Source organism: Lathyrus oleraceus, chromosome 2 (genome assembly GCF_024323335.1).
Source record: "Lathyrus oleraceus cultivar Zhongwan6 chromosome 2, CAAS_Psat_ZW6_1.0, whole genome shotgun sequence".
Classification (NCBI taxonomy): domain Eukaryota; kingdom Viridiplantae; phylum Streptophyta; class Magnoliopsida; order Fabales; family Fabaceae; genus Lathyrus; species Lathyrus oleraceus.
Genome location: NC_066580.1, coordinates 18,284,519 through 18,356,607, shown reverse-complemented (window position 1 = coordinate 18,356,607; position 72,089 = coordinate 18,284,519). Strand labels below are relative to the sequence as shown.

The window sequence follows — 72,089 nt, the reverse complement described above, 5'->3', positions numbered from 1 at the left end:
AAAGTGGGTGGAAGAAGAGGTCAGTTTTTTTTGAATTGTCGTATTGGAAGTCCTTGTATGTGAGACATTTTCTTGATGTTATGCATATTGAAGAAAATGTATTTGAAAGTGTTATTGGCACGTTACTCAATATACAAGGAAAGTCTAAGGATGGCCTTAAGGCAAGAAAGGACTTGATAGCGATGGGAATAAGAACTGAATTAGGACCCTTGAAGAAAGGAAAAAGAACATATCTACCGCCTGTTGCTTATACTCTATCTAGAAAGGAGAAAAAAACATTGTGTAAGTTTCTAAGTGAAGTTAAAGTTCCAGAAGGGTACTCTTCAGATATTAGAAGACTTGTGTCTATGAAAGACCTCAAGTTAAAGAGTTTAAAGACCCATGAATGCCATGTTATAATGGAACATTTTCTCCCAATAGGTATACATTCTATTCTTCCAGAAAAAGTAAGAAGCTCTATAACTAAGTTGTGTTCTTTCTTCAAGTCAATTTGCAGTAAGGTGATCGATCCTGCGATCTTACCAATGTTGCAAAAAGAAATCGTTATTACTTTGTGTGAGCTTGAAATGTTTTTTCCTCCATCATTTTTTGACATAATGGTACATCTAGTTGTTCATCTTGTGAAAGAGACACAATTGTGTGGACCAGCTTATATGAGATGGATGTACCCTGTTGAACGTTATATGAAAATATTAAAAGGGTACGTGAAGAACCGAAGTCGACCAGAAGGTTGTATGGTTGAAAGATACATTGTTGAAGAAGCGATTGAGTTTTGTACTGAATATTTGTCTAATGTTCAGTCAATCGGACTCCCCAAGTCTCAGCTTGTCGAAAAGAAAGAAGGAAAAAATCTAATTGGAAATAAAATCGTGGCAGTATCAAGGGTCGAACGGGATCAAGTGCATTTGTATGTTCTGCACAATGAGAATGAGGTTGAGCCGTATGTTGAAATTCACAAGGATGTTCTTCGAGGTTTAAATCCCAATAGAAATGAAAATTGGATAGTACGAGAGCACAATCGATGTTTTATACCTTGGTTTAAGGATCATATTTATTCAAAGTATTATTCAGATCCCGCTTCAATAACAGAAAGGTTGAGATGCTTAGCATATGGTCCAAGTTTCCATGTTTTTTCTTATAGCGCATACGCGATTAATGGATACACATTTTATACCAAAGAACAAGATGATAAAAGTACTATGCAGAATAGTGGTGTCACCGTGGTAGCTGAAGCAATGCATATATCAAGTGTGAAGGACTTAAACCCCAAATTTGCAAATCTGTCGTATTTTGGTGTTATCGAGCGCATTTGGGTGTTTGATTAAGAGAAGTTTCAGATTCCTATATTTGGTTGCAAGTGGGTTGAAAATAATAACGGCATTCGAATGGATAAGTCAGGATTTTTGCAAGTGGATCTTAATAGGGTGGGATACAAAGATGAGTCTTTTATTCTAGCCTCTCAAGCTAGACAAGTGTTCTATGTCAATGATCCGAAAAGTACGAAATGGTCTATAGTTCTTTTTTCCAACAAAGTAATTGATGAAAACACTGGAGATCAAGGTGATATTGATGTTGAGATTGAATCGTTTACCAGAAATGATCAAGATGAGAATATTATATCAAATGATTCATATATTAGAAATGATCATAATGAGGGTATTTGGATCAATCCAACCGTCCGTGTTGTTAAGAGACATGTAGAACATATTCCAACCAAGAAAAGAAAGAGAACTTAGTGAAAAAGGTACAGGTCAAATGATTTTAATTGTTTTCTTTATTACAGGTAAAATGGCTTTTATTACAGCAAATCGAGTCAGTTGCATAAAAAAAAAAGGTATAAACACAATTATATGATATTTATGCATAGAAAATGTTAATTCTTGATCTTATACTTCACCTAACTAATTTTATGATATTTTAGGTTCATGCTATTGATATTGAACAAAAAGAGATTGTTGCTAAGAAGACTGCGGCTAGCAAAAAAAACATACATCTCAGAGATGCTTTTGCTACTTAGTTTTATTTCTTTTTAAGTTATGAATTGGTTGTATATTTAGAATCTTTATAAGTTAAACGATTATATATCAGTGGATTGTTGTATATGTATGGATTGTTGTATATAAGGCTTGTTGAATGCAATGTGTGAAAAAGGGCTTCAAATTATACAGTTTTAGGTGTACTGCTTCAATATACAGGTTGTCTAAAATAAATAAATAAATATAGCGCTTTTAAAAAAAAATTAAATAGCCACCCACTTTAGAGGGCGCTTTCCAAAATAAGCGCCCTCTAAACCCTTTAAATTTCCACTTTAGAGGGCGCTTTCCAGTAAAAGCGCCCTCTAAACCCTTAAAAGTTTCCACTTTAGAGGGCGCTTTCTTTAAAAAGTGCCCTCTAAAGTGGCCCTTAAAGGGCTTAAAGAGCCACTTTAGAGAGCGCTTTCACCAGGAAAAAAAGCGTTGTCTTTACCTATGCCAGCGCCAGATTAGAGGGCGCTTTAAAGCGCTGTTATAGGCCAAAAAAAGCGCCATCTTTTCCCTTATTTGGCGTAGTGTAACCATATCTACTGAAATCATCAATAAATGTGATGAAGAACTGAAAACCTCCTCTGGCTGGTATGTTCAGTGGTCCACACACATCAGTATGTATGAGGGCCAAAAGATCATTAGCTCTTTCACCTTTTCCTGTGAATGGAGACTTTGTCATCTTTCCAATTAAACAAGATTTGCACGTCTCATATGATTCATAATCAAAAGAGTCCAAGTGTCCATCTTTATGGAGTTTGGAAATGCGTTTCTCATTTATGTGGCCTAATCGACAATGCCAAAGGTAAGTTGGATTTAACTCATTAGGTTTCATCCTTTTAGTATTAATGTTATAAATAGGCATTTCAAGATCAAGGACATATAGTCTATTGTTCATTTATGCAGTAGCATAGAATATATCATTCAAATAAATTGAGCAACAATTGTTCTTTATTATAAATGAAAAACCAAACTTGTCCAAACAAGAAACGGAAATAATATTCCTGCTAATTGCAGGTACATAATAACAGTTCTCTAACTGAATTATTAAACCACTAGGTAAAGTGAATACATAAGTTTCTACGGCTAAAGCAACAACCTTTGCTCCATTGCCAACTCGTAGGTCAACTTCACCTTTTGCCAAATCTCTACTCCTTTTTAGCCCCTGCACATTGGTACAAATGTGAGAACCGCATCCAGTATCTAATACCCATGATGCAGAAGTAGATAAATTAATTTCAATAACAAAAATACCTGAAGTTGAAGTCTCTACTTCATTCTTCTTATCTTCCAAGTACTTTGGGTAGTTTCTCTTCCAGTGTCCTGTCTTACCGCAATGGAAGCAGGTGCCTTCCTTTGTTATGCCTCCACTAGGCTTCAAAGCAGCAATAGTGGGTTTGGGTTTGGCAACTTCCTTGCCTTTCCCTTTATCACCCTGCTTGGTGGGTCTTTTGTTCTGTCTCTTTCCATTTCCGATCATCAGAATGGACTTCCCTTTTGACTTCAGATTTTGCTCAGCAGTTCTTAACATGGCTAGCAGTTCAGAAAGAGATTTGTCCATATCATTCATATTGAAATTTAGGACAAATTGACTGAATCTATCTGGCAAGGATTGCAAGATCAAATCAGTCGCAAGTTCCTTTCCGAGGGGAAAACCCAACCTCTCAAGGTTTTCCACATACCCAATCATCTTGAGCACATGGGGACCTACAGGGGCTCCCTCAGCTAACTTGCCTTGAAAAAGGGCTTTTGAAACTTCAAACCTTTCATGCCTTGCTTGCTCTTGATAGATCATCTTCAGGTGTTCGATCATATCGAACGCTGCCATGTTCTCATGTTGCTTTTGCAACTCTGAGTTCATGGTAGCTAGCATGAGACAAGCAGTTTCATTGGCATCATCGACATGCTTCTTATAAGCATCTCTTTCTGCCTTAGGTGCAGAACTAGGAGGTTCCTCTTCAGGAACAGGTTTCTCCAAGACATACAGCTTTCTATCATGTTTGAGGACAATCCTCAGATTTCGGTGCCAATCCAGAAAATTTGTCCCAGACAATTTTTCCTTGTCAAGGATTGATCCCAAAATGTTGTTAGAGGTGTTTGTTGTCATGGTAATCTACATGAAAATAATGAAAATATAAGTATCAATAACATATTTAATTAGGCCTTTAACTAAATATGCTCCCACTATTTTATTCAAAACAAATGACCTTCACCATTTGATTCGGAAAATCACGTTGGAAGATTTTCTAGTGGGTCGAGATCCACATTTCACTTTGTTTTAAGTCCGGGTAGGCGGATTACATAAAACTAGGTTATTTAGGTAGGAGCTCCTTCCAATTGTATCTAATATAACTCTCGAATATTTTAGTTGGGTGAATAACTCCTTATTTCAATCCATCACATGGATCATTTCCAACTCTTGCTTCTAAACATATATAATCTTATTATAATTTGTTTAGTTAAGTTTGACCCATTGTTTTAGCAATTGGATATTACAATTATCTCATCGCACCTTAATAATATAGAACATGCACCTCGCGTAGGCAAAACCTACATTATTCGATACTAGTCTTGATGAGTGCTAAAACTTGGAAAGCATAAACTTAATATTTAATTTGAGGGAATTTGCAATTATTCTGATCTCACCAACTTATTTATCATATAAATCGTCTCTCACATGCATCAACATACATAATGAAACAGTTATGGCCCCTAGCGCAATTGTTCTCCCAAGCCAATGAGAGAACCTAAGCTAACCTAATAACGATCTAAGCTTCTCCAAGCAAGATCTTCAAGGTTGTCCTCCTTTGATATTGAATTCTTCTCTTTCTTCATAATGTTACATTAGATAAAAGAAACGCGTTTTACATACGAGGGAGTGAGATGAGAAAAGAAGTTACATTAAGAGATTAAAAGAGAGGCACGACACGCAGGTCGTATTTTAAAAACCCAAAATAAAATAAAGGAAAACTAAGGCCATAACCGATCACCACAAGACAATAATAATAAACACATTATTATTATTAATTTTAATTCTTTTAATTAATTAAAACCAAATTAAATTTCGGCGACCGATCACACTACGCAGAGTTAGTCGGGGGTCCGCTGCCCGGTCAGCGGGACGGGGGTTCCACTGACCGATCAGCGGACGGGGGTCAAGGGGGCAGCGCCCCCTTGCGGGGTTGAAGGGGAAGCGCCCCTGGCCGAAATTTTTAATGAAAAATTCATTTGAAATCAACGTCGTTTTTCACATCAACACTTGATACTTTAAAGCACAACTCTTGCGCAGTCACAACCCTAATTGCATAACTCTTTGACAACACAACCCTTGTGCCGTCATTAACCCTAATGCACCAATTTCATACCGTCAAACACACCTCGATTGTTAATTCAGTATGATTGATCAACACGTCATTGCTTCACCATACTAATGTCGGATCAAGAAGCAAACAATCATTGATCGCTCAAAGGAAAACAACCATTAGGTATTTGAATGAACGAAACAGAAACAGTATATCATATATACCGTATTTTACATCAGGATTACTTATATCATATATATAACTTGATTGATCTCAATTGCACAACCTATGGACGATAGATGTATCGCTGCTTCACCATACTAATGTCGGATTCCGAAGCATAGTCAACATCAATCATTTGAATCATACGCACATGATACCAAATTTAATTACTCGTTTATTCTTTGATTCATTCTGTCTTTTAATCGTATTAATACATAAAATACAGAAAATAAACAACTATCAGATGCATGGTTTCGTAAGTGGCTCTGATACCACTGAAGGAGAAGAGCGATCCATAACGCAGCGGAATTTAAAATTTCTCCTTTAGTGATCCTTATGAATGGGTATGATCAGTGATAGAATCGTTACGTCTTGTGGAGATTGTAACCTTTGATGCATATCTACGGAGCGATCACGAACATTGAACGATGACAACGCCTCTACTCAGTCCATACGAACGGATTCCTTCAATCTCAGTGCTAGCTGCTACGAATGAAGGCTTTGAGTGTGTGTGTGTGTGTGTGTGTGTGTGTGAGAGAGAGAGAGAGAGAGAGAGAAAAAAACGAAATTGCAACTGTACAAATGCTTCTACACAAGGGTTTTATTTATAGAACCACTTGTGTGGGCTGCAAGCTAAAAAACCCACTCAAGTGTATGTGGCCCATATCTTATAATATGCCAAAATCACTTAAGCGCGTGGTACCTTACCATATTTCATATTCTACTTAAGTACACGGTACCTTACGATGTTCTACAATTCACTTAAGTGCATCGTACCTTACGGTGTTCCTTAGTTACTCTATCTCTCATCAATCCGTCCTTTTGTGTGTGACCCTGTAGGTTTTCGCGGCATTGGAAATTATATTAAATCACTTATTTAACATAATAAACAGTGAGCGGTATCTAGCAACACATCACTGCTACCCAAGACACGAAAATGTCATGTGATCTGACAAATCCTTTTGTGATAATACTTATGTGTACAATTACCCTTTTACCCTTATATCTATATTGAACACAAGGCATAGACCGTGTCATCCTTGTCCAGTTCAATATTGGGCCCATAGACATTTATCATGTTACGCAGGATTGGCAAATTCCATCTAGGTCACTCATGTCCCTTAGCATGCTTCGTGGAGTACCCATCAACTGTCTTTATGGTTATCCAATTATGGACAATGTTTGATCAGCAATAAGGCACTCGACTCTACATTCTAGGGACTTTATTAAACAAACATAATCAAGAAAAAGCCTTTTATTATTAATAAATAATTCGATACAAGTACCAAAAGTATTGGCCTGTAGGGCTTACACCAACACAGCGGAGTTCCGGTTTGTACCACCATGGAAGTGGTTCTAGAATTTGCGGAGGATTTCTCGTTTATGGCAGATTCTTGAGAAACAACGAAGGATATAGCTCTGCATATGTCATCATAATTGGGTCAAAAGAGACCTTCTTCCTCTCAAAATTCTGTTGTTGATGATTGTTGGTATTGTTGTTGTTGTAGGTGTTTGTATGTTGTTGTGGTTGTTGTTATTGACGTTGTTGTTGCTGAACTGGTGCTAATTGATTTGTTGAAAATACAGGAATAACTGAAGATACTTGATGGTGATGTTGACGGGGTGGTTGACTTCTTTTTACATGAGGCCTCCTTTGCCTCCCAAAGGACACTACATTAGTCTCTACTTCCTTCTTCTTGCCAAAGCTATTACCATACATCTTGCTGGATGACGCTTCCTCCTTAGATAACCGTCCCTCTCAGACACCTTCTTCTAGCCTCATCCCCATGTTTACCATTTCGGTAAAATCACTAGGGGCATTGGCAATCATATGCTCATAATAAAATGAGCTCAGGGTCTTTAGAAAAATCTTGGTCATCTCCTTTTCCTCTAAATGAGGGGTAATCTGAGTAGCAAGTTCTCTCCACCTCTGCGCATACTCCTTGAATGTCTCTTTGTCCTTCTAAGACAACGACCCTCAACTGATCCCTGTCGGGAGCCATATCAATGTTGTACTTATACTGCTTCACGAATGCTTTGCCTAAATCGTTGAACATGCGGATGCTCGCACTATCCAACCCCATGTACCACCTCAGAGTGGCACCGGTCAGACTATCTTGAAAATAATGGATCAACAACTAATCATTATCCGTTTAAGTAGACATCTTGGGGGCATACATCACCAAATGACAGAGTGGACATGTGTTCCCCTTATATTTTTCAAAGTCAAGCACTTTGAATTTTACTGGAATCTTCACATTGGGAACCAAACACAACTCTGCAACACTCTTTCAAAATAGGTCCTTACCCCTCAAAGTTTTCAACTCCTTGCGCAACTCAAGAAATTGATCCTTCATCTCATCCATCTTCTCATACACATCCGGGCCCTCAGACGGCTCGGAATGATAAATGGTGTCTTCCACACGAGGCAGGGTATGCACGACAGGTGGCGGCATAGATATGATCGGGCTAGATGTCGGCATAGAAGCAAAGGTGGGAGCAAAGCCTTCGGGCACAAAGTTTGGCGGCATTCCCCACGGGAATTCGGCAGGCATGTTAGGTGCAAAGTGAGCAGCAGTTGCAGGAATGGTAGAGGTAGCCACCTCTGAAATAATGATCCTCTGAGGAGGAGGAGTTGCAGATGTTGGAGAAGATTGGGTTTGAGCAGCTAACACTGACTCCATTATTGCAGGCAGGCGGGCGATCTCCTCTTTCAAGTCTCTATTCTCTTGCTCAAGATGTTCCATGATTCTGGAGTGATTGGCACGAGTATTGTATCGATGAGTCAGCTTGGCTGAAGCACAGAAGAAACACCAATGAGACATCTGGCGAAAGAGAAACCTGCTTATGCAAATGATGCATGAAATGCAATGCTTGATTGTTTTTATTTTCAAGGAACTTACTATATTATTTGCAAATATATATATATATATATATATATATATATATATATATATATATATATATATATATATATATATATATATATATATATATATATATATATATATATATATATATATATATATATATATATATATATAAAACAATAATTGCAACAACTTGATATGACCATAAAAATCTCTTTTATTTATATAATTGGAAAGATTACACTGAGTATAATTTCAGAAACCAAATAAAAAATACAACAGAAAAGGAGACTAGTCATCCTAAGGATCCCTAACAACAATGTCAGAAGATCTGGCTGTAGGTGCGTACTTCCTTCGAATGCGTTGGATCTCGGTCTCGAAAGAAGCCTTCATCTGAGTCTTCTCGAGGACAAGCTGATCAACAATATTCTTCCAAGCAACGGAAGGCTGAGGCATACTAGAGGAAGATGAAACCTCCGGCTTTCTCTGTCTCTTTGTCACTCGGTCTTCAAGTAGCTCAATAAGTGCATCTTTGTCCTTAGACTCAAGCTGCAACTCCTCATGCTTTTTGCTCAAAGCATGGAAACCCTCTTCCCACATATCCTTCTCTTGTTTCATCTTGGCGAGCGCGTCTTCCAACTCCTCCACATCTTGGTTAGGGAGAGTTAATGGCTCAACCTCAACCATAGACATAGGTCTCTCACAAGGATAAGGCATCTTCAACTCCAAAGCTCTCTTCTTCACCCAAAGCGTGTACGCTTCCCAAAGCTACACAATTGCACGGACCAAGCTCGGATCTTCCTTTCCTATGCACATTATGCCAAGCATGCACAATCTTCTTCTTCATATGTTGGGGATCTTTACCCTCTTGATAGAGAAGACCTTCTAACAAAGTGTTATTAGGTTTGTCTCTCAAGGGGAACCCAAGTTGACGACGAGGCAAAGCAGGGTTGTAGTTAATTCCTCCTTGTGTACCAATGAGAGGCACATTAGAGAATTCACCACAACTATCAATAATCTCCAAACTGCTCAACGAAGGATCATACCAAACTATATCATCATTAGTGAGAGACATAAGTCTCTGAGACCACCGTAGACATTGTTTGTTCTCCACAAAAGCAGGTGTCTGAGGCAAGTGAGAAATAAACCACGTGTACAAAAGAGGAATGCAACAGACAATCATTCCACCACCCTTATAATTCCTTAGATGCAAAGATAAGTATAAATCACCTAACAGAGTAGGCACAGGATTCCCAATCAAGAAAATTCTAATGGCATTAACATCAACAAAATTGTCAATGTTAGGGAACAAAGCTAGACCATAGATGAGCAACACAAAGATAGCTTCAAAAGCATCCACACTACCGGCTTGAGCAAAGGAGTATCTTCCTTGATGAGGAAATCAGATGGAAATCCAAACAATCCTTCTTTCTTCACCCAATGAGTCTCTATCTCAGACTTCTTCAAGTGAAGAGCTTCAGCAATAAGATGAGATCTGGGAATCTCTTCCAATCCACTGAGTGGCACTTTGCTAGAAACGGGTATTCCCAAAAGATGGGCATACTCCTCCAACATAGGCACAAACTGATAATCCGGAAAAGTGAAGCAACGGTAGAGAGGGTCATAAAACTGAACTAACACACTCAAGAGTCCTTCAACCACATCAGCAGACAAGACAGACAGAAGCTTCCCATGATGTTGCTTGGAGTCCAAGGGATCTAATACAAAAGATGCTAGCTTCCTTAACTCTTTCAAGTCGGGACTTCTGAAACTGTACTTCTTAGTATTCCTTCGTCCACAATCCATGGTCTAAAAATAATTGCAAATAATACCTCAATTTCCTTGAAATTTTTGTGTGATGAATGTTATGATGCGCATGAATGCAACAATCACAAAGAAGGGATCTCACATAAGGCAAACAAACATAGGTCAAGGCATGAATCAAGTCATTGTCAAGATCAATCATCCATTTTGGTGGATTAGGGTTTACACCTTATCAACACCCAAGTTCCATTGATATTGACAAGACTTGATTGGATCAACCAAGATTCAAGGGTTTGTTGTGAGTCACGAGCATGGAGTCTGGGTAACAACCATCCCAAAGGAGTGAACTAAGGATAAAAACCTGTAGATCATGTTCAAAACAGTTCCCAGAATCTTAATTCCATCTATCAGATATTACAGGTTAGGATGACTGACTCATCAACCCATAATATTCTCAAGAGAAACTCGTCTGAGTGTAGTATTCTGTAACAACTGTTATCAAGTCTACACTTGAACAATCTCCGCACTACGCCCTAAATAGGCCAAGAGGGGTTAAATGTTCTACGGTCCTCAGCTTCTCGGACCCCAAATCAGATATAGTAATGCCTAACCATAAATACTTGTGTGACATTTCCAAATCCAAAAGGGTCTCCACTGAACATATGGGTCTCAAGCCAACTTGTTAAGGACTACTCCACATAAATCGAACATGACTATACCATCCTCATATCTTCATTGCACTCAAGTTCGGGTTAGAACTTATCTCACCACTCAGAGATCACCAAGCACAACAAGCAGATTATATCATACAAACAAATATACATACATCAAATATACAGTTATATACACACAAAAAAGTAGGCTAAACCCACTGGAGACTACTCCCCAACAGAGTCGCCACTTGATTTCGGTAGCGGTAAATTCATGATCATCAAGCTATGGATAAGCAAGACATCAAATGACAAGAGTCGCCACCGCGCTTTTATTATTTCCAAGGGAAAAGGGAAAAGTATGAACAAAATCCAAAAAATAAGAAGTTTTAAAATCAAAACTAATAAAATGTCAGAGATTACAGGTAAGGGGGTTGGTTACATAGAGGGAAGGTGTTAGCATCCAAAGTGTCCTAGGTACTCCTAGGGAGCCCTTTTTTGTGTGCATAAGTGTTTTTGTACAAATGATGTTTGCAAACAAATAGAATGGGGGATGAGAAAAGAATTTGTTAATTATATTTTTGTGTTTGACAAGACCTTCGGACTTGTGCCCACGTACCAACATAAAAATGAGGGATTAAAACCTCGTAGTTCGTGGTATCAATTTCAGAGTGGGTGCATTGCTTTTAACAAAAATTTAAGTTTGAAAGGCACAAAGGCTTAAAATGGTTTGAATGAGTTGGTTCTTTTTGGCTTTTGAAATTTTTAAGTCATGTATAGTTAAGTCTATTTACAAGTTTGATTAAGAAAAGAAGTTTGAAAATGCAATGGCTTAAGGCCAAGGTTTCTAATTTGCAAAAGTGGTCAAAGTTTGAAAATCTACAAACACAAGCAAAGAATATTTTTGAAAGGAGGGAGAGACTTTGAAATTAAAGAAGTGGGGAGGAGATGAAGGTACTAATCTCAGGCATAAATTTAAAAGTTGAGAGTTGAAAAGATCTGACCAATGGGTTGTAATCCAATAGACAATAATGTCATATAGAAACCCAAATTCCCTTGTACTTTTAGAACCAAGCAACAAACAATGCCCAAAATATCAACTTGAAGAGCAAGACATCAAATAAAGATAGCCACATCCAAGCTTAGCAACTCCATGATCTTCTTGATAGTTTCCCATGCAACAGATGAATTCCGAGATGGAACAAATCACAGGTTCAAAATAACGGCTTCATAATGATCATGTTGCAGATGAACTTAAATGGATCTTCAATGATGTATCAGATGAAGTTTCAAATCACAAGTACTTGGTTACATGAAATTTGGCATTGGCCAAGTCCTTTGCATATGGAGTGTTGCTTAAATTCTAAGTCCAATTGTCTCATATCAAACAACAGTCCACACAAGATATTTTTTAGGGATTTTTTTCTTATTATATACATTAATGGTCAAAGACCACACAAACAAACACAATATACACAAACAAAATATATCACATAATATGGTCCAAGTGGACAAAGTGAAAATGATATTAACATAAACAATTAGAATGGTATGAATAAGGGCAAATGAATAAGGCTTAAAAATTAAATTGCATTGAAAGTAAAGGACTTGAAAATAAATGTTAGTTGTTAATGAGTTAGAAGTTAATATTGCTTTTGCTTTTCTTTTGTTTAAATCATTCTTTGGAGAACACTCAACCCACTTATCACAAGCATGGATCCTTGAACCAAGACATCTTCCAAAGGAAGGAAAAAAGACCAAGTTTTCCACACAATACCATGAAAGAGGGGAGACTTGCAATCTCACTAACTAGAATTCTATGTCTTTGTGATTTAGCGCTATGTTAAGCAATCGTAATTGGACTCATGAAGAAGTCACAACTATTTGAGACTGGGCAATAGAAATTTGGTGTTAATGCATGTTAGAGACATAGTATGATGAAATATGCTCATGAAACATACCACACACAAAAAGAATATGCAAAGTGGGGGACCTAATCTCATCCATACTTATGTTGATTTTGCAATCAACTAGCCTTAGGATATTGAGATATCATAGGTCCATGACATTAATGCATAAAGAAGGGGAATGCGATGAAGAGGGAGGGGAAATGGATCAAACTCAAATTGGACAAAGGAGGAATTTTACCAAGTTAAGATCATTCATTCATTTTGGGAGATGGAATATACATTCCATCAATCCCCTAAATCCAATGATCTTAACCTAACAAAGTCAAATCAACCTTGACCAAGGCCTAACAATACAAGGTAAACTCACAAAGTCAATTAAAATGGCTCAACACAATTAATTTGGCATTTAAACAATTAAAAATATTAAAAATAATGCATTAAATTAAATATGGTTGGTCAATTTCCTAAAACCTCATCAAAACACCAAAGAAATGGCCATGAGATTTATCATAGGTCAAACAAAGTCAAAGGACCTTGGAGAAAAAAATTTAGAATTTTTGAAGACTTAAAAGTATTTTTAAACAATTAAAAATATTTACAAAATCAATTAAATTATGAAAAGTATTAATAATAATCCAAAAAATAATTTTAATTCAGAAAATGAAAGAGGATTTTATTTGAATTTTTTTTTGTGAAACTCTCATATTTTTTGGATCAATATTAAAATTAATATGAATTAATGAAAATCAAAGGAATAAAAAATAAAATCAGATAATCAAAAAAACGTGGACCACTTGATCTGCCTCATTAATTGAGGTGGCAGATCAAGTGGTGGAGAGCGTGCGTTCCATGATGCGCTTGAGTCAAACGTCCACACGCCTGGTAATCACAATGTACGCTCCTGATTAAAACATTTCAAACTCATTTAATGGCTCTGAATGCTTCCAGCGCATCGCCGGAGCCAAAGGCCAGTCATCTTCTCCGATGACCCTGGTCGGACTAGTTCAACCATCACCACATCATAAATGAAAAAAGAGGACATGATCTTAAAGATAAAATGGCGTAGATCACGAATATCACCTCAATTTTAATTAACTCCAAATATATAGAGAGATACGTGGAATTGAATTTTGAGGTGTGTCAACTGAGTTGCTTCAATTTGACCTCAAAGCAACTCAATCTTCTTGCCTACATTGGTAGGACTTCAGACAACCAAGGATACAAGAGAATTGATGATTATTAAGGGAGAATCGAAGAGAAGAAAAATATGGAAAATTACCTTAAATGTCGTGAAGAAATGGATCTCTCTTGCTTCAATTCATGCTTGATCTTGCTTATGGAGCTTGTGGAAGTGGCTTAAGAACAATGCAAAGCTTTGGATCCTAGAGTTTTTGGATCTCCAAACAGTGAGATTCAAACTCAAATTTCAAATGAAATTTCTCAAGTTTTCCTTTGAATTGAGAGGGTTTGGAAGATTGGGGGCAAAGTTGGCGCGCAAGGGTTCTTTGAATTGATGCAGGGGACCTCTATTTATAGCCATGAAAAGTGTTATTTGTACACTTGAATAATTCTCCAAATTTGGTAATGCAATGCACATGCTTGCATGAGCATGTGCAGGCCCATGAAGCAATCCATTTAGGTCCATAATCAACTGAAATGAGGTCTGCATGAAGCTTGAATGGCAAGGCAAAGTTGTTTGAACATTTGAAGCTTTGATTTTGCCAACTGATACAGGTCTGTTTACACCATGCGCAGACCTATCAAACTTAGTCCAAAATGAATGAATTAGGACTCTTTGGAAATCTTAGATCAAGAGGAACAACTCTTATGTTGAACACTTTTCCAATTGGAACTTGTATCATGATGCATTTTGAGGTGGAAGTTTGGAAATTTCAACATGTTAAAATATTTTCTAAGTGTCAAGTCACATATTCAATTATTCTACCTTGCTTAACTTTTTATGTGAGCTCCAAATGAGAAACGTGTCTTCATCAAAGTTGTATATCTTTCCAAGACCTTCAAAATGGTCACCAATTTGGTATCATTTGGATTTATAATGGGTGAGGTATGCATCTTTGAAGTTGAGGAAAATCACTTGTTCAATGGTATTGGTCCAAAATGACCTATAATGTTTCCTTATATCACATGCTCATAAAAGTTGATATAGCTCTTACTCCAAACATAAAAGTTAAAATAGACACCTTGAATTTGATTATTAAACTTAGAAATCTTTTATCTCATAAAAATTGAACAAGTTATGACCTTGGGAAGTTGACTTTGAAATTAGGGTTTAGACAAAATGACTTATAATGTTTCAACATAGAAAAGGACTTTCCAAGCCAAATTAGCTCTAGACCCCCACATGAAAGTTGTTTGTAATGTCATTTAGAGTAACTTTTCTCTTTTAATCATTTTAATATGATGAAAATTGTAGGAGATAGGGTCTAGGGGGACCCAGTTTTGATCAGATGAATTCATCTGGTCAACCACCATAACCAACTTGCTAACTTGCAATTCTATTGACTTTTTATGCTCATGGTAGGTCATATATGCATAAGATTATGAATTTTGAAGTGTCCCTTGAGAAATTTGGCCAATTGTTGAAGAAGCTTGTTGAAGAAGTTACACAAGATACCCAGATGAACTAGGGTTTCCAAGGCAAACCAATCCCAAACTCTTGAAGAATTCTTGATCATAATAACATGTAGAGATCACGTGGACTCATATATGATGCCTAGAGCCTTTGTGTATCATTCTTGGTTGAGCTTTTAGCAATGAGGGTCTTAAACCCTAGATGTGAACTTGATAGATCAAGGTGATCATGTCCTACCTACAAAAGAGTTAGGCAAATGCAAAGACATATTTTTGGTATTTTGGTTAGTAAAATGATAAAATACAAGTATCATACAATCACATGGTGCTTGGTGATATTTCCCAAAACAAACCCAATGAAAGAGGGGTAAGGAGAATGCCAAGGTATGATCACAATGCTAATGCATATGATGAGATGGCATGAGGGATCTTAGGGTCAAAATTAGGGTCTTACACTTAGTATATCATTTACATTTAAGTATTCATCATCGTCATCATTATATAAACTCATCATACACATCTTACTATTATTCCTTATTATTGTCATCATTCAAAAACAATCAAAACATGATAAAATTAAAAGACCAAAAACACTTAAGCACTTGGACTTAGAGGATCCCAATTAGGACCTTTGCTTGGAGGCCTTTCCTTTACTCTTATGTGATGCTTTGTAAACATTTGGGTTTCATCTATAATTATATACCTATTGTAAGAATGGCATCATGGCATCGTCTTAGGGGGACATGTTTGTAAGGTCATTATCCTTTGTTTAGCATAGGTCACACTTTTGCACACACAAGGCTTTCTCTTGGGCTACCTTACAATGAGACCCTTTTATTTCCTTATTGGTTACTTTGCATTAATTTTGCATAAGCCACATTTTGCATAATCAAATAAACAAAATATTGATCCAACGTCAAGCAGCTTTTCTTCATCAAACTCAAAATACTTAATAACTACAATTAGTATTGTGCACCTCGAGCCTTAAGTGGTGGAGAATAAGTGAAAATGGAGCATTCCTACCCTCACTCTAATTATTTTAGACACAAGATGCTTGGCTTGTTATCTAGAATATTCACCTCCTCCCATAGACTTTAGTGCAATCTAATCACAAACTCTTTTCATAAACCCTTGTTTAAGGTAAAATCAATACAATCCATCAAACCTTATTTTTTTGTGCCTTGAGGCACCAACCCGAAAACCCTTTTCTCAAAGGTAAAATCAACCAACAAACAAACATTTTCTACTTCAAACTACGGAGCTATGATTCCTCATCCCCAAATGAGTGATACGTAGGCACAAGAGCCCCAATCCTTGGCGAGTACTATAATAATAAAAACACCCCGTCTTTCACATATTCTTTTGAAAAATTAAACAATGGAAAATAAATCCCCACGTATGTAAAATAAACCAAATGGTTCTCATGGAATACCATGGACGTGAGGGGTGTTAACACCTTCCCCTCGCGTAACTGGCTCCCGAACCCTAATCTTGGTTGCGAGACCGATTCCTTATTCTTTTTTTATAGCATTTCTCGTACACTTATCTTTCTGAGGGTTTTATCAACTATTCCCCCTCTCCTCTCCGATGGAGGAACATAAATAAAATTCGGTGGCAACTCTTCTGATTTAGTTCAAAAAGTCTGTTTGGTTTTTGTTACCCCGGTAGTGACACCATGTTTGATGCTCTTGATGAGAAGCCCTACCTTGCACAATAAACTTAAAGAAAAAGACATATTTTTTCTATTTTGATTAATGGTTATATGAGCAATAAGCATGTAAACACAAAGATAAAACACTAACAAAGAGGTGTTTGATAATCTCTACACAAGGCAAAACCCAAAGATGGGAGGGAGAGGACCAAGATGTGAACTTGTTTGTATGCAAGGGTGCAGATGGTATGTGGGATTTTAGGGTTAAAAATTAGGGTATGACACATTCCACATAGCGGTTCATGCTACCTTTACTCTTAGGTTTCAAATACCACTTCTGTTATGGATTCCAATAATACCCTAACTTTGGTTCCAAACTATATCTTTCCTGTCACTTTTACCAAATCTTTCAATTCTTTCTACAGTAACTATTCCTCGTTATCTCCTCCATTCATTTTCCACTATTAACTATTCACTACCTACATTCAATATAATCTACCTTCATTCACTTCATGTGATATACATACCTCTTTCTTTGAGCTCTATCCAAGGTTTGCTTGTGAACTGAGAGATGTTTGTCTTCATGCCAAACACTTAACTCCTTTGTTTTCACCAATACCATATAGTGGTCCATGCTTCGGCCATACCACATATTGGTTCATCTCAGTTTTCCTCTTGGGTTCAGATTTCATCCATTATTAGAGTCAAAACATATAATCCTTTGGTTCAAACCATACCTTTATCACTCTTCTTTCATCTCCCACCATTACTTCCATGAACTAAGGATCTCTGATTTCATTATTACACTATAAGGATACATAGGCATGAGGGCCCTAATCCTCACCGAGCATTCTATATATTCCTGAAAATCCTGGTACGTAGATATTAGATGTCGTATGCGATGTCACAACACTAATACCAGGACTTCACATGACAATAATAGTAAGCAGTTAACAAATGTCGTATACGATGTCATGATACCAGGTTCAGGACATATCACACTAGAAACAATTACAGTGTGAAAAGCAAGAGGTAAATAACACATGTAAATTGTTAACTTAGTTCAGTACAATATCACCTACATCTGGGGGCATCCAAGCCAAGAAGGAAATCCACTATAACAATATTAGTTTGAAGTTCTAAACAACCTCTGGTTTTACAAACTTCTCACCTAATCATTACCCATGGAATTTCTATCTAAGACTCTCCTAGATATGAGACCCTTCTCAGTTCCCTTCAATCACACAACAATGATAATAACTGAAAAACAATTAAAGAACAGAAGGCACATTTCCAATGAAACAGAATGCACTCTTGCTTAAAAGCTCATAAGTCATTCACAATTACAACTCAATAAAATCAGTCTAATTCAAGTATCAAAGAGATACTAGAATGGCTCACAAATAATAACTACAACTAAACCCTAACAATGACAATTTCCAGTGTAGCTTCATTATCTTCTTAGGTTTAAAATCACCCTTTAAATAGCCCCAGAATAGCATGGGCTTCGGGCTACAAAATTAGCAGATCCAAATCAAATCTGATCAAATCAAATATGATGTCTCCTTAAATATTTTGACATTTGTTTTGCATAATATCTTATCAAATCAAATTTGATGTCTCCTTAAATGTTTTGACATCCATTCTGCAGAATCAAATCTGATTTCTCCTTAAATGTTTTGACATTCATTATTTAGAATCAAATCTAATGTTTCCTTAAATATTTTGACATCCCTTCTACAGAATCAAATCTAATGCCTCCTTAAATGTTTTGACATCCATTTTGCAGAATCAAATCTAATGTTTCCTTAAATGTTTCGACATCCAGTCTGTACAATCTTCTGCAGAATCAAATCAAATCTGATTTAATGTTTCCTTAAAATGTATCAACATCCCTTTTTATGAAACAAGTGCACAGCTGGAAATGAAACAAGAGTTCCGAAAATAGACCTTCTTGGACAGTCAGATATGATAGCTGAATATTCAGAGAATATTCAGACATCTCATAATGAAATAAGTCTTCCAAGAAGTAAAACAAAACCTGCTAAGATGTCTAATCAACATGTCACGACATCTTGCTCAACATCTTGCTGTGATACAAGTTTTAACAAAAAAATTGTCAATCATAAAAACACAGAACTAACAATCTCCCCCTTTGGCAAATTTTGGCTAAAACAACCTTTGCATCATATAGCTAGAGAAAAGATAAAACAACAACAATAATCACAAGCATAAAAACAAAACAACTAAACACTTGGTATAACACCAAGACATATCAGAGGCACACGCATCAGAAATAAGTAGTAGAAACTCAGCCTCACATAAAACACATAGAGAGAAATAAACTCTCACACTCCAAACAAAATATCAAGACATTTTGTCTGACATCACAACAAGCACACAACAGCCTAAGCAAAAACAGAATTCTCTGAAAGAAAATGTCAAGACATTCTATCTGACATCACGACAAGTACACAAAAAATCAAACTCCCCCTGAATGACATGATCAGCACCATATAAATAACTCCCCCTGTCACACAGGGAACATACTCCCCCTTAAAGAAACATCCTTTACACAAAGCCTTCACAAAGAGATAAAAAAAATTAAGAGCACAACTAGCACAAGTCTACACTTCTACTCCCCCTTTTTAGCCAGAATATGACAAACCAAGCAGATATTCATCAATGGCAAAAAAATAATAGAGAAAAGAAATAGAAGAACATATGAGTTAGAGGTACAAACCATGGCATGCAGAGGTGTAATACTCAGGGGAAAGGCCCACAAAAAACATATAAAATCAAATAGAAAAACAAATAGCTCAAATCTCAGCAGAAGCGTTTGATTTATTCCTTGCTGGCTCAATGTTTGACTCAATGTCTTCCACATTTTCTGAAGCATCAGTCTGCTTATATGATGTTCCAACATGTTCATCGATATCGGCCCCTTTTACAATAATTGAATCATCAACCACAACATTAATGAATTCCATCATGCCCTTAGTTCTGGAGTTAAATACTCTGTAAGCTCTACCGTGTGTAGAGTAACCAAGAGATGTCCCTTTGAAATTCAGATGTCCAAGCTTTTGTGTTACAACTTGACTTCATCTTCCTTGGACATTAGGCATGTGGAAGAACAAGTAGTTTCATATGAAACAACCTTATGTTTCCACTCCTTTCTAGTTTTAATCATTATATGATTATCCCTATGATGTGTTGGATGTTTTGGATAACCATGTAGTATGTAGCAGAAAGGCTTTATATATCCATATTTACCGCAGTAATGACATTTCCAAGGCAAAAACTTGACTTTAGTTTGAGTTTCCTGATTTTTGGAAGGATGTTGTAACATTTGGTCGGAAATCATGGGCTTATACTTCCTTTCTGGAGGAATAAATGTTGTCAGTGGGGTTTTTCCTTTTTTATTTTGATATTGGTAATTAAAATGTATACCTTTTAGGTTTCCAACCCCTTTCCCAACTTGAATAATTTCATCTAGCATATCAGATCCATTGTTCAACATTCTTATGGATTTGGTCATATTTTGAAGTTTATAAGACAATAGAGTTACCTCATTTCAAGATCAGTGGCAGTAGATAAAAGTTTCTCTTTTTCAGCCTGTAGTTGAGCTATGATTCTCTTATGCTCTTCTCATGTCTTACACACCTCTTCACTTATGACACAAACCTCTTTGTAGGAAGCAGCCAATTCTTCATAAGAGACATCCTCATCACAAGAATCTTCACCAGATTCATATCTACCAGTGAAAGTTGTAACATGCTTAGCAGTTTCATCATCAGTTTCACCTTCAGAATCATCAGACGAAGAAACAGACAAGCCCTTCTTTTGTTTCCTGAGATACGTGGGACACTCTGATCTAATGTGACCAAAACCCTCACATTCATGACACTGAATACCTTTTCCTTGATTGGGATTTTCTTTTTTTCATACTTTTCTCTGAGAATCCTTATTCTTGTTGATGTCAGATGAGATGTTCTTGACATTTGGTCTTAACTTCCTGTCCATTCCCTTCAGCACCTTGTTGAATTGTCTTCTAAGCAGTACAATAGCATTAGACATTCCCTCATCAGTATCCAAGTCACATTGGTCATCTTCATCTTCTGTGTTGGATACAAAAGATATGTTATTGTTCTTCTTTTCATATTTGTCACTAATACCCAATTCAAAAGTTTGGAGTTACCTAACAAGTTCATCTACTCTCATGTTATTGATGTTTTGGGCTTCTTCAATGGTTGTGAGCTTCATGTCAAATTTCATAGGTAGGGACCTGAGAATTTTTCTAACCAGTTTTTCTTCTGACATCTTCTCTCCCACGACACTAGATGAATTTTAAATTTCAAGAACATTCATGTGAAAGTCGTGAATACTCTCATCATATTTCATCTTTAGATTCTCAAATTTGGTAGTGGGAAGCTGAACTCTATACATCTTCACTTTAGATGTGCCTTCATGGGTGGTACTGAGAATTTCCCATGCATCTTTGGCCACAGTAAATGTGTTTATTAACCTGGATATGTTTTTGTCAACTCCATTGAATAGAGCATTCAAAACTTTGGAGTTTCCAAGAGCCAATTCATCTTCTTCCTTAAACTAGTCCTCTTCAGGCTTCAAGTCATTAGTAGCCTTCCCATTTTTATCCTTCACAATAGGATGTTCCCAACCATTGATGACAGCTTTCCAAGTCTTGTTATCCATAGATTTTAGGAATTCCACCATATGTGTCTTTCAATAGTCATAATTGGTGCCATCTAAGATGGGTGGTCTGTTAACAACTCCTCCTTCCGTGGTACTGGAAAGTATCTCCCTGGAGCTCACCCAAAATAGAACAGGGTGTCTGCTCTAATACCAATTAAAAATTTGGGTACACAGATATCAGATGTCGTTGCGATGTCACGTCACTAATATCAGGACTTCATACAACAATAATAGTAAGCAGATAACAGATGTCGTATACAATGTCACGACACCAGGTTCAGGACATGTCACGCCAAAAACAATTACAATGTAAAAAGCAGGAAGTAAATAACATAGGTCAATTGTTAACCCAACTTGGTGCAACGTCACCTACATCTTGGGGCATCCAAGCCAGGAAGGAAATCCACTATAACAGTATTAGTTTGAAGTTCTAAACAACCTTTGATTTTACAAACTTCTCACCTAATCACTATCCATGGAATTTCTATCTAAGACATTCCTAGATATAAAACCCTTATCACTTCCCTTCAATCATACAACAGTGATAACAACTGAAAAACAATCAAAGAATAAAAGACATACTTCTAATGAAACATAATGCACTCGTGCTTAAAAGCTCATGAGTGATTCACAATTACAACTCAATAAACTCAGTCCAATTCAAGTATCAAAGAGATACTAGAATGACTTACAAATAACAACAACAACTAAACCCTAACAATGACAATTTCTAGCGTATCTTCATTATCTTCTTAGGTTGAGAATCACCCTTTAAATAGCCCCAAAGTAGCATGGGCTTCGGGCTAAAAATAATCATATCTAAAACAAATCAAATCAAATCAAATATGATGTCTCCTTAAATGTTTTGACATTTATTTTGCATAATATCTGATCAAATCAAATCTGATGTCTCCTTAAATGTTTTGACATCCATTATGCATAATCAAATCTGATGTCTCCTTAAATGTTTTGATATCCATTATGCAGAATCAAATCTAATGTCTCCTTAAATGTTTTGACATCCATTATGCAGAATCAAATCGGATGTCTCCTTAAATGTTTTGACATCCATTCTGCAAAATAAAATGTAATGTTTCCTTAAATATTTCGACATCCAGTCTGCACAATCTTCTGCAGAATCAAATCAAATTTGAACTAATGTTTCCTTAAAATGTCTCAACATCCCTTTTATGAAACAAGTGCACGGTTGGAAACAAAAAAAGAGTTCCTAAAGTAAACCTTCTTGGACAGTCAGGTATGATAGCTGAATATTCAGAGAATCTTCAGATATCTCATAATAAAATAAGTCTTCCAAGAAATAAAACAAAACCTGCAAAGATGTATGACCAACATGTCACGACATTTTGCTTAACATCTTGTTGTGATACAAGTTTTAATAAAATTGTTGCCAATCATAAAAACACAGCACTAATAATTCCATTATTTTCCCTTTATTATTTCGCGAGTAATATTTATATATAACACCTATTCGAGCATAGAACGATCTAAATGGTTCTCGTTGATTACAATGGATGTGAGAGGTGATAATACCTTCCCCTTGCATAACCGACTTGCTTACCCATTTTATATTTCCCCCGGATTTTATCGATGTTTTCCCTTTCCTTCAGGAATAAATAAAGTTTGATTGCGACTCTATTGTACCTTCGAGCGTGCGATGTGCTCGGGTATATTTCTGCTAGCTTCAATGCCAAGTGCTTATTCAGAAGTAAAAATATTCATTTTGAAAGTGATAGTTGTAATGTTATGCTTATGTCAGTTTCGAAATTCAAGTATGTTCACTAATATTATAACATATAGTGAATGAATCACTAGTTAGAATGTCACATAAATATCAACACAAATGATAAGCAAATCTTTAGGAGTCAGTTTTGATGTGATTTTACTGTAGTATGCTTTTCAAAATAAACCATGCTTCAATTAGGTCTTTTGAGGGTTGTAATATGGTCTGGTTCACGGTTTCAGAAAGAAAGGACATAAGGCTCAAAACTTATTCTAACCAACTCATTCTCCTTGGTGTTCTCCAGTCCTATGTTCATCTAGTTCAACACAAGCGTTCACTTTTCCAAAAGGATTTTGAATGGTAGAAGTGATGGTTAAGGAACTAATGAGGTTTTCGGAGTGGCGGACACCTAATCGTTTGCTTCTGTTTATAATCACACGAGTTTGCTCTTGCTGAGAATTTTTTTTATTGATCCTTTGTTTTTGCCTTCCCTGGTTTTTTCCTGGACTGATCTTTTGAGTTTGTAGTCCATTGGGATGCCCTAATTTTTGCTTAAGCCACTTGTTTTAAAGTTTTCAACTTAAAGGGCTTTTCTTTTTCCTTTTTGATCTTTTTGAATTTATTATCTTTTCTTCTTTGGAACAAATTATGTGACATTTATTTGCTTGATTCATTGAAAGGGTCGTGACTTCCTCGTTCCTTTTGTTGGTGAATGACAACCATTATGGATTTGTGATTTCTCGACCTCTTGTGAGGGATGAAATATGGTTGATCCTCATATGGGATGTTTTCTTTTTGAAATTTGAACGCAAGGTCAAACTAACTGAAGACTATCATGTCCCTGGTTAAGATAGAGCGTTATATGTATAGAAAGAAACTCCTACTCCAAGGCTCAAAGGGGTTGGCTAGGGGGTATCTTCCTTATACCTCCAGTTTTTGGGGATTGAAACAATGTCTTACATCGTCTGTAAGGTTTTATTTAAAAGCGTATAGACATAAGTTTCGTGTATTTTGATTTCATCATTCTCTTTTGATTTTGCTTGAACAAAAGTTTAATACTAATAAATAAAATATGAGTGAATCACAAATGGATTTATTCAAAATATGCATGTTTATTTCATTATTATTATTATCATCTGAGAACATACAAGCTTTACAAATGAATAACACTTAACAAACAAAAAATATTACAAATGGAAATGATTGAATAGTATAATGTTGCTGGCGTAACTAGCCTTGATATTCACCCACAGATGCAACCCCTCTAATCATTTCTGTGCATTCCTCTTGAGTAACCGCGTTGACCACTGGCCCATTGTGAGTTGGAAAAGGATTAGTCTTTATGTTGGGCCCTTCCTCAGAGAAAGACAGAATATTTTGGTTGATGAGCTCTTGTACCCTGGTTTTGAAAATCCTACAATCCTCGGTTGAATTCCCTATATAGCCAGCATGAAATGCATAAGAGGTGTTGGGATTATACTTTGGGCCATAGTGGAAAACAACATGTGGTATTTCTTTTGGTACAATTGCTCCTACATGGACATGGCATGGTAGCAACTGAGTGTACAGTATGTGGATCTTGTCATGATGAGGGTGTGTTTTGTCATTACATATGTTATGTCCCTGAATTTGGTTTCTGTTGTCTTACGGCGGTTGTTGATTCTGGGGAGCTTGAACTTGTGGAGGTTGTTGGCACTAAGGTTGATACTAGAATGGTGGTTGCTGATATTGGGCAGCGGAAATGTAGGGATAGAGGTAGTATAGCACATAAGCCATAAGAGCTTGAAATTGAGGATGGACATTTGCCATCACAACACTTTCCTCCCCTTCCTTTTTCTTGGCAAAGCTACCTTATGGTTTCTTGGCCATTGCCTGTTGATTATCGGTGCTAAAAATCTTCCCCATTTTTAACCCATTCTCAATATGTTCTCCAATGATCATCACATTATCAAAGTTTAAGGATGAACTACCGACCATCTTTTCAAAGTACAAACCCTAAAGAGTGCTCATGAATATATCAACCAATTCAATGTCTGCCAGCGCAGGTCGAACTCGTGAAGCCATTTTACGCCACCTCTGAGCGCATTATTTGAATGTTTCATTAATCTTTTGAGCTTGATTTTGCCACTGTAACCTAGTGGAATCCATGTCCAGGTTGTACTTATACTTCTTCATAAAAGCTTCAGACAAGTCTCTCCATGATTTGATTTTGTTGTGTGTATATGTGTGCATACATGTGTGCGTGCATGCGTCCATGTGTGTGTGTGTGTGTGTGTGTGTGTGTGTGTGTGTGTGTGCACATACGTGTGTATGTGTCTGTGTCTGTGTGTGTGTCTGTGGGTTTGTCTGTGTATCTGTGTGTGTATGTGTCTATGTCTTTGTGTGTGTCTGTCTGTATGTGTATGCTTGTCTATGCGTGTGAGTGTGTGTGTTTGTGTGTGTGTGTGTGTGTGTGTGTGTGTGTGTGTGTGTTTATGTGTGTGTGTGTGTATATGTGTGTGTGTGTGTGTGTGTGTGTGAGAGAGAGAGAGAGAGAGAGAATTACAAACAAATAATTCATCAATATTAAAGCATATAAAGAATTACATAGAACACCATAATTGTGTTCACTAGATGAGTATTAAGAAGACTATATCTAACCCTAATAAAAGAGAAATTATCTACGTTTACTCATCATATATTTACAATTAAGACATATAAGGAAGAAGTTGAATAACATCTATGACGATTCCTCGGACAACGCTTCAGTACTCAATCTTCCTCTCCTTTACTCTCTTGTTGTGATTTTGGTATTAAGTGTGTTTCTAGAAGAACTAACAAAAATATACCACAAGTTCTCTCTAATGCACTGACTGAATCCCTTATTTATAGGGGTTTGATATGTTTTTCTCTCTATGTGAGTGTTTTATATCATTTATTGCGCCTACTTTTTTCCCTTAAGTTTTGCCAGCTCATTGAAAGTTGCCTTTGTTTCCTTTCCTCCCTTAGCGCACCGACCAAGCTTGCTTAGAGAGAAAACCCTCCCTTGCCCGTGAAGCAACTTATCCTTAAGTCATGAATCGCCATACCTCGCTTAGCGAGTTTGATACCTCTCTAAGCGATTTCTATTGCTTATTCTTGGAGTTACTTGGCTCTTACGTTATCTTTTGCCACCTTTACCCCTTTAGCAAGACCCCATTCTTGGCTTATGGAGCTTTGAAGGTTCTTTTTTAATAGTTTTTTGTGTTTTCTTGGTTCTTTTTACATATACTTAATGAATACACGGTTAAAACGCTCATACAGGCGTTTTATCGCATTTTATTGATAAATTAAGAGTTTTTCATTAAATACTCACAAATTAAGCTAATAAGTATTATCTATTTTGTGTATTTTTGAGACTTTTCACTAACCTCCTTTCCGGTCACCAGCTCAGGTGTACTCAGTAAGCTTTCCCTTCTTAATCATCTATTATATTACATCCTTCAGATGAATGCATTTATTTGTGTTGTTGTCGTGACTCTTGTGAAAATGATAGTATTTAGACTTGTTCGTCTGAGACGATTCTCTAACCGAGTAAGGATTCTTGATGCCAACTTTCTTGAATTAAGTATTTGCACACTCTTTCTATATTTTCTCCCTTAAAGTGTTTGGGGGAGTGTACGCATTGACCTTAGATCAGAGGTTGCGATCCCCGTCTTCTTTATGATTGTCATTATCTCTTTAAAGTGATCGGCTGCATTCGGAGTTCCATGCTCTCTGAAATCTCTCTCCTTCTTCAACCAGGAGCTCCTCTTAAAAATGGATATATGGTTGAGCCATATTCAACAAATCGCTAAAATTACAAGCTTCCTCGAGCCCTAGCTTTTCCTGAAACACGGAATCCCACCTTAACCCCTTCTTGAACATCCATTATTTTAGCCCATCGTTCGTACCCAATGCTATTTCCACTTTTGTGAAACTATCAATGAACTCGTGCAAGGTTTCTTTCTTATGCTGATTGACCCTGCTGAGTACGACCATGGTTGTGGGTTTCCACTTTCGGGAGGTAAATTGGGCAATGTAGGTTCGGATGGAGACGCCATAAAAACTTGATTGTTTTCTTCCATAAGAGGCGAGGCTCTGGCAGTTTCATTGGTTGCAGCAATAGCTTGTTGTTAAATGGCGGAAAAAGTGACTTTGGATGTCACAATGCTCGAGGAATCTAATGATAGATTTGTTATAGGAGGAGGTTGAAACTTCAAGGAAGAAGATCATCGATGCTTCAAGAAAAAGGAGATCTAAATCTTTGGTGGAGATACAATGATTTTCATGGAAATTAGCATGAATCATAATTTGATTTCCACATACAACATCACAGTTCAGTTAGGAACTACAAATGAAAGGTGAGGTAGCGAAGTTGTATCTTGTTGCAGTGGATATGTATTTCCCATACAGCGGAAAAGGGGCGGCTGACTTGCAAGTTTAACACTTCAACGTCCAATTTAATGAGAGAAATAAAAAATAATGTGTGAGTAATAATGAATTTCAATACTTGAAATTACGCGTCTTACTCTTATATACCAAGATCGATACAAATTACTTATGTATGATATAGTGTGCTATGCGGACAACCTTTATATTGGATCAACTATTGATTGATACACTAGAGGGCAAAACTGCATCCACCTAATTAGAATAAGGTCTATCTATTATGCATATCTTTCAACGGGCAAAATTGTCATCCTGACTAATTAGAACGAAGATCTATCTATTATTCATGTTTTTCAACTTAAAATTCGCTGTTTGAAATTTTTTCTATGAACTTTAAGAATATAGTTGAAATTACTTTAAAATTAATTCTTTCTTGAAATTAATATTTGAAGTCTTTGTTTTCATAAAAGCTCATCGACTAATGGACACGTACTCTTAAGGGTGTTTATTCTTTTGTTCAGCCATAAAAGTCTACTATTTTTATTTTGCATTCTTTACGATTTTTGTTGTTGCATATATTAACTAACTATAATTCAAACGGAATTTTATTTATTTATTTGGAGTTAACCTTCATTTTATTCCACATCATTATGTCCTATCTATTAATTTACTTAAGATAAATGGTGAGAAAAGATAATAAAACATGACTAATATTATGTATTTATGTTGCTTGAACAATGACTTAACTTTAGATAATTTGTTTTTATCATATGTGGAATCATCCATCATTCAAGAAGAGACTCAAAAGAACAAAAAACACATGAGATCAAAGAAAACGACAAGATTGTAGGACCTACCCACTACTGTCCCTCCAAGTGTGTAACATTTATTCTTTTTCTCTTGTAACCTTTCACCTTTGTCATTCTCACGTGTGTGCCTATAGTAATTCGTATTATTTCCTATTGTTATTAAGGAATCAAATTGAAGGACATTTATTTATCTTGCTACATTCAATTTTGCCTTTCAAAGAAAAATTACAAGAAAGTCTGAAACACGATACTTCAACACTACACTAAATATTGATATGAAATAATAATTTAGAAATTAAATAAATTAAAATACTTATAAATATCGATACAGATATTGGAATTTGATTGAATATTTCAAAAATATCAATGCTACATAACAAATAAATAACTAAGAGTAGAATTCTTGATATTTACTTGTTTTTATTGTTTTTTTATTTCTTTTTAAATATTCAAAGAAAAAAATTATATTCACAATATAAAATATTTTTATAATATTCTATTAAATTAAATTTTTAATTTTAAAATACTGATATAATATAATTAAATGTGTAAAACTACTATCCTAGCTCTAATCTCATATTCTAATTGGGATAAATAAAAAGTGCAATTGAGAGTGATGTATGCTAGTTCTGACACGAGGAATAAATTATTATCATTGGCATTTATTGAGGTATTGGAAATAAATTTAGAGTGTTTTTCGGATCATAATTTATTTAAACAAAAAGATATATAATTTCAACCAAAAGAAAGGACAAGAGTAGATGGATTTATTTTTCTCCCTCTATTTCTCATCTGCCTAGAAGCATAAGAGTATAGATATTTTTTAATAAGACAAATTTTTTTAAAGAAAAGGAGAGAAATAAAGATAACAAAGAAAGAGGTTGGAGGCTTCACCTAACCCAACCAAAATCAACAAAATTTAATGGTATTTGTTTCAAATCTAAAAAACTATATTTTTGGAGATAAATGGTTAGGAAATAGTTATAGTCATCCATGTTTGTTAGAAGGTTAAAAAGTTATTATTAACAGGTATAAAAGTTTTTGAGAATGAAATTAACATTTAATAATTTATATATTCTCATAGTTTTTTATTTAAAAAGATATGAATGTCAATTTCAATGATATTTTATATAATTTTTTGAGAATGAAATTAACATATAATAATTTATGAAGGTGATTTCTAATATATAGAGTAAGAGAATGAGGTATAGTAGTTATTGAAGGTGAAAAATAGTAATTCATCACTAATGAGATACTCAAAAAATATATATACAATTACATCGAGTGAGATACAAGTAATGCACAAAACAACAACAAATTATATCGTTTTAATTGTATATAGACAGAGTGTAACCAATTACTAAACGATTATGTTTCTATTGTAATCGATTATAGATAAGGTGTAACCGGTTATATCAACATTCTAATTCTTTTTTAAAGGGGATGTAACCGGTTACAATCCCGCAGAAACCGGTTACAGGCACGTGAATTACATTTTTTCACTTAACACACCACATTAATTCATATGCCACAAGTCTTCCATTCTCATATGCTTCTTCAATCTCTTTAATACTTCAATCAACCCTCTTTTGGTTAGCAAATCGGTCACTTGATATTCACTTCTACAATGCCCCAACCTCAATCTTCCTTTACTAACAAGTTCTCTCAAGTAGTGAATGAAGGTTCATGAAACACAAGAAAAGGGGTTTGGATTGGATTTCAAATATGACAATTTTTCGTGACCCAAAAACAATAACAACAATGATAAAAAAGAATAAGGTATTTTTATCCGAATTCACTGTTAACTAGGTTAGTCCAGTTCATTAACCAGAGTGATTTTTCCTTCTCAACAGGACTTAATCCAATAATCAAACTGATTACAATCTCAAAGACTATTCGTCAATGACTTCTCAAGAATTCTGACTACACTTAGCCCCTTAAGGAATTACAACTCAAAGACTATTCGGCAATGACTTCTTGAGGCTTCTAACTAAAACATATTCCCTCAAGGAATTTAACAACTGTTAAATACAAGATTTGAGTTTACAGAATTGCTTCTAAATAAGCAGATACACACAGTCATAAACGGACTTTACACTTAAGAATATATGAAATGAAGTTCTAAGTGTTTCTCTCTATTTTCTCTTTCTTAATATTAATTTTGTCTTATTGAAATTATTTCAGCATGAAGTTCTTCGTATGTTAAAGCTTTTATTCAATAGTTGTCTTTTCACAATTCCTTTGTCCTTTTTATATGGATGAAGAATAAGACAGTTGGAGGATAGAATTGGAAACTTCTTCAAATCTACAGTTGTAATAGCTGGTACGAGGTTGAGCCGTAAATCATGGATAGTGGAGAGAAAATCTTTGATAGCCATTTGTAGTACACTCCTTGGAAATATTGGTGAGTTTATCCTTTTGATTTTGCGGCTTAAATTATACTATCTTTTAAAGTATTCATTCAGTCATTTTCTCTAAATTATTGGCTTCACATATGAGAGATTTGAAGTTTGATCAGAGTTCAGAGCCTTGATAATAAGACTTCAGAGTCTAGTTAAAATGAGGCTTGAAATTATCATAGTACATGTGGGTTGTTTACTTCAGAAGCATTGATTGGAATATCCAAAGGTTGACTTTAAGTTTATCACTTCTTTGTATTATCACTTTAGTCAGAATCACATGATGTCCGGAGTCTCTATATCCAGAGTCTAGAGTCTTTTTATCTAGAGTTCACAGTCTCTCTTATGTAGAGTCCATAATCTATTTTGTTCAAATTTATTTAGTGTATGGCTAGTTCAGAGTCTTATTTATTCAAGATCTGGCTTATTTAGAGTTTACTTTATTCAGTATCTGACTTGTTCAGATTTTTGCTTTGTTCAGCATCTGACTTGTTCAGAATCTGCTTTATCTAGCTTCTGACTTATTCAGATTCTGCTTTATCTAGTGTCTGGCTTGTTCAGATTCTGCTTTATTCAATATTTGACTTGTTCAGATTCTGTATACTCAACAAACTATTAGATTATAAAGTTATTTTTTATACTTTGTTATCATTAAAACTCAAGGATATTAGATGTATAACCAAACTTGTTCCATCAGTGGAACCTTGTCTCAATAAGTTTATAGTGCACCTAAGAGGGGGTGAACTAGATACTTTGATAGATTTATAGCAAAAAAACTAAAGTAACAGTTCATTAAAACCAAAAATGTATCAAAGTACCTAATTCACTCCCTCTTAGGTGCACTATAAACTTACATGAACAAGATGGTAAAAGATATAAACTTCAACAAATGAGTATGCGAACATGGTGTATATGTGAAAAATGATGCAAATGAAGGGATGATAATTCTTTGTTAAAAAGTGAAGAACGTCGGCGATATATCCCGGTTCCCCTCTTAATCCGAGAGTACTCCAAATCTCTTATGCAGTAAGAGATTTTAATAAGTGTTAGGACCTTTTACAAGCTTATTCTAGCAATTATACACACGTTACTAACCTAATCAATAAGGAACACTCTCTTATGATTTTACAAAGTAGAAAAAGAGAACAATCCTCCCTTTTTCACTCACTTGTTTCCAACAGTTTTGGACAACAAGGTATACAAAAATCTGGATTTTGTAAGATGTTTGAAATTGTAAGACTTTTATCAATTGCTAGAATTGATCTTCTCTTTCAAGTAAACAATTCACAAGCTGTTATACACAGAGTGATCAGATGAAATAAGATGAAACTTTTATGATGCAATAATATTGAATGCAAAGAGTTTCAATAAAAAGTTTGTAACACAAGACACTTTGTTTGAAAATAAAAAATGAAGCTTGAATTGTAATGAAAGAGGTGAAGAAATAAAATTTGATATGACAAATATTTATATCAGCATAACACCTTTCTGAAAAAGTATGTAATCATGAAACAATGCCATGATTGAAAGATGTATTTTGAAATTCGTTAGAATCATATTTTGAGTGAAAAAATGTCACTGCTTCAGTGGTAACCGGTTAACACATAATCGTAATCGGTTACAGCTGAAGCGTTTCCTAAAAATTTGAAAATTGTGTTTGTGTAATCGATTAACGGTTTTGGTTTACCGGTTACAGGTGTAACCGATTAAGAGAAACTGGTTAACCCGTTACGCTTGATGTGTTTTTGAAAAAATACTTAAAATCACGTTTATGTAACCGGTTAACAACATACACTACTACAAATAAGACATTTTATGATGAAGCTTTCACCATGAAAATTAAAAAATTGAGAAAATAGAGCACCATGTTTTATTTTACTAAAAAAAATTTCTCTTGGTTTTGTTTAATATACCTCTCTTCGAATCTTCGTTACTACATTTTATGTTATTTTTATTTTCTATGATTTATTTAGTATTTCTCATTTGACGTCTTTTTAGCTACCCATTTTTTTCTTTGTTAATCTTTTATTATTTTTTAAATTTTTGATTTGTAATAACTTCAGTTACATGTACCAACTGAAAGGTACATGTTTATTAATTACTTCAGTTACATATTACGTCAATATTTATTAATAAACTTTTTCAAAAACTTCTTTTTTTAATTTTATGAACTCATATACATCGGTTTTCCTTAAAAATCGACGTGAAATTTTTTAATTGATTTCCTAAAATATGGTGTTATAGCGCTTTTTATTTTTATTTTATTTTTAATTAATGGATACACGTCGGTTTTCCCTATAAACCTACATGAGAATGTTTTGCATGAAATACTTCAAAGAACTAGTCTCTAACTTTTAGTTTAGCTATCAATGTTCTAACTTCATCGTCATTCTCAGCGCAAAAATCCTAGGTGATTTCATCGTCACTCTCTCATCAAAACTCATCCAACTGTTGGCGATTTTCATCGTTACTCTCATCAAAACACGAACATTATCTCTATTTTCTTCGCCATCACGTTTGAGGTACTTATTTGTCACGTTTTTGTTTATATTACTGAAATAATTTTAGTTCATATCACCGAAATAGTTTTAGTTCATATCAACAAGGACATTATCTATATTCTCATACAACACCACTGAAATGGTTTTAGTTCATATCACTTAAATAGTTTATCATCAGTCATTATTCTTTATTTATATAGTTATGGCCGATACGACAAATAACTCCCATACAACATCAATGACTCACCCAGAAGATGTTGGTGTCTCGATGAATTCAACATCCACGACTCATACAACTACCTCTATAAATACATAACATAAAAGGAAAATTTATAGGTGTCACGATGTATACCAAGGTGAAAAAAGCCCACGAAAACGGTATTCGATTCCCGATTAGAGTTGATGTTACAACCAGCAAGGCTTATGGTGAACAAGCTGAGGATTTTACAGGTTATGTTGCATTACAATATAGGAGTAAAGTGAGTATTTTGTTGGATAGTTGGCACGACGTTGACGATGATTTTAAAGACATCTTATAGACCGATATTACGGTATTTATATTAAATTTTATAAAAAAAATTACAAGTATGTATGATCATTTAATTTTGTGTTTAATACTGATAATAACTCTATTGTGTAAACATAAGAAGTGTTTAATGTTAGTCTGAATGATGGTAAGGTGAAAAAGAAAGTGCTTACATATGTTGGTGAGCGTTGGAGAAGCTTTAAGACACAACTCATCCATGATTATATTACTCATCCAATAGCTAAAAGTAAAGAATAGCCTATATACGTGATGTATTCATTTATTTTGGAGGATATGACAAACTTGAAAAGAATATGATTGAAGAAAAAATAAAACAAAGGGAACAAGAGTCAGGTGATTCTATAAGCCTTGATCGCACTCCCTATCCATCATCATGCCATGAGAAATGGAAGAGGGCACGTCAATAAAAGGCATTGAGTTCACATCAGAGGCTACACGCGAAGTGGCTGAAAAGATTGTAAGTAGATTCTTTTTTCAATAATATTATTTATTTTGGTTAAATCAACTTGGTAAAGATGAAATTTTATATGTGTTATAGGATGTATTGGTTGAACAGTCCAAAGTCGGCTTCTTCGTCCCAGAAGATCGTCATGACATCTTGGTTGAAGCGATTGGAATCGAGGAGCATCATGTGCGTGTTCGTAGTCTTGGAAGAGGCATTGGCTTCAATAATTTTTACGGACGATCTCGATCAACTAGAGAAGTACACAGTAAGGAAGAGATTGAATATATATTTTTTGTTAAGTTGGTGGAGGAAAGGGAGAAGTGGAATCAGGAGGAACGTTGGAGGGTGCAGATGGAGGAGCGGGAGAGGGTGTTGCAGGAGGAAACTAAGAGGTTGTTACAGCAGGTGCGAGCGCGGGTCCAGAAGGAGAAAGAGGAGCGAGAAAGGTTGCCTGAGGTGGACCTAAAGAAGGAGGATGAGAGGATATTCGTGAAATGTACGCACGATGTGCTTGAGGTATAAGTATAAGTTTAAAAAATGGTGTTGTATGTTGTTGTTATTATTGTGTGCATTTTAATTTTTGTATTGTATTTCTGTTGTTTATATGATGCATAGACTGAGTTCATTGGGTTTACTCAACCAAACAAATTCAAATCAGTTAGACATTGAAGAGAAAGTAATGGGTGGTACAAGCACAAAAGAAAGTTGTTATGCCCACCAGGACAATATTGAAATCACACCATAACAAATAGATAACATTCAAAGACTAAAAATGATAGTAGAGAGTCTTCCAGATATTTGGGATAATATTCAATTAAGTCATGTTCCATATCAGTATTACGTACTTATTTAGTCTACTATTTAGGAATTTTTGAAGGGGGGTGAATGGCTAGACGTTACCATATTACAATGTGGTGTTTGTAAGTATAATTTTTACGTTTATCATTTCTATTTATATTCATATGTTCTTGTACTTTAACAATAAACATTTGACTCTTGCAGGTACTTGCATAAGTGTGTGTTGAAAGGGATTTAAGAAAGTATTTTTTTCGTAGATCCAAATAACATTAGCCTTCACGATGGTACGGTAGCAAATAATATCAAGGTTTACTTAAAAGACGGGTTGTTAGAAGAGAACAAAGAATGTTATTTGGCCTCATTTTTTCACGCGTAAGTATATATTAATTTATGTTTTCATTTATAAATAAATTTTATACATATTATTAATTATTCTGAACGTTTATGCAGTAATCATTCGCAACTAATTATTATATGCCTGAGGCAAAATATTGTAGTTATGATTTGCTCTATGCACAATCCCCTTAATGGAGTTATGTTAAACGCTTTGTGTGGGTAAGTGGTATTAGTTTTTATTCAAATTTGACTTTTAGTTTTGAATAGTTTTTATGCATGTTTAATTTTTACGGACATGTGGAGAGTGATAGAGGGATACAATGCAATTAAACGTGATTTAATTAGTAAAAAGTCAAGGATCCTTTTCCCAAAAGTAAGTACTCCTTGTGCTTTTTGATATTCTTTTATTTGTGTGTATTAATTAGTAACTATATGAACATTATTTATAGTCGAGAAGACAACCCAACAACTATGCTTGTGGATATTATGTTATAAAACATATGCATGATATTGTCACCGGAGGCATAACAAATGGATGGACCGAGCGTAAGGTATTAGCTTAATCCATATACACGTAATTTATGTATATTTCTTAAGTTAATGTTGTTGTTGTTAGCTTACCATAATTTGATTTTTTTTTTAATTATAGGAGTTTAGCGATAAAACACCATTCTCACAAGAAGATGTAGATGATATCCAATCAATTTGGGTTGGTGTCTTGTTATCTTATCATGAATTTTTAACAACAATAATTTTTATTTTATTATAAGGTGAAAGTGTACATATTGAGGTTTTGACATTTTCATGTTGAATACTCTAACTTTTGTATTATGTGTTGATGACAAAAATGTAAATTTGTATATTTGGTTTTGCCACAATGTAAATTTGTAATTCTGTATAAAAAAGGAATTTCAATTTTGTTATTTGTTTCTGATTTGGTAATATGTGTTAATTTAGTATTCTATAACAATTTTATAGTTTTTGCATGTGCACAAAATGATACAGGTTTGCCAGTAAAATGAGAATCAAAACAAATTTATATAGCAATAAAATTGATTAAGCCCCTCGGTTAAATTCAAAAACTGACGTATAAACATAGCTTATTATCTCGGTTATTGAATAAAATTGAGAGGTATGTTGTGCGCGCTAGTTAGTGTTAAAAATAAAAGTATGATGTTGCTAAGGATTGAGCCATTGACCTTTTATATTTAAACCCCGACTTTATAAAAATCGAGGGGTAAAGTTCTCACTTTTCATGTTACCTCGGCATTGTAACAGAGGTGAAATCCATTTCGCTCTGACATGGCATGTGTTATTTGTAGTAGTGATAGTGTAGCCGGTTACACCTGATGAAAAATTGAAAGATACCTTTAAAAATAATTGAGATGCAAAATCATAGATATCAAAACTTATTTTATGCATTATGATGATTTATTAATCGTGTTACTGAGCATTATGGTAAACATATGATCAAATTGTAACTTGTACTTTAATGAAGGATCAATCTCCCAAGCTCCAAGGATGTTTTGACATTGTTGTTTGAGACATAATTCTTGTTACCATAGAACTTTGAACATGAAACTTTTTCTCATCCTTTGATAATGCACATGAACTAGAGATAGTATAATTGTCTTCATCAAAACACAATGTTGGAGAAACTTGACTTCATAATCTCCCCCTTTTTTATAATGACAACCATTAAAACTTGAAGTGCTTGAAACTCTTAGACCATTTGAAAAGCTCTTAATGTGCTCCATCTAACATTGATCACTTCCCCTTGATCAATAGTGAATTTAAAGTCTTTGTTTCTGCATAAGTTATAGGATACAAGCACACACATACCCCCCCCCCCTCCAATCTAATTTGTCGTTTTTCACATCTTTCAAGAACTCTTTTCATTTGGACAATTTGGAAAGAAAGTGACTCACACTTTTTGCATGTAAAATTTTGTTTTTGTTTTTCAACATAGTTTTATTTTTCAAATTCAAAATCTTTTTCCATGTTGTCAATCTTTTCTTCAAGAGATAAAATTTGTTTCTTTTGTTTTGACACTGTTTTGTACAAAATTTTGCATTCATTGAGTAGTTCATCTATAGCACCTTGAGCATCATTATCATAAAAGGAAAAATCATTATTAACCTCTTCATATTCATCATCAGAATGGTTTGATTCCATCAAAGCAAGATTTTCACATTCTTCACTTTCTGAGTCGGATGATAAACTTACTTCATTGTCTTCCCATGCAATGTAGGCTCTTTTGGATTTTGTCTCCTTTCTACTTTTTGAAGCCACCCTTCTTGGTGAGTTTTGAATAATCCATCTTTATGTGTCATTGCTTTCCACATTCATAGAAAGTGACATTTTATGTTGAAGTGGAAGCATCCTTTTTCCTGAAAAATTTCTTTCTTTTTACATAATTCAAGGATTTTTCATTATTGCCAAATAACTTACCAAGTCTTTTCACAAGGAGCATGACATTTTCATCTTCTTCTGGAGCATCTTATTTTTGTTCTTATCTTATATCAACTTTCAGATAAATGCATTTGGATTTCTTCTCTTTATTCTCATGCTTTTCAAGTCTTCCAAGTTCAAGTTCATGTTCTTGAAGTTTTCCGAACAAGGATACGGACGTCATGGTAGAAAGACCTTTCTTTTCCGATGTTATCTTCACTTTTGGTTGTCATTCCTTGGTTAAAGACCTAAGCACTTTAAGATTAAGATAATTGTTAATAAAAGTCTTACCGAGAGCAATCAAGTGATTGGTCAAGTGTACGAATATCTTTTGCAATGCGAGAATTGATACTTCGGATTGCATTCTAAACAACTCATACTCTTGACTCAAAGTACTCAATCTAGATCTCTTTACTTTAGTGGTTCCTTCATGAGTTTCTACCAATGTATCCCATATTTTCTTTGTTGTTGTACATTGAGAGACACAAAATAATTTATCCATGCTAAGTGCACTTTAAAGTATATTGATTGTTTTCTTGTCGTAAAGGACTTTTTTCTTATCATCTCCATCCCATGAACTTTTAATCTTTGTTGTCCAAACACCGTTGACAACACTTGTAGGAATAAACAGACCATTCTCCATAGCATCTCATACTTCTTATCCTTGTGCTTCTAAGTGAGCCTTCATGTGAATTTTCCAAAAATCAAAGTATTCACCAGAAAACAGTGGAGGTTTATTACTGCTACCACTATCTTTGAAAATATGATTTATGGAAGTCATACTTAATCTTTAGGAACAAGTCACCTATAACCTGCTCTGAAGACAATTGTATGTGTATAGTGCACCTAAGAGAGGGGGGGGGGGGGGGGATTGGGTACTTTGATAGATTTTTTGTTTTCATTAAGTGTTACTTAAATTTTTCTGGTTTGTTGATGTTTAGAAAGTGGTAAATGCATAAAAGTAAATAACACCAGCGATATATCCTGGTTCCCCTCATAATATGAGATTACTACAGTCCCATTATGCAGTAAGAGATTTTAATAAGTATTAGAACCTTGTACAAGTCTATCCTAGCCACTATACACAAGTTATTAACCTAATCAATAAGGAACACTCCCTTATGATTTTACAAAGTAGAAAAAGAGAATAATCCTCCATTTTCACTCTCTTGTTTCTAATAGTCCTAGACAATAAGATATACACAAATCTAGATTTTGTAACATGTTTGAAGTTGTAAGACTTTTATCAATTGCTAGAATTGATCTTATTTTTCAAGTAAGCAATTCACAAGATATTATACACAAAGTACTCGGATGAAATAAGATGAAACTTTTATGATGCAGTGAAATTCAATGCAAAGAGTTTCAATCAAAAGTTTGTAACACAAGACACTTTGTTTGAAAATAAAAAATAAAGCTTGATTTTTAATGAAAGAGGTGAAAAACAAAATCCGATATGACGGGTATTTATATCATCATAACACCTTTCTAAGAAGTATGTAATCATGAAACAGTGCCATGATTGAAAGATGTATTTTGAAATTCGTTAAGATCAGATTTTGAATGAAAAAATGTCATTTCTTCAGTGGTAACCGGTTAACACATAATCGTAACCGGTTTCAGCAGAAGCATTCCTGAAAACTTGATATTTGCGTTTGTGTAACCAGTTAACGATTTTGGTTAACCCGTTACGCCTTATGCGTTTTTGAAAAAAAAAATATAGTTAAAATTACGTTTTGTGTAACCGGTTAACAACATAGTGTAATTGGTTACACCTGATGCAAAAATTGAAAAGTACCTTAAAAAATAATTGAGATGCAAAACCATAGATATCAAAACTTACTTTATGCATTATGTTGATTTGTTAATCATGTTATTGAGCATTATGATAAACATATGATCAAATTGCAACTTGTACCTCAATGAAGGATCAATCTTCCAAGCTCCAAGGATGTTTTGAAATTGTTGCTTGAGACACAATTCTTGTTACCATAGAACTTTGAACATGAAACTTTTTCTCATCCTTTGATAATGCACATGAACTAGAGATAGTATACTTTGTCTTCATCAAAACACAATGTTGGAGAAACTTGACTTCATAGTTTAAAGCTCTCAAAACTTGGTTTAAACCATACAAATCCTCCTTCAATCTATAGAAATTTGATTCTTGGTGTTTTAACAAAACCCGAGGGTTGCTTCACATATACCTCCTTTTCCAACTGTTCGTTCAAAACCGAAGATTTGACGTCCATTCAATAAATGGACCAATTGTGTTTTTTGCAATCCCATCAACCAATCAAATGGCCTCAATTCTTGCTACCGGTGTGAATACTTCCTCAAAGCTTATTCCCTCCTTTTTCAAAAATACCTTAGCTATCAATCTAGATTTGTGCGTCACAATCTCTCCTTTGAGATTTGCTTTAACCTTGTACACCAATCTTACACCTATATTCCCTTTCCCTTGAGGAATGTCAACAAGATTCTAAGTATTGTTCTTCTCAATCAATTCTAGCTCTTTCTTTATATCACAAATCCATTTTGGATCACTCAAATCCTCCTCCATGTTAACGGGTTCGGATTCGGCCATAATTGCAAAATGGACAAAGTCACCATCGTCCTTAAATTTGTTGTCTTGGAATAGATCACAATCTTGGAGTCTTGCAGGGAAACTTCTTTACCTTGTTGATCTTCTCATGTTTTCTTCGTCTCAAGCTTCAACAGAGGTTGTTTCTACATCTTCAAGCACTATAATAACCAATTTTTCACTATTGTAACTGCTTATAACCTATTAGTAACCGGTTACAGGTTGTTGCACTTCTTTTATTCCATTGAAAATGACGTCCATAATGATCACGATTCTCTTGTTTTCTACATCATACAACTTGTAACCATCGGTAGAGTGATACCCTACAAGTATCATCCTCTCCCTTGTCATCAAGCTTCTTTCTAAGTTGATCTGGAACATGTTAATATGCTACTGAACCAAACACTCTCAAGTCACTCATGTTTGGTTTAAATTCTAACCAAGACTCTTTCGGTGTGACGTTTCCAGCTTCTTTACGGGGCATCTTTTCATTAAATAAGTGGTTGTGGAAACGGCTTCTCCCCAAAATTATTTCGGCAAGTTCTTTCCTTTTAGTATACTCCTTACCATGTCCATGAAAAAGAGATTATTCCTCTCAACATTACTATTTTTCTCCGGTGTATAAGGTGTCATTACCTCATGTATAATGCCATATTGATCATAAAACTTCCAAAATCATTTGAGACATATTCGGCTCCACCATCCATTTTTTAGAACTTTGATTTTATGGTCGCTTTTCCTTTCAACCATGGACTTGAACTTCTTAAACACCTATAATACCTCATCTTTTCTCTTAATTAGGTATGTCCATAGTTTTCTACTATGATCATCAATGAATGTGACAAAATATTTATTGCCTCCAATAGAATCAACTTGCATCGGTCCATACACATTCGAATACACCACCTCAAGATGACACTTGGTTATATAACCTGCATCTTTGCTGAATTTCCCATTATGTTGCTTAGCTTGCACACATTTTTCATAAATTTCAGTTGGTATGTTGATCAATGGTAGCCTCGTTGCCATCTTGTTCTTTTGAAAGGCGTTGAGATATCGAAAATTAAGATGCCCAAGCCTATAGTGCCATACCCACTCTTCTCTACTAGTCGTTGTAGCAAGACACATATGTTCAATAACCTTTAATTCAACTTTGAAAGATATATTTGGATCCATATGAAGACATAATCGGACGTTGGAGGAAGAAACCCACAACATCAGACAACACCAACAAGAGGTCAACGCCTCGAAAGAGGTGAAACTGTTAGACCTTTAACCACTCTTAGATGAAACATGGGGGCGTCTATTCCTGAGGGTTTCAAACCTCCTTACTTGGCCAATTTTTATGGACGCATCGATCCCTACGAGCATGTATCTGCCATCACATGCAGATGGCCCTCATAGGAGCGTCTGACTCTCTGAAATGCAAGTTATTATCAGGCACCTTCAGAGATGCCTCCCTCATATGGTACATTGGTCTTCCATATGCTTCTATTAATAACTACCAAGATATAGTAAGAAAGGCGGTACACCAGTTCCTTGTCAGTCACCATAGGAAGATGGCCACCACCAGTCTATTTAACATTCACCAAGGTCCATCAAAATCACTGAAGGACTGCCTCATTCGCTTCAGTGAAGCCATCATCAAGTTCATCCCTCTGAACTAAGAAATGTTTGTGGGGTAGTTCCAAAATGGACCCAAAGTGAGACACTTCAATGAATCTCTCATCCAAAGGTCAACACTCACACCAAATGAAGTAGTTGCCAAAGCGGAGTACTACATCAAACGTGAAGAAAGCAATGCAGAAAGAAGGCTCGCGACATTAATGAGCATGTCTCCGGCGCCGAGAGCGTCCATCCTTCTAGGAAAAACAGTTACACCTCGCCCGTAAAGGACAAGTCCATGTTCAAAAGAGTGGAGAAGGCGACGAAGAGTTTCATGCCTTTGAATACCCACCAAGAACAGATCTGGCGTGAGGTACTCCATCTACACAACATCCCGACACCGCATGCCCCCAAGGCCGAGGTGACACGATTTGAGCCTGGAAGGTGGTGTAAGTTCCATAGGGTCAAAGGACATCATATTGATGACTGCTACAAGCTAAATAAGGAAATAAAGAAGTTGATATAAGAGGGACATCTCAAGAAATATGTAAAGGGTGATTCTTCCAACCAGGAGGAGAAACATAACCAGCATGAGGGGGAAGGTTCCAAAATCCTTGGACCAAACAAAGCCAATGAAGCACCCATGAGAAAAGGGTAGTAAAGCGGCACATCATACCCTCAATACCATAACAGGAGGATTCGTCGGGGCCAGTGAGACCAGCTCCGCCCCCAAAAGATATGATATTCAAGTTCTGAGTGTAGAAAACCTCTCTGAGGTCAAGAGTATAAAAGCGTCAGAAGCCATGAGTGTCTTCTCACAAGAAGATGCGTTTGAAGACCACCCTCACAAAGATGATCCCATGGTCATCATCTTCAAATGAGAAGAATAAGAGATAAAAAGATTTCTAGTAGAATAGGGAAGCTCCACCGATATATTATATTAAGACGCCTTCGAGAGACTACATCTGGATCCCTAAGACTTGAAACCTTTCAAGGGATCATTGGTCGGATTTTTAAGTGAACAAGTGCAAGTGAAAGGGTATCTCACCTTGGGGATCATGTTCGGAGAGCATAACCATGCCAGAGAAATAAAGGTTAAGTATCTAGTCATTGACATCCCCTATTCGAATAATATGATTATTTGGAGACCAACCTTTAACCGACTGGGGTCCACTTTATCTACCTTGTATCTATGCTTGAAATGTCAGTTCCTCAATGGGCAAGTGGGAGTTGTTCGAGGGGACCAGGAGATCGTCAAGAAATGTTACGCAGAAAGCCTCAAGTTAAAGACTATACACTTCTCGAGCGTAAGCGAGAAAAAGGCTAGCAATGGGATAACGCCGCCCAATGACACGAGCGAGAGCAAGGAGCCTTCCCATATAACCTCACGAGACGATGAAGCCTGAAATCAAGGGGAAATGCTCCATTTTTCTCTAGAAGAGTTTATATGGTTATTCTGGTTTTGTTATTCATTTATGTAGTTGTCCTTTCTTTTGTTATTTATTTACCTAGTTGACATTTTTCATAGGCGAGTATTAAAACTCTGCAGATTGTAAGAACAGGTTGTTTGAGGAGGTGCACTCTTTTCTCTCTGCGCTTTATAGGGAGCGGGTGTTTTTAATGAGGCATCTCATCCTTATTTATTTATATATATTCTCTATGTCCTATCTTTGTATAAAATGCAGGCTCACGATAAAGCCTCTCAATAGAGGCAGTTATACATGTCGGATCCCTCAAGGTGGGATCCTTTCCGCCCTTAGAGGAAATTGTATACGCTGGATCCACCAAGTTGGGATCCTTTCCACCCATAGAGGAAATTGTATATGTGGAATCCCTCAAGGTGGGATCCTTGCCTCCCATAGAAGCAATTACATATTCTGGATTCCCAAAATGGGATCCTTACCGCCCATTGAGGCAATTACATATGTTGGATCCCCAAGGTGGGATCTTTTCCTCCCATAGAGGAAATTACATGCAGTTTGGAATTGATTAAGAAATGCTTCTAATAAATTAGGAAATCTAACTCATTACCTAATTGGTTAACGCTTTAGTCAAATATATTAAAGCACAGAGAAAAGGTCTTCCAATCAATTAGAACATTCATTAATCAATTAAAGTATATAGTTGTTTTAGGGTTTACTTTTCTGAATTAGGGTTGTCGTTTTAACGTAGTTTAATTGATTAAAAAAAGCATGTTTTAATTAATTGACTCTTTGATTTGACTCATGAATTATTTCCTTTTTTAGTAAAATATTTTCCTATATAAAGGGGGAATTTCCTCATTTCATTACACTTCTGATTTTTGAATAGAAATCTTTCTACTAGTCTTTTATTCTCTTTCTTTCTAATTTTTTTCACTAGAGTTATCGTAGAGATGAAAGAGTGAAATAGTAAAGGATTCGAAGGTTGCAAGGCAAACTTGAAAAAATCTTGGGTGAAGGTTTTTGAGTTAAGCCTCTTTAAAAAGCCTTGTTTGTTATTAGAAGGTTTGTAGATCGATCTTGTACAAAACTTCAAGTTGTAGTTGAAGGTTGTTTGATATAATATTGTAAAAACTCAAAGTTGGTTTTAGTGAAAATCTCAAGAGAAAACTTTTGAAGATGGAAGTAGGTCATGTGATTAGGCCGAACTTGTATAAATCCATAATGCAATTTATCCATCTCTTCTCTCTTTATTTTCCGTTGTTTATTTTTTCTGTTGTGTATCTCTCTTATTCTTCATCTTCTTTCTATCTTTGTGTTGCTATATATATGTTTGTTTATCTATATTAGTTTTAAAAAAATCATAAATCAAACTTTTTATATATTATTTTCGAATTTCGAATATCATAATTCACCTCACAATATAATATTCGAAATTTTGTTTTAAAAAATTAGTTCTCTAAAACTCAACTTCGCCGAACAAATCTTGTTAACTATCTTGTCTTTAAACATTATTATATGTACGAGCGTCCAAATGGGCACTTGTGTCCGCTTTTTTTTAATTTAAACACGCGTTAAAATATAAACAAGTATTTTTTATTTAATTTTAATTATTTGTGTAATAAATTTTGTTATATGCACTCTCATATTTATCTATCCGATTTTTTTTAGTGTGCATGTAACAACAACAACTAAGCCTTATCCTATTAAGTGGGGCCGGCTATATGGATCAACTTTTGTCATAATGTTCGACCATGCTTCTTTCCAAATCATTAATCTCGATATATTTCTTAATAACTTCTCTTATAATCTTTATAGGACTTCCCCTTCCTCTAATTGTTTGTCTTCTCTCCATCTGATCTATCATTCTTACTACATAATCTATCGATCTTCTCTTTACATGTCAAACCACGAAAGTCTATTTTCCACCATCTTCTCCATTATAGACGTTACCCCAACACTCTCTCTAATTTTTCATTTCTAATTTTATCCTATTGAGTCTTACCACACATTCACTGCAACATCGTCATCTATGTTATACTTTATTCTCGTGTTGATTCTTAACCGCATAATATTCGGTGTCGTACAAAATCGCAGGTCTTAGCGCAGTCCGATACAACTTTCTCTTCAACTTGAGCGGTACATTTCCATCAAATAAAACACTTGGTGCCCTTGTATATTTCAACCACCCAACTTGAATTCGATGGTTTACACCCCTTTTATTTCTCCATTACTTTGTATTACGCATCAAAGATATTTAAACTGTTTGACTTGAGGAATAATATGGTCTTCAACTTTTACCTCTTGGTTAGAAACACTTCTTCTCTAGTTGAACTTACATTACATATACTATGTCTTACTCCTGCTTATGCGGAAACCATTTATTTCTAAAACTCCTCTCTAAGTTTCCAACCACTCATTTAAATCTTCATTCAACTCTCCAAGGACTATATCATCTTAAAAAAAAAACATGCATATCGGTGCTAACTCTTGAATGTGTTTCATAAGTTATGGTAAAAAGGTAAGAATTTAGGATTCTTGATGTAAATCAATTGTAATAGGAAAATCGTCTATCTCTTCATCCTGTGTCCACGCACTAGTCGATATCCTTTCATATATATCTTAGATAGCTCAAATATATGCAATCCTAATTTTTTTTTCTATGACTATCTCTTAATTTTGATTTTAAGTTAAATTATTTGTCAAAAAATTATTCGTCAAAAAATTATTTGTCAAACTATCTCTCTCTATATCTCTATCTTAAATGCATGTGCCCGTTTTGATGCTAGTGTGACATAGAGTAAAGTTCACCTAACTTAATTTTTTCACTAGTAACACATCATAGATAAGATAAACTAAATCTCACCAAAAAAAAATATTATTCTCCTTTATTTATTTATTTTTACTAATTTAGATGAATTGTTCAACTAGATAATTTAATTTGAAATTGAGGGAGTATTGCTTATCCTAAAGGTAATTTAATTTGAAAAAAAAAAAAGTCATAAGCTAGTAAATAAAAATTACAAGCTACAGGCTAAAAATCAAGCTCTTGCTATAAAAAGGAGTGTTGGTAAAATGGCACAAAAGTGATAAAAAAAACTACGAGTCCTACAGAGTACGGGTTCCCTTTTGTTTCCTACATTCTCTTCAATGTGTATTACTCACTTTTCACATTGGCTTTCTACTGTTATGTACTCTTACTTGTATTGCCAATTTGCCACAGTGGAGTTTCTTTTGACAAAAACAGGTCCTGTGATGCTATGTTATTATTAAATGATCAACATTTTGAAATGAAACATGACAGTAAAAATTCACTTGCATGGGCCCTTTTCTGAAAAAAAAATCAAATAATATGAACAATTTTTTTAATTATTAAATCAGAAATCTAGAAGAATAAAAACTCAACAAAGAACTATTTAATGCTCTTTCATAAGCTGGAAAAAAATTAAAGAGAACATAATTCCTTATTAAAAGTTATTACTCACAAAAAACTACACTGCACATGACTTTATGGAAACCATAATTATGTGTCTTATTTTTCCTTCTTGAAACAAAATTGATGTTCTTGCTGTTTGGATGGGCAATTGTTTATCTAACCGTAGAGCGAGCTGATCGGCTATCAGGATTCGTAGGATACCCCTTAAACATGGCCTCCAAACTCCAGATGCATGAAGGAGTCAAAGCCTATATATCATGTAAGGAAATGCATAACCATTAAAATCAAGAGAAAAACAAACCCTTCTCATAATGTAAAATTATCCTCATTAAAGTATGTAGATTAGGTCCTTTCTAAATGATGAACAGATCATGGACTGTTACACAGAAGAAATAACAATGGAATAGAACAGTCAAGCCCATACAGGTGGTGATGGAAATTTAGAAAGAAAAAAAATGAAGTTTTTCATACCTTCCAACGCCTCTTTTGAGCAAGATGATGGTTGATATTATCCAACCTCTCTATTATTTTGTTAAATGTTGGTCTTCTGTAGGGTTCTTCATCCCAACATTCCTCAATTAGCCTATGAAAAGAAAAGAAAATTTCATGAATGTTGAAAACTTTATTCTTTTAACCAATTTAACATAAAATTCAATTGAATACGCAGCCAATAAAACATATTTAAGCTACTTACTCTTTTAATCCATTAGCATAACGCTTTGGTGATGCCCTAAACGGTGGCCGCTCACTATCCACATATGCTTTAGGAACTTCATTTTCTGGCTTTCTATAAAATGGTGGACAACCTTCAATCATCTAGAGTAGCAAAAAAGCAATATGTTGCGGTCAATATTTTTTCCAGTATCTCTATGAATAACAACCTACTGATGGTTGTCAACCTGTATATTCTATTCTATGTATCTACATTAAAAGTGGGCTCCAATCATTCCACAAATAAAATTATCCTAACACAAACAGTATCAGCAAAAGTGTTAACATGAACACCGTCTTCACATTAGAAAAATTAGAAACAACAAAAGAACCAGGCAAACATTGATCCAACAACAAAATTATTATGAATATATAAATATGTATATTTTTATAATTGAATCTTTAGGATGAACTGATGGGTGAGGTGTGACCAAAAAAATGATGGGAGGGCATAGCTCATAAGTCAAGAGTACTCAAACTCTCTATAACCTCACGTTGACGCTACATATATTCTTGATAAGTGAAACAGGTCCTACGTATAAAAGACCAGGGTCGTCTTAAGTTTTCGGAGACCCTATGTAGGTTTACAATGGTTTAACTGTGGAAAAACAAATATGGGCCCTATTTTGTTATGCTTTAATCATAACAAATTTTTTGTGAGGCCCTTTTCAAACACAGTGAAAAATTTTGAGCCTTGTGTGGTAGTCTGTCTTGTACGCGCTCAAAGACGGTTTGTAAAAGCCGCTATTAAAGATCTTGAATTCAGTTTGGGTGACAATATTGAAGGGATGTGAATGCAGAAAGCAACACACAATACGCCACCCAACACATCCTTTTCAGGAAAGCAACACACAATACACCACCCAACACATTCCTTTTCCTGAACATGGGAACTTTCTTACTTAAATAATACAAATGTGTGAAGGGGAAATGACTTGGCCATTTAATCTCACATGAATGGACAAGCTATAAGATACTCAAATATCACATCAACACTTAAAAATGATACATTATTTTGAAATCGTTAAAAATGAATTCTTTTAATGCTTAAAATATAAATCACAGAAAGGAAAATGAAATTGTGCAAATTCACTGTTAAGAAAAAGAGTAAATACAATTAATAGCTAATATGGGATATTCTAATTCCACGCTTCAGTGGATTAAATAACAAGAGACTGAATTCACTTGAATATAGAAATATGGAATACTCTATTTCCATCCTTCAGAAGAGTAGATGCAATTAACTGCTTCCTAAAGGTTTTTGTGTCAAGCTAAAAAGGAATCATGAATGCTGTGGAATATTGAATTATCTTGTATTATGATTTTGTCAAATACCACAATAATCTTCATCTGAACCATGGATTCATCAAACAATTTTTCTATTTTTATTTTATTTTATTTGAAAGGTTTAGAAGTTTAGAAGTTTATAAGTTTTATTTTATCTGAACCATGAATTAGCATGAATTATGGTTTATGAGTTTTATATCAAAGACCAGAGAAGAAACGACCACTTAGATATTATAGGTAAATAATCAGCCTGGAAGTGATTAGAAAGTTCTGGAATATCAAAATATGCATACATATGTGAGCGTAATAGTTTAGGTTTTTACCTCTTGTAATATCAAAGCAAAAGAAAACACATCCACTTTGGTGTCATATTCCTCATTTCTGTAAACCTCAGGTGCAACATACCGCCCTGTTATACATTTGAATTTGAACTAATTCATCAATAAGAACTACACCTAAACAAAACTAAGTACAAACAACATAATCAAAATTACGCAAATTATATGCATAAGAAATAAGAAAATTTGGAATTAATTGATGAATCTAAATTAGAAAAATGAAGCCAGATGACAAACTGTCTTTAGTAGTTGCTAGGTTAAAACATGTCTTTTCTTCTATCTTTTGTAGAATGTGCAATAATCTCACAGATAACAGTTTCGTGGAAGAATGGTTTGCAATATTGCTTTTTTGCAGAATAACATGACCAACTATGAATGTTACAAGACTACACAAAGCAAGAAAAGAAAACTTACATGATGTATCCTGGCATGTCACAGGTTTGTCTTCTTTGACTGTTTTTGTGATTTTGAGTGACTTGCTAACTCCAAAGTCTGCAACTTTCAGATGCCCAGAATCATCCCGGAGAATATTTCTGTTATCTTACTCATTTACAACGAAGAAACTTTAAACAGTTTCAATCATCCAAAGTTGGATGAATGATGCACGCTGCTAATAATCCATGATATTTCGTATGCATGAAGAATATTTAAATCAATTAGATGAGGCAAGAGAGAAAAAACATACGAAGGCTCAAGATCTCGGTGTATTATGGGATCAGGTTTATGTTCATGCAAATAGTTCATGCCCCTGCAAAATATACATCGAAATATTTCATATATAACAGATATCAATTTCAACTTGTATATCGTAATAGAAAGGCTAATTTTGTTTAATAGTCAACTCATTAGAAATAAAATAACTAGGGAACTTGTTTCTTCCCCAATTTAAAATATGAAAGCTCCTGACTGACCTAGCAATATCAAGTGCAAACTTCACAACAGTAGATGATTTTAATCCACCTTTCCGCTTTAAGTAGGCACGAAGATCCCCCTAGGTGATAATCCATTTCAAATTGTTAGAAATTACATTTGTGAAAGATAGAAGTATAGCTAACCAGATAAAACAATTTGACATCTAGTCCAATTTTGGGCAGATATTTCAAGAAACTACTAGGCAACAAGCATCTGTCCTATCATCAATACTTAAAATCCTTGATTACAGATGGGTGTGACTTGATAGAACATGGCCACCTTTGGTTGACCCATGCAAACAACTACAGCATCTCAACAATTATTCTAAGTCCAAGGAAAAATTCTGATATTAAGTTTTTAATTTAACATGATCTCCTACCCAGTGCTGGATTTCTAGTTATCTTATTGAAATAAAAGTTCTCACTATCTCTAAAGACTATATGCAGGCAGTAATGAATTCTGATCATATTTTATTCTGCAGACAACATTCTTCTCAACGGTATCAACTAAAATCAACTAACCACCATGACGTGTTCATCAATACCATGAGCAACTACAAAAGATCATCAAAATCTTCTGTATACTCAGTGTAACATCATTACTAACCTGGGGTAGATATTCTGTGACAATCATCATTGGAGAGCTTTGTGTCACGGCACCCAAAAATTGGACAACATTTGGATGCCTTGCTTTCTGAAGTAATGTAAGCTCGTCGTGAAATGCCTTTCTGAGACACACGGGAATCGAATAATCCAATTAATATGAATAAAAAACAGATTGTAGAATTACTAATTAGATCAACTCACACTTTATCCTCGTCGGTGAATACTTCCTCCCCAAGAGTTTTAACAGCTACTTGAATTCCACCCCATAATGCACTCCGGAAAGTTCCCTAAAATATCCGATATAAAATATGAAATGCAAAATGAGCAAGGGTGAAAGACAGATAGTAACTTGCAATAACATATTAGGAAGTAGAACAAAAGAAGAAATTAAGGAATAAAACAACAAATTGAAAAGCGGTTAATAAGGGAACTTAAAAGTATACCTTTGTTATGCAAACACTATTTGTAAAATCAAGTTCAGATGAATCAATCTCATATTCAGGGACTTCACGGGCATTCTGGACATGCATAGGAGCCTCCTACAAACAGTGAGAGAAGAGTTAGCAATGTGATGTCACAAATTACAATTGTTGTCGAATAGCTCAAGTTGTTATGACACTCAGACAAAAGGGCTCTTGCATGGCCAATAAATCGCCCAATTACCTGACACTGTACCCAAATTCAAATTTTTTAGAAAAACAGGAACACCGAGAAAGATTTGGATATGCCTATTGCTTATTAAAGCTTATAGATGCTGATAGACAAGTTGTGAAAGAGACTTCTGAAAAATTGACAAACAGAAGCTAATTTCAACTTATATAACATGTTGGCCTTTGAAAATCCAAGTTTATGCAATATTCTTGTGAGAAGAGTGCTAGCAACACACAGTCTCTCATTGGTTGAAATTCAAAATAGCTCAGTTAAAGAAATAGAATAGTCAAAGTCAAAACGTAATTACCAATTACCATATTGAATTATAGAAACGTGAGGTTGAAGACGAAGTTCAAAGAGAATTCTAGAGTATTTGATGAACCGATGAAAAAAACTTGTATATAGATTATAGCTCTAGCTATTTATGTGGTAGTGTGCTAACTGAATTAAGTTTAGTTAGTTACACTAGGTGCTGATTCAAAACAACAACTAAATCTACACAGAAATGAAACTGAATGAAACTAATTACACTTTGACTTTGACTATTTTATTTATCTAATAAGTTCTACTATCTTGAAATCAGATCCCACAAATTTACGTGGGTCCCACACGAATTTGGCAGGACTAATGTAAACTGAACGGTGTGTATTGCAAATAGGACCCAAGAGAGTTTTGTTTGTGTGAATTGATATCTCTGGGCGCAATTGCAGAGATTAATTATTTGAACTAAGAGGACCACAATGGACGTGTATTGCAAATAGGACCCTAGAGAGTTTTGTATGTGTGAACTGATATCTCTGTGTGCAACTGCAAAGATTAATTATTTGAATGAGTGAACCACAATGAACATCTATTGCAAATAGGACCCAAGAGAGAGTTTTGTTTGTGTGAATTGGTCGTAACAGCGCAGACAAATTATTTGAACTTAGAGAACCACAATGGACAGAAAAACTAAACTGGGAGAGATCTTTGTCATCTCATTTTTCCATTGCTATGGTCTTAAAGTTTACTACTATAAAAAGTTCAAATGTTAAAAGCATAAGATGATAGGTAGCAATGTTTGAATAAACAACTTAAGGAAGAGCTTATGGTATAAGTGCTTATATATCATATCTATAATAAAATGCAAACACTCTCACAGCTCAGAAAGCCAATACTCAATTAAAATGAAGATACAAACCGGGGGTTTTGCACCATGATGCTCCAAAAGTTTGACAACATCATGATTTTTGTAGTACAACGCATCTGCAAGAGGCTGTTAAACAAACAAACAAACCAGTAATCAATTAGCATCACCAATACGATACAATAACACTGACACCAAAAAGTAAGAATATAAGCAAAAACGATTGCATTGCATTGCATTACAGTGCTGCACCAACGATCTTGGGGATCAACTTCAGCACCTCTTTGAATCAACAACCGAACGACGTCGGTTCGGCCTTGACATGCGGCGATATGGAGAGCGGAGCGGCCGTCGATGTCTCTGAAATTGACGTCACAGCCGTCGTCTAAAAGCTCATTGATTGCTTCCAAGTCACCTTCGTTGGCCAAATACATCAATCGAACCGTCGGATTCAACGCTACCGATTCCGGGAAGTCGACGTCGACGGCGCCGGAGTCCTCACGCTCCGGTGCCCGAGAGGATTGTCTGACTAGAGAGAAGCGAGACTGAGGCTTATTGGAATTCATCGAAAACGCACAGAATAAGAGATACCTGATTTCGGTGAAGTGTGTTTGGATTTTACTATTACTACTAATAATAAAAATAATAAATTTTTAAAACAAATAAAAAATAAATTTTACTATTTATGATATAATTTAATGTTATTGCTTTATTAAAAAAAATTATTTTAATATCAGCTATTTACAGCTATTTATGAAATCAATTTTAAAATTAAATATTGACAATTATATGTCATAAAAAGAATATGCTTTATAGTCAAACTTTTTTCTGAGGCAAATTTATTTTTAATAACCTTTTTTCTAATTTAATTTTAAAAAATAATTATTTTAATTATTTAATTTAATTGAATATATTTTTGTACGAATCTTTTTTTTAACTTTTACAACATAATTATATTTCAATTTAATGTTTTATATATCATTATGAATTACAATTTAAGTATTACTAAAAGTGATTATGTATATATATATATATATAATTTTCTTAAATAATTTGAAATTCATGCTATAAAATTTAAAATTCTAAAACTGAAATATTAAATAAAAAAGTATAAAAAATTCAAAAAATATAATTTTATTTAAATTATAAATAGCATAAAAGTTTAATTAAAATTTTGATCATGTAATTTTACCTCTTCATATTTTAAATTTAAATAATTTTAATCTCTCATACTTTTGCGTTTAAAATTAGCTATATTTTCATTTATTAAATGAGAGTTTTTTTTATAAAAATGATAAATCATTCTATATAAATTTATTTTAGAATTTTATAAATAAAAATATACGTTAAAAAATAAATATATATTCAATTTTTAATAGAAAAAATATAAGAGGGTCAAAACTGTTTAAATTTAAAATAAAGAAGATTAATTTTATAAATTGGATAAAATATAAAAATCAAAACAATAATTTAGCTAATATAAAATTAAAAATTAATTTAAAAAAGAAGAAATAATATTTTAATTTTTGTCAAAATTAAAAATATGTAATATTAAATAATTAAACTCACGTCTAAGCACGTCTATGTAATCTTTAACCAATCAAATCAAAACAATTATAAACTTTAATTAATCAAAATAACCGTTTGATTATAATTGTATGCCATATAATTAAGTATATGTAATACAAAAATTAAACATACCTCTAAGTGACTCTATCAAATCTTTAAAGGATCAAAACAACTACATATTTTAGAATTTATTTTTAAATGAGGTTCGTAAAATGATGAGATCTTTTTATGACAAAAAAAATCAAAGTTTTATATTAAGTGCATTAACGTGTTTAAATATTTTTAACGTTAATATTTTTTGATTGATTGAATGAAATAAAGAATTAAAAGAATAGCAAAAAGATTTTGATTTATTTATCGAAGTAAAAGCATGAGATAAGAATAAAGAGAGATAAGAGTATATTTTGTTGGAAATTAAAATTTCATAGGTGGAATAGATATGAATTGGATTCTAGTTCGATGTTGTCGTGTGTGTATATATATATATATATATATATATATATATATATATATATATATATATATATATATATATATATATATATATATATATATATATATATATATATATATATATATATATATATATATATATATATATATATATATATATATATATACCGACTCTTGGTTTCTCTTCTTCTTAAATAGTTTTTTTTTGGATACTACAAAATATAAATTTATATTATTTTCATGTAGAGGGGAATATATATATATATATATATATATATATATATATATATATATATATATATATATATATATATATATATATATATATATATATATACCGACTCTTGGTTTCTCTTCTTCTTAAATAGTTTTTTTTGGATACTACAAAATATAAATTTATATTATTTTCATGTAGAGGGGAATAGTGATCCCATATAATAATATTTTTCTTTCCATGTTTGCTTAGATCGTGGATCATGCATGTTGATATTTTATTTTCCTTACATCATGCATTAAAATGTGAATTGTTCCATTTTTTATTGGATAGTTGATATTGTGTGAATTTTTTTTAAATAATCATGTTTTTTAAAATAAATTCTAAAATAATTATATTTTTTAAAAATATCAAATTAATCATGTTTCAAATAAAAAAATGTGTTGATAAGAGGTGTAATCAGACTTATTGGCACATGCATATAACTTTTATATAAAGAGCATGCATACAACTTTTTTACATAATACTCTTGTATGTGATGCATACGTATAATTTTTGTACATAATAACCATTGTCTATGACGCATGCATATAACTTTTGTACACAGTAGTCACTATCAGTGGTATTGTTTTGTCTTGTTATATCAATTTTTGTACACCATAGTCACTGTTTGTGGTGTACGCTCTTAGAGAATAGATGCATGCGCCACATGCAATGGTTTGACCTATATGCATATGTCATGTATGCTGGCGTCTTTTGTACAAAAGTTGTATGCATACATTAATAGGTTTAACTATATCACTTGTCAGCGATTTTTTTATTTTTTTAAAATATTATTAGTTTGATCTTTTGGGGGATTATTTTAGAATTTATTTTGAAAAATATGATTATTTTAAAAAAATATATTCACTCCGAATCAATTCAAATATAATTTAAAATTTATTCAGACAATAAAATTGTTGAATTTGATTCATGAATTAAATGAGTTGAAAATAAATAAAGTTAAATTTTTTTAATTCAATAATATAAACTTGAAATACAAATAGTTTATTTTGTTAATTCAAAAGTCAACTTAACTATATATATATATATATATATATATATATATATATATATATATATATATATATATATATATATATATATATATATATATATATATATATATATATATATATATATATATATATATATATATATATATATATATATATATATATATATATATATATATATATTAAATACATATTTTGAAGTAATATTTTGACGGATGAGTTTGATCCGTCAATTTCGAGACGAGACCAAACGTGCGGATTAATTAATTTGCTAAACATTTTCTCTTGTGATGCTTTCAAGAGTTGGTCTACTTGCCTTTCCCATATATATTGAGAAGAGAAGAAATTCCCTCCTCTAAATTGTGAACCAAATATTGAAGAAATAAAAGGTTGATTGGATTTTGATGATGCAGATTTGTACTCTCTCATTGGGAGAGAGCTAGGAATTTGATCTAATTGGTGTAAATATTTAACTTTTTAATTAATAATTATAATAAATGATTAAATTACATTTTTTATTTCTAAATATTATTTTATTTATGAAATTAATTTTTCTATTTTAAATTCAAATAATTATATCGAAGAAAATGAGGTCGATTTGGCTGAATTGAAACCAAGACCCTCATACGTGTGTAAACTTCTTACACCAGCAAATGGGAAGAACCCTTCTGAACCTGAAAAGAGTGATAAGTTCCCCAAAAAAACTTATACTTTCAATGTGACCAAATATGATGAGATCTTTCATTTCAGCTATCCCTACTTCACAATGAATGGGGATTTTAATTATGCCTTCTTTAGTCTCCACATATCGAAACGATGATAGTTCATTGAAGAGTGTATCCTATTCGCCATAAATAATGACCAATTTATCTTTGGACATGAACTAAAGTTTTTGGTGCAGTGTAGAGGTCATTGCCTCAGCGGCATGAATCCATGGTCTTCTTAACAAGCAAATGTAAGTTGGATTGATATTCATCACTTGGAAAGTAATGATAAACAAATGTGGTCCAACACGGATAGGTAGGTCCATCTCACCAATGACTTGTCTCCTAGAACCATCAAAGGCTCTCACGACTAATGCATTGGCCCTCATCTCAGACCCTTCTACCAGCAATTAACTTAATGTATTCTTAGGCATCACACTAAGCGAAGAACCAATATCCACCAAGACTCAAGATAACAAGGTGTGCATGTATGTAACAGATATGTGCAGAGCTTTGTTATGGGAAGTCCCCTCAGTAGGCAACTCAACGTCATTGAAACCCAAATATCGGCTTGTCGTGATGTTTGTAACTACATCATCAAATTGATCAATAGTAATGTCGTGCATCACATGCACAACATTCAAGACTTTCATTAGAGCTTTTATGTGATCCTCGGGGCTCATGAGCAAGGATAAGATTAAAATCTTTGATGGTGTCTGCCTCAGTTGATCCACAATCTTAAAGTCACTCTTTCTTATCAACCTGAGGAACTCTTGGCTATCTTCTAGAGACACATCTTTCTTATGCTTTTCAGTTTGATCTTGCTCATTCATTACATATTTGCCTTTGGAATTGACAGCTTATATTGACTTGCTTGTGGTATCCTTTGCTACAGGTGGAATAGTTGTCGCAACCATAACGGTGGGAACAAATGTTGATGCCCCTTTTTGTTGAATATGGCTTGTTGAAACAATCTTCTCTTTCAGAGGAGCGATTGTTGGTGGTGGAACTGTCTTTGGAGTGATTTAGGAGCAAAAACATGATCGCTACGAGTCAGGCCCCATGTCCTAGCTATGTTCACTATCTCGGCCTTAGAGAACTGTATTGATTTACCGCCCACATATGTAGTGGTGTCATACCTCCAAGGCACTGCCTTGGTACTCTGATAAGGAAACGGTCTAGGGACGCAAATATTGATTTGTTGGATCTTCTTTACAGGAACCTCAACTTGTTTCTTTTTGTAAATGATAGTAAGTAGATCAATGGTTGAAACCTCTTCAACAACTTTGGCTTTGGTGAATTGGATCACCCCTTAATTTATCAAGTCTTGCACATAACTTCTCAATTCAACACATTCATCAGGCTTTGCTTCACAAACCGTACAACCATCATGAAGACCTTCTAACAAACCATGTTCTTGTAGCTACTTTACAACAATTGTCATAGAAGTCTTTACTTTAGCAACTTCTCTAAACGACTCAGTGAATTCTTCCTCCTCAATCACACTAACCACCAATCCATTATCGGTAGGCAAATGATTAGTTTTCACATTGGGTTGTTCTTCAGAGAATGACCAAATTTTCTGATCAATGAGGTCTTTTACCTTTTTCTTGAAGACCGAATAATCTTTAGTGGAATTCCATATGTACCAGCATGAAACACACATGGCACGTAAGGATTATTCCTTGGGTGGTATGAGAAAGATACATGTGGTATCTCTTTGGGCACGATTTCCTCTACATGCAAGATAGGGTTGCAACTGAGTGTACGGTACATGGATCTTATCAAAATTGGGACATCTTATGTCATTCTGATTATTATTTCCACATTTATTTTGTCCTTGACCTTGGTTTCTATTGTTCTGATGTGGTTGTTGGTTTTGAGAAGCTTGAGTGTGTGGAGGTTGTTGGTACTGATGTTGTGTTTGATACTAAAAGGGTGGTTGTTGGTATTGGGCCGCAGCAACATATGGATAATGGGTAGTATGGCATATGAGCCATATGAGCTTAAAATTGGGGGTGAACATTCGCCATCACAGCGTTTATCTCCCCTTCCTTTTTCTTAGCGAAGCTACCTTGTGGTTTCTTGGCCACTTCCTGTTGATTAGTAGTGCCAATAATCTTCCTAGTCTTCAACCAGTTTTCAATACGCTCATGATTGTTACAACTTCAGAGAAATTTGAGGACATACTACCTACCATTTTCTCAAAGTACATTCCCTGAAGTGTACCCATGAGAATATCTACCAGTTCGATGTCAGACACCGGAGGTCTAACACGAGTAGCCATTTTTAGCCATTTCTGAGCATACTCTTTAAAAGCTTCATTCCTTCTCTGAGTCTGACTCTGCAGCTGTAGTCTTGTAGGAGTCATGTTCAAATTGTATTTGTATTGTTTCAAGAACGCTTCAGACAGGTCCTTCCAGGATCGAATATTGCTACGTTCGAGGCCCATATACCAGTCAAGAGATGCCCTAGATAGTCTATCTTGAAAGCAATGGATGAGTGATGCATCATTATCAATATATGAAGCCATCTTCTTGTAGTACATAGTGATATGACTTCTCGGATAGCTGAGCCCTTTGTATTTCTGTAGGTCTGATACTTTGAACTTTTTAGGTAAGATTATGTTTGGTACAAGACATAACTCTTTTGTATCCATACCGTACGTGGAAACCCCTTAATAGCCCTGATGTGCTCATCTAGCCACTAATAATCAACATGCTTTCTTTGACTTGCACTAGGAATATTATGATTGATAACCTGACCTTGCAGATAAGCTTGAGAATTAGGAAAAGTGATCAGCTTGTGAAGTAGTTTTGACAGGCATTTGAGGATAAGCAGATTGAGGAAACATGTGAACAGGATACATTAAACCAGGATTGGCCATCTGCGAACCAGGATTAACAGTTTGACCATGTTGGACCCCATACGGAGCATAGGGTTCCCCGGGATAAGAAAATAGAGGTACAAAAATAGAATGTTCCTCAGGATAGGCAAGAGGCATTCTAGATTGAAAGCTTTGATACAGATATTGTGCAACAAGCTGAGCAACTTGAGGAATTTGAACATGAATGAGAGGACCCTTATATTCAAGATCAGTCTCATCAGGTGTCTCAGCAGTTAGGGGCACTAAGTTCTGTTAAGGTTGCTCTTGAAGTACCTCATGATTGTCAATGTCCACTACTTGAGGAGATATATAGGGAGGCATTCCCCATGGATAAGCAACAGAATTCCTATTAATAATAGGCACTGACATGGGTTGATAATGAATGAAGGCACCCTTATTAGAAGTCTGAGGAACAAGTTTCTGAGGCATGCCCCAGGGATATACAACAGCATGACCACTAGGCCCCATAACAAATCCTGGTTGATTTGAGATAGGTTGATTAGTATTCTCAGCAGGAGTCACAATGACATCATAAATGGTAGCCTCTTTTTAAGTACGAAGGTACTACAAAATTCGAACTGAGGGTAGACGTACCCATAACGAGGTCGATTGGGAAGTTGTCTATTAAACTCCTTGCGTACTCTCTATCTATCTATCTATCTCTTTTACTTTTTAATTCGCAAGTTGTCGATTGCTTTGATCACTAGATCAATATAGTTTGGATCATAATTTTGTTTACATTTTAAATCTTATGTTTGTTGTATTGATCATTAACAATTTGGTTGTGATTGAATTTCTTATAAGAACAAACACCATATAAAATTCCAAACTTTTTTTTTCCGCACACCAAGTGTTTGACAAATTGTTTGACTTAGTTTTTTTGTGTGGATATCATTGGAGATAGACTTTTACTATTGTAGAGTATTCAATTAATTGTGCTTAATAGTTGTTGATTGACTTGTGGATTATTACCATTCTATTGGTATTATTACACATATCCGAGCTTTTTAATAGTAGGTTCGGTTAGACAATTTTGGACCCGGGAAATATTTGAAACTTGCTTCCGCGCCAAAAAAAATCTAATTCAAATTTTCAAATAAATTTTTAACTTAGGATCTATTCGCCCCCCTAGATCTAGGTCTATCGTCTAACATTAATATCTCAAATCTTGCTTAAATATGATTTGTTCCGTGCATCTTATATACTTTTTCTCTAACTTTTCTTGGAAGTTCAATCATATATGAGTGCATCCTTCATCAATTCAAAAGCAAGGTAATATTGTTCCATTTCCCCTCTTTAAAAGTAAGTCTTTTACTTCTGCATATTATATATGTTCCAAATGCTTGATATGCTTGATGTATGAACTAATTCATGAATGTTCACATCTAAAAATTTCAATTGATGTATTTCAACTCATATGCTTATAGTGACTTCATGTTATTTTCCTTCCATACTTGAAATATGTTCTTGGTGTATAAGGATGTTATATATTCATACATGAAATATGTTCTTGGTGTATAAGGATGTTATCTATTCATACATGAAATATGTTTGATCATGTTATAATGTCAACAAAATTCTTGTAGTGTGTCATTGTTATACTAGTATCTCTATTTTTGGTTTCAGTGGTGTAAATTTGTATATCGCCTTGCTAGAGCATATGCGTGTGTGTCGCAACCTGAAAAAGGAGATGCGAAAAAACAACCGGCGAGAAAGAAATGACAGAAGAGTCGCCACCGTGCGTTATTTATCCCAAAGGAAGGAAAGGAAACGCTCGAAGTAAACCTGGAAAAAGGAAAGGAAAAGACAAGGTCTCGCAACCAAATCTTGGGTTCGGGAGCCGATTATGCGAAGGGAAGGTATTAGCACCCCTACGCATCTGTAGTACTCTACGGGATCCACTCTTGTTGTTCTTGTCTAAAGGATGTGGGTTTATCTAATGTACTATTTAATAAAAGAGGGGTCAAAAGAAAATTACTCGCACGGATGTCGCATCCACTGCATACGTATCTCATATGAACATGAGAATCAGAGTATTCGTAGCTCGGCTACCTATAGGTTAAAGAGGAGTGTGCTCGCTAAGACATCGCATCTTATGCCTACGTATCTCATCTGGAATGAGAATCAGAGCAAGTCGTAGTTCGGCTAACTACGGGTTAAGGGTTTGGATGAACGACGTTACTACACAATCTACCGGATGCTCGACCTTTGGAGACTTACTCGCCTGTAGTAGAAGGAGTTAACGTGTTCTTAGGAGAAGAAAAATCAATGAGTTTGTTTGTGGTTTTTAGGAATGCTCATGCAAAAAAGGAAGTCCTAGACGAAGGAACAGTGCTACCTTAATTGACATGGAAACGAGAGACTATACGAAGCCTAGCAATCCTATGGGGAGACGATCACACCATACAAAATAAACATGCATAAAGTAAAATACCAACAAGGGGGCTTAAACATACATGGATAGGGCTTTAGTCAAGAGGGGTCATATTAACCTCGACAAACAAGCCATGGAATAGGTAATCAAATGGGCTCTTAACCACTGACATTGAACGTCAGGGTGAGCAGATCAAAAGGGTAATGAGGATAAGACCTCATAGCTCTTAACCCTGGACAGGGTGAGCTCATGACAAAAAGTGGGGATTCAGAAAGGTGGAACCCTCTCCACTGACTGACCGGACAAAAGATCTTGGGCTTTTGTTCTGAAGCATCAACATGTAGTGCGAGCATAAAGAACGACACACTGAATAACGGGGGATTGATTACTAATCCCTTTTATCCGTCAATTGCCTCTTCAGGGAGGTCTTTAGCACTGATGCCTCTTCTTGGAGGTCTTTGGGCACAAAAGTAAACAAACAAAAGAAAACATTGCCTCCTACTGAGGTCTTCCAGCTAAGGAAGCGGTAAAATGCGGAAAATATAAAGGATCAAGAGATCTACCACACGGATAAAGATCCGAAGTAATAACAGCTAAAGAAATAAGAAACCCAGAGATCTCTCGAGCTGGCACCATCAAAGAAAGCAAGTCAATACAGGTAATCAGAATAAATCTCCAAATGGTATCCCACAAATAAAGTGGAATGCCAAGCAAGCTATCCTTTCAGGAGTAATGTGAGACCTCACAAAAAAACTCAACAAACAGGTTAGAGTGACAAGATGGGGTGCAATCAAGAGTTGCCCCAAATCAAAATGTAACCACATGAATCATGCCATTAAAATTCACAAAAAGAGCTCACAAAAAACAACCAAGTGTAGGAGGCCTAAACCTCACATGCATCAAAAGGGTATCAAAATTCAAAGTCAGGGGGCAAGGATCCACACATCAAGACATGACATACATACTAAAACATGTGCCCACATGCAAAACCTAACGATACCCACTCTTCCAAATTCACCCATAATACCTCATACATTCAGAAATTTCAGGTTGAAAGTATAAAGTAGTGGAAATAGGGCATACCTGATCGGGGAGGATCGATTGAAATTGAATTGCACCGTTGGCTTTGCAAAACAATCTTAGGGTTTATATGAGAGAGAATTGGTTCTTTGCAGATGAGTTCCCTTCAGTCTCTGGAGGTTGCTCTGAACTCTGTTATCTCTTCTCTCACTATCTTTTTCCCAGGGTTTTTTTGGGAGATGGAAGTTTAGAATTTATAACCTGATTTTTGTGACTTTGTGGGCTCAAAAGAGAGAGGTCCAAGTCCAAGATTTTTCTGTTATATTTTATTTATTTATTTATTTATTTATTTATTTATTTATTTATTCAAAACGCGTGGGCTTCGCCTAGCGAGCATGGCAGTTCAAGAAATTCCTCTGAGCGTAGGTGATTCTGGTGGCTTTTCTTGGGACTCGCGAGGCGACCCATTTTGCTCGCCTAGCGATAATGACAGCTCATGAACAAACTTTTGCTCCTTCAAGATTAACGTTTTGACTGATGAATAGACCCCATTTGAACATGTTGGAAGTATCTCAAGTCGTTCCCTTGTGTTGACTGATCATCCAGATAGGACCCACAAAGTGTCTTGGATGATATTCAAGCTTCTTGGATCTAATTCCGATTGACATGATGAAATTCAATATGAAATGTTAAATGACCTAAAAATGAACGCATGAATGAGGGGGGCAAATTTTGAGGTATTACAGTTGCCCCTATTCAATCAACTAGAGACCCGAAAAGAAGATAGCAGCGACTTTCGCACTTTCGAGGTATCAAGGGATTGAATACAATAAAAGCCCGAAAATTTGCACTGAAGTGAAGTGAAGTAACAATGCCTGTCAGAATCGGCAAAGAGGTGGTCTTGAAAGAAGAATTCGTCTGGTACGGTGAGAGTCAGTCTGAATACCGAAAAAGAATGTTAACCTGGATACCAAAATAAATGGTAACACAGAAATAACCATGGCATGAATGCCGCTCATCAATCTGAATACTGGAAATGACTTCGATCTGAACATCGGAAGATATGAGATTATTAATATCGGTCTGAACACCGAGAGGCTGGCCTGAATGCCATAAGTTGCGTCGGCCTGAATGTCGGAAACTTCTTCGATCTGAACATCAGAAAACTGGCCTGAATGCCACTTCGATCTGAATATCGGAAAATTGGCCTGAATGCCACTTCGATCTGAATATCGGAAAATTGGCCTGAATGCCACAAGTTGCATCGACCTAAACGTCGAAAACTTCTTCGATCTGAACATCGGAAAACTGGTCTGAATGCCACTTCGGTCTGAATACCGGAAACTGGCCTGAATGCCACTTCAGTCTGAATACCGGAAACTGGCCTGAATGCCACAAGTTGCATCGACCTGAATGTCGGAAACTTCTTCGATCTGAACATTGGAAAACTGGCCTGAACGCCACTTCGGTCTGAATACCGGAAACTGGCCTGAATGCCACTTCGGTCTGAATAACGGAAACTGGCCTGAATGCCACTTCGGTCTGAATACCGGAAATTGGCCTGAATGCCACAAGTTGCATCGACTTGAACGTCGGAAACTTCTTCGATCTAAACATCGGAAAACTGGCCTGAACGCCACTTTGGTCTGAATACCGGAAAAACTTCATGCATGTCAGCATCGGCAGAAATAGGGAAAGATAATAGAGGCGGCGCATGGGCCAATGACACTTGCTGGGGATAATAAAGGTAAGTCATGAACAATCTTCAGTCTGAGTACTAGAAACAACTTCTGGCTTATCACTTGGGATACCGAGAATGTTTTATGCTTACATGCGTATGTTTGAATTTTTTAATGGCGTAATGCTCCATGAAAATGGAAATGCTACGCGATTTGGGAGGATGCAATGCAATATGATTCTACATGCAGGGATGCGAAATGCTGGATAGAATGCCAAGCCGAGGCAAGGGAATCTGCTGGGGAAATGATCACCATCTTCTGGACCCTGGCAAGGCTGTTGGAGATGCACAGCGCAAAGAACTCTGTGGGGAAATGACCCGCCACACGGTGTTCTAGCAATGACGAAATACCGAGACTCTGACTGGGGAGAGAACGACACTGAAAACCTGTTGTTGGGGAAAGCGATAGTGGTTCTGGCAACCATAATCTGCGAGAGAGACGGCTTAGCAGGGGAAGCAAACACTGATACAGTACCGAGATTCTGCTTCAAGGAAAGAGACCATGGATCTGGCATTGGATTTATCGATCTAGCATCGAACTCTAAGGAGCAGCCGCTTCTGCTGGGAAGATACAGTCTGGCACTGTCAACTCCGCTGGGGATATATAGTCTGGCACTGTCAACTCTACTGGGGAGTGTATATTCTGAAACAACCGCTTGGGGGAGTACAGTAGTGAGAACCTGCTGGGGATTGAAGAATCCAATGCTCTGATCAGCTCTGCAGGGATAAGATACCAACTTCGACTGTTGGGGGAAAACATTCGCGATCATCGGCTGGGAACCTTAAGGAAATGCCCTGAGGGTACCTGTTCTTAATAGACGATCTAAAGCACTTAACATTTACAACAATTTTAAATGTTTATTAAGCATGTACATGTAAAGCTCTTATGTTTCATGATGCAATGTTTATCAAAAATTCAGACGTCATTTTTGCAAACAAAACAGTAAAATGAAAATGAAAACAGAGATATACTGAATAACATGATTTTATTGATTGAATGGCCTCTGAATAGGCATTTACATCAGGAAGCAATCCCTGGAAAGAGGTAATCGCACAAAAGATAAAAACAGAAATTAATCTAATGGCAATGTGAAATGGATTTCTATTGGGTTCCAATTCTGCTATGACTTGCTCGTCTTCAAGATCCTCCAGATGATCAGCTTTCTGAAAAGAGTGATTGGACCGTTTCCTATCCTTCAAAAGTTTCCAGTCATTGACACGATATGAGATTCAGAACTACTCAGAACGCAGTCATTCGTTTAATCCCTAACTTTTGCCTGGATCGCCCTTTTCGGGTTTTCAATCCACCGGGATACCCATTTTTGCCTAAGTTGCCTTTTCAGGTTTTCAACTTACCGGGTGTACGATCTTTTCATTTTTAATCCCTAATTTTTGCCCGAACCTTTTCATTTTCTTGGTTCGTCGGGATGCCCATTTTTGCCTGGCCTATTCTTTTTACTGTCCAGCGGGTCTATTTTATGCGAAGTATTTTTTAACTGCGTCTGAGTTCACAGGGGAAGTGAAGTTTTCACCATCCATAGTTGCAAGCATTAAGGCCCCACCATCAAAAACCTTGGTGACGATGTATGGTCCATCATAGTTAGGAGTCCACTTGCCCCTGTGATCTGTCTGAGGAGGAAGGATCCTTTTCAACACCAAATCTCCGACCTGGAAGCATTGAGGACGCACTTTCTGATCAAAGGCTCTCTTCATCCGACTCTGATACAACTGCCCATGACAAATGGCTGCCATTCGCTTCTCTTCGATAAGACTCAACTCATTGAACCTTGTCCGAATCCATTCAGTTTCGTCTAACTTGACATCCAACAGGACTCTTAGAGAAGGAATCTCCACTTCAACAGGTAGGACTGCTTCCATACCATACACAAGGGAGTAAGGGGTTGCCCCGTTCGATGTACGTACTGAAGTATCGTACCCATGCAAGGAGAAAGGTAGCATCTCATGCCAATCTCTGTACGTGACAACCATCTTCTGCACAATCTTCTTTATGTTCTTATTTGCTGCCTCAACAGCGCCATTCATCTTAGGGCGATAAGGGGAAGAATTGTGATGCTGAATGTTAAAGTTCTGGCACAACTCCTTCATCATTTTGTTATTGAGATTAGAACCATTATCAGTAATGATACTTTCGGGAATCCCATAACGACAAATGATTTCTTTCTTAATGAATTGGGCAACCACATGTCTGGTGACATTCGCAAATGATGCTGCTTCGACCCACTTGGTGAAATAGTGAATGACAACAATGATGAAGCGATGCCCATTGGAGGTGGTCGGCTCAATCTTTCCAATCATATCAATGCCCCACATAGCAAAAGGCCACGGCGAAGACATCACATTCAAAGGATTTGGCGGCACATGCACCTTATCAGCATAAATCTGGCATTTATGACACTTCCGGGCATATTTGAAACAATCAGATTCCATGGTCATCCAGTAATAACCCGCTCTCAACAATTTCTTAGCCATTGCATGTCCGCCGGCATGAGTACCGAAGGAGCCTTCATGAACTTCCTGCATTAACATGTCTGCTTCGTGTCTATCCACGCATCTGAGCAAAACCATGTCGAAGTTCCTCTTATACAACACATCGTCTTTGTTCAAGAAGAAACTGCCTGTCAATCTTCTCAAAGTCTTTTTATCATTTTTGGATGCCTCGGCAGGGTACTCTTGATTCTTCAGAAAGCGCTTGATGTCGTGATACCAGGGTTTGTCGTCGACTACCAGTTCAACAGCAAACACATACGCGGCCCTGTCGAGGCGCATCACATCGTTCCTGGGAGCGTGGTTCCACCGAATCACCTTGATCATGGAGGATAGAGTGGCAAGAGCATCTGCCATCTGGTTCTCATCACGAGGTATGTGATACAGCTTTATTATTGTGAAGAAAGTCAACAATCTTCTCGTGTAATCTCTGTAAGGGACCAGATTGGGCTGGAGGGTGTTCCAATCACCATTCACTTGATTGATCACTAGAGCTGAATCTCCAAAGATGTCCAGAGTCTTGATTCTCAAATCAATGGCTTGCTCAATACCCAAGATACAGGCTTCATACTCAGCTTCATTATTTGTGCATTCAAAAGTCAGACGAGCGGTGAAAGGCATGTGGGCACCTTTCGGAGTAGTAATGACAACACCAATTCCACTTCCTTTTGCATTGACGGCCCCATCAAACATTAAAGTCCACTTTTCATCTGGATCAGGTCCCTCCTCAACAACTGGCTCTTCACAGTCTTTCATCTTGAGGAACATGATGTCTTCATCTGGAAAATCAAACTTCATCGGCTCATAATCATCGATCGGCTCATAATCATCGATCGGCTGCTGAGCAAGATAGTCTGACAGAATACTCCCTTTGATGGCTTTCTGGGATATATACTGGATATCGTACTCTATCAGTACCATTTGCCAACAAGCAACCCTTCAGGTGAGAGCTGGCTTCTCGAATATGTATTTGACTGGATCCATCTTGGAGATCAGTAAGGTTGTGAGAGATAACATGTATTGTCTCAAACGCTTAGCAGCCCATGCAAGTGCACAACATGTCTTTTCAAGCATCGAGTATCTCGACTCGCAATCTGTGAATTTCTTACTCAGGTAGTAGATGGCATGCTCTTTCCTACTTGTCTCGTCGTGTTGACCGAGAACACAATCCATGGAATTGTCTAGTACTGTCAAATACATAATCAGTGGTCTCCCTGGGACCGGAGGCATAAGGATAGGAGGATTCTGCAAATACTCTTTTATCTTCTCGAAAGCCCTTTGGCAATCATCATTCCACCTGATAGCCTGATCTTTTCTCAGCAATTTGAATATTGGCTCGCATGTGGCTGTTAGGTGAGAGATGAAACTTGCAATGTAGTTCAACCTCCCTAAGAAACCACATACTTGTTTCTCTGTTCTTGGCTCAGGCATTTCCTGTATCGCTTTCACTTTAGCCGGATCCACCTCAATCTCTTTTCCGCTAACAATGAAACCCAGCAGTTTTCCAGATCTCACCCCGAAAGTACACTTGTTCGGATTAAGCCTCAGCTTGAATTTTCTCAAACGCTCAAACAGCTTCTGCAGATTCACCAAATGTTCTTCTTCCGTATGAGATTTGGCAATCATATCATCAACATAAACCTCGATTTCATGATGAATCATATCATGGAAAAGAGTCACCATCGCTCGTTGATATGTTGCCCCAACATTTTTCAGACCAAACGACATCACCTTGTAGCAGAAGGTGCCCCATGGGGTTATGAATGTTGTCTTCTCCATGTCTTCTGGTGCCATCTTGATTTGATTATAGCCAGAAAAGCCATCCATGAAGGAGAATACCGAGAACTGAGCCGTGTTATCCACCAAAACGTCAATGTGAGGTAATGGGAAATCATCCTTAGGGCTAGCTCTGTTCAGATCCCGGTAGTCAACACACATCCGTACCTTCCCATCCTTCTTAGGTACTGGGACGATGTTTGCAACCCATGACGGATAATTTGTGACTGCTAGAAACCCTGCATCCAACTATTTTTGCACTTCTTCCTTTATCTTGACAGCCATCTTTGGTCTCGTTCTTCTGAGCTTCTGCTTGACCGGAGGACAACCTTCTTTGAGAGGCAAACGGTGTACCATAATATTTGTGTCAAGCCCTGGCATGTCCTGATAAGACCAAGCGAAGATGTCAACATATTCTTGCAGCAATTCAATCAGCCCTTTCTTCACATCGTCTTCCAAAGCAGCCCCTATCTTGATTTCTTTCTTGACGTCCTCGGTGCCAAGATTAATCACTTCAGTAGACTCTTGATGCGGTTGAATGACCCTTTTTTCCTGTTTTAATAACCTGGTAAGTTCTTCAGGGAGTTCACAGTCTTCATCACCCTCTTCTTCAGCTTGAAAGATTGGATTTTCAAAGTCGAAGCGAGCCATAGCAGAACCGTTATCAATAGGATCCGATGACGTGCATCTGCATGAGTGATGGTATGTACTTATGAGTGTGAACAAGAAGTGACAACTAAATAAAACATTGCCAAATATGTACTTTTTTTTTATTTTTGAAAACTACAAAAATTGAAAGACAGTGAACAAAATATTTGAATGCAAAAAGACGTCCTTTATTTATGATAAAAAATGCAAGTATCCACATAAATGAGCCCTACAATGAGTCATTACGCCTTGGGCGGAACGTAAGACTTGGATATGCATGAACAAACAAAGAAAATTACTCCTCCAGAAAAGTGACTTGGACAATCTCCTCAGAAGACCACTTGTTGATGACTTCACCCGGGATCCTCGGACGCACCCAATTATCGATGTCGCAATCACTATCCCCATCTTCATCGTTGACCGTAGAGACCTGGCCATACTGAATGATGCCAGCACTGGAGAAAGTAATCGGCCCCTGGCGAGTCTGAAGTGTTGGAGTTGTAGAAGTCAGAGTTGGCTGATACCCAATCCCAAACTTGTCTTCTTTCATTGGTAGCACCAACAGACGTCCCCAGCCGGGGGCAACGCCCGAATCTACTCAGGCCTGCGCCTGCTTGAAGGACGAGACAGAGGCACCCGCTTTAACTTCTTCCATCGGAGCAGCGTCCTTGACCTGAACTGCCTCAAAGGCCTGACATAGGGTCTTATGAAATTCACCTTCTACCTCTACATACTTGAATGTAGACAAATTACTGACCAGAATGTCCTCCTCACCACAGACGGTGATAATCCTTCCATTGACTGGGAATTTAACCTTCTGATGTAAAGTTGAAGAGACTGCCCCAGCATTGTGGATCCAAGGACGACCCAGCAGGCAACTATAGGAAGGACTGATATCCATCACATAGAAGACGGTGTTGAAGGTTTGTGATCCAATCTGAATTGGCAATTCTACCTCTTCGAACACCGACCTCTTAGAACCATCAAAGGCTCTCACAATAAGATCTAAAGGTTTCAAGACCAAACCCTCTACTTCTAGTCTTGACAGAGCTCTCCTGGGTAGCACATTGAGAGAGGAATCTGTATCCACCAGAACATGAGATAACACGGTGTCTTTGCATTCCATCGAGATGTGCAAAGCCTTGTTATGATTGCGTCCAGCTGGCGTCAAGTCAGAGTCAGTAAAACCCAACCCGTTGTTTGCATGAACATTTGCAACGATCCCTTCCAGTTGGTTCACTGAGATCTCCTGAGGCACATACGCAGCATTTAGGACTTTCAGCAGTGCCTCCTTGTGTGCCTCCGAACACAATAGGAGTGAGAGAATGGATATCTTGGACGGAGTCTGAATCCACTGATCAACTACCTTGTAGTCGCTTTTCTTTATAATTCTCAAAAGCCCGTCCACATCCTTCGCGAAAGTGGGCTCGGAACCAGCCTGGGGTACAGAGGCACCCTCACTCACGACTTGCTTGCCTTTGGCTTTCGCCGCAGCATCAGCATTATCGGTTTGGGTAACGGGTGGTGAGAACAGTCTACCACTCCTGGTGAATCGCCCGATTCCACCAACATTGCCCACTACGGGACCTTCAACTTCAAGTTCAGACTTCTGACCTTCTATTTTCAGTGGTTGTTCCACTCCATGATCGTGCGTGTACACACTCCCCCCATAATGCCAAGGAATGGCCCTTTCGCTGGTGAAAGGCAAAGGACCAGGAGTTGTGATAGTCATAGTGGACGGTCGCGCTGGTGGCACGGGTTGCGCTTCTGGTACAATGATCTGATTAGTTGGGTAGAAAATGGTGATAGTAGCAACATCATAGTCATACTCTGAAATCTCATTCATTGAAACATAAGCATCCGAAACATCGGAATCAAGTTCAATTACATTAGAATCAATCACATTGTTTCGGATATCAGCAACAACATTGGAAAAATTAAATACATCATCATGGATTATAGAATCAGTAGGAACAACATCTGCGAATTCATCGGTAGCGTCTTCAAACACCTCTCCCTCAACCCCTTCCACAGACTCTTGGACAGACAAATCTTCAACTTGGAGGATACCTTTGTCGAGCAAGGCCTGGATACCCTGTTGTAGCTTCAAACAACCTCCACTCTGAGTAGCACAATCCAAACAACCCTTCCCACAACCGGGGAAAACATCAGCCTTCAATAAGTAGCCCTTGATATCCGACAACAGAGTCTTTAGCTTCAACACATCTTTGACGGGTTTGGCTTCCCCTTCCATCATATTAACATTCGCACCACCATGATAGGGCATGGGATTGTTGACGACATTAGGAGCCGATGCAAGGTCGATGGCCTTTGAATCTATGAGGTCCTGAACTACATG

The 72,089-nt window shown here is 35.7% G+C and overlaps 1 protein-coding gene across 1 annotated transcript; it reads right to left on the bottom strand.

Annotated features, from left to right (window-relative positions):
• Nucleotides 1-47,122: 47,122 nt before the first annotated feature.
• Nucleotides 47,123-53,383, bottom strand: LOC127117735 (integrin-linked protein kinase 1). Its single transcript, XM_051047841.1, has 12 exons — nucleotides 53,030-53,383; nucleotides 52,842-52,916; nucleotides 51,454-51,549; nucleotides 51,212-51,297; nucleotides 51,012-51,132; nucleotides 50,405-50,484; nucleotides 50,179-50,241; nucleotides 49,908-50,026; nucleotides 49,479-49,564; nucleotides 47,852-47,973; nucleotides 47,629-47,740; nucleotides 47,123-47,405 (listed from the first exon to the last, which is right to left on the bottom strand). The coding sequence occupies exons 1-12, from the start codon at nucleotides 53,351-53,353 to the stop codon at nucleotides 47,310-47,312; spliced, it is 1,380 nt and encodes a 459-aa protein (XP_050903798.1). The 5' UTR covers nucleotides 53,354-53,383; the 3' UTR covers nucleotides 47,123-47,309.
• Between the last annotated feature and the right edge of the window lie 18,706 nt (nucleotides 53,384-72,089).

Bases quoted from the DNA above. Each gene is read 5' to 3' on its own strand.
- LOC127117735 (XM_051047841.1), bottom strand. From the start codon at position 53,353: ATGAATTCCAATAAGCCTCAGTCTCGCTTCTCTCTAGTCAGACAATCC. The intron at 50,242-50,404 runs GTCAGTCAGGAG...TATATTTTGCAG, and splicing joins TTTGCACTTGATATTGCTAG to GGGCATGAACTATTTGCATG. The intron at 47,406-47,628 runs GTATGAAAAACT...CATGATATATAG, and splicing joins CTCAAAAGAGGCGTTGGAAG to GCTTTGACTCCTTCATGCAT.